This window comes from Sorghum bicolor, chromosome 2 (genome assembly GCF_000003195.3).
Source record: "Sorghum bicolor cultivar BTx623 chromosome 2, Sorghum_bicolor_NCBIv3, whole genome shotgun sequence".
Taxonomy (NCBI): Eukaryota; Viridiplantae; Streptophyta; class Magnoliopsida; order Poales; family Poaceae; genus Sorghum; species Sorghum bicolor.
Genome location: NC_012871.2, coordinates 40,501,387 through 40,573,475, shown reverse-complemented (window position 1 = coordinate 40,573,475; position 72,089 = coordinate 40,501,387). Strand labels below are relative to the sequence as shown.

General features: G+C 46.0%; 5 protein-coding genes across 5 annotated transcripts; 3 read left to right on the top strand and 2 right to left on the bottom strand.

Moving 5' to 3' along the window:
- Positions 30,955-50,241, top strand: LOC8063453. The gene is made up of 4 exons (XM_002462037.2): positions 30,955-31,022; positions 40,782-40,886; positions 49,411-49,510; positions 49,882-50,241. The coding sequence occupies exons 1-4, from the start codon at positions 30,955-30,957 to the stop codon at positions 50,239-50,241; spliced, it is 633 nt and encodes a 210-aa protein (XP_002462082.2).
- On the bottom strand, positions 50,827-54,752 carry LOC8062016 (glucan endo-1,3-beta-glucosidase 5). Its single transcript, XM_002459891.2, has 3 exons — positions 54,215-54,752; positions 51,295-53,070; positions 50,827-51,184 (listed from the first exon to the last, which is right to left on the bottom strand). Exons 1-2 carry the CDS (start codon positions 54,559-54,561, stop codon positions 51,939-51,941), a joined length of 1,479 nt encoding a protein of 492 aa, XP_002459936.1. The 5' UTR covers positions 54,562-54,752; the 3' UTR covers positions 50,827-51,184; positions 51,295-51,938.
- Positions 56,495-57,082, top strand: LOC110432686 (predicted GPI-anchored protein 23). Its single transcript, XM_021453466.1, has one exon. It carries the CDS (start codon positions 56,495-56,497, stop codon positions 57,080-57,082), a length of 588 nt encoding a protein of 195 aa, XP_021309141.1.
- On the bottom strand, positions 57,857-58,492 carry LOC110432685 (translation initiation factor IF-2-like). Its single transcript, XM_021453465.1, has 2 exons — positions 58,116-58,492; positions 57,857-57,890 (listed from the first exon to the last, which is right to left on the bottom strand). The coding sequence occupies exons 1-2, from the start codon at positions 58,490-58,492 to the stop codon at positions 57,857-57,859; spliced, it is 411 nt and encodes a 136-aa protein (XP_021309140.1).
- Positions 59,027-59,989, top strand: LOC8062015. Its single transcript, XM_002462036.2, has one exon. The coding sequence runs from the start codon at positions 59,027-59,029 to the stop codon at positions 59,987-59,989; it is 963 nt and encodes a 320-aa protein (XP_002462081.2).

Sequence of the window (72,089 nt, the reverse complement as noted above, 5' to 3'; positions counted from 1 at the left end):
TATAATTGGGAAAAATTACGCCATTCTTTGTAATCAAGAATGTTCTAGATATCATGATTGAAACCACCAAAGAATCTAGCACTAGCATCAGCATCATCTTCATGTACACCACAACGTGCTAAACCAATAAGCAATTCTTGATAGTATGCTTCTACACTTTTTATCTCCTTGTTTTAAAGTTTGCAGTTTAAGACGTAAATCACGTTGATAATAAGGAGGAACAAAACGAGATTTCATACGTTGTTTTAAAGCATTCCAAGTTTGAGGCACAGCAGCAGCATTATTAGTATTGCAAAGATCACTCCACCAAAACAAAGCAAAATTAGTAAACTCACTACTAGCAAGTCTAACACTATGCTCAGTAGGCACATTATGGGAATCAAATTTTTGTTGAACAGCAAGCTCTCAATCTAAATATGCCTCAGGATCAACATTACCAGCAAAAGGAGGTAGGCTAAATTTAGTTTTAGCAAAGGGATCATTATTACCATGGTTATTACCTCCCATACCACGACGATTGAAGTTGTAGCGGCGACGGTTGCGTGCATCACCGTCATCATCCATATCTTCATGATCAGATATGTCTCCATCTGCATCTTCATCATCACCATGATGAGAATGAGGGCGTTGCTCAACCTGTCCAATGCGGGTGACCAGATTGTTCACATTGCGTGTCAACTTAGTCATAAGATTGCGTTGTTCAATGATGAACATTGTAAGTTCACCCTTGGACACACAATCATTGAAATCCGTCGGAGATCCTGCCATAGTTAGAAAATAGAGAAAAACAACAGCAAAAGATTATCCCTATCAACTAAAAGGAACCAAGTGGTGGTGGTGGTAAAAGTGGAATACAAAATCAGAAGCGGCTTACCACCGTCTTACAAGTGTTCTTACCAAAGCCAAACAGGAGCAAAAACCAAATTGGCAAAGTAATCTATTGTTGAGCGTGGGTAAACAGTTGCAAGATGAACCTAGGCTGACAGAATTATATGTGGAGCTTTGGACAGGCACACTTTGAGTAGCAAGGATTAGCAATATTCGAATGCAAAGTTAGCTAAGTTCAATAAGTATCCAAAGGACAAATCATAATTGCTGGCTAAGACGTGTCTAGACGTAGCGCAACAAGGTGAAACAAAGTATGATTGAAGAAACTCAGCAAACAAGCAATAGAGCAGATTTTTCTTTTATCCTGATTTTTCCTGGATTTTTCCAAAAGGCACTAGTAGGAATCAAAATTTTTTAATTTTCTTACTATTTTTTTTATATTTTTATCAGAACAAGGATCACACAAGATGTAACCACAAAAATTGGCAACTGCAACTGAGGTCAGATGTGGTCTGCAAAAATTTAGCAATTTCTCTGAAAAGCGTGCAAAACCCTTGTTAATTTTTTTTCTTTATTTTCCTGAATTTTTTTGGCAATTTTGCTGAAACCAAACAGGACAAAGCCGAGTTTGGGTTGGGACCAAATGATGTCAAGAAGCTGTTGTAAAAATTTCAGATTTTTGTGATAAACGAGCGAAAGGTTATGCCTGTTTTACCGAATGTATCTCAAGTTATGTTTTTCACAAGACATAATACGGCATCGGCAGCGGCGGCAGTTAGGGCAAAGCATCCCTAAACTCCAACACCGATCACAGGATGAATCATCCCTGTGACTAACAGCAGTAGGTATTCGCCTGATGATGTAAGGAGGGCTACGAAGCAGGCAAAATAACAGCGGCTGACAAACTATCTAGGGTTAGCGCGGCGGCGAGAGATCACAGAAGGCGGCTAGAGGGGCAAGTCGAGTAAAGTGGTGGATTTGACTTGTTGTTTGGAAAAACAGTGGATGGGATAGCAGCGGAAACTAAGAACAACAACGGTGCAATGAACTACGACGACGAACATAATCAAAACCAACAACTAGACTCAACCTAGGACACAAACTCAACAAAGCAAATCTTAAAACGAAATTGCAAGGCACAATGGGTGATAGGACAACGGAAAAATTAAACTATATATTTTTTTAGAGCTTTTTATGGACTGTAGGTTATGAACAAATATGAATCTAGGGCAGACGAGATTATACCTCACGGTAAACCTGAGATATCTGATACCAATTGATGAGACTAGGCCCGATCTTCCGAGAGGTAGTTGATAAATTCGATTGTGGAGAACTCGACGTTCGTGATCCGGCTTCAAATCAACACGATTCGAACCCTGCAACCGTTACACCACTGCTCCGTTGGTTATCAACCAAGCACAACTTGATTGACCTTGCCAAGATGGCTGTTCCTGCAAGCGAATCGAAGAACACAAGCAAGAAAGCATAAACACGTAATATGAAATTGCAGATGTAAATGACGTGAATATTCAATGAGGGTTCAAGAACTCGGTTCCAAAGGACTAATCGACACAGTGGAGGAGATCAAGAACGGGGGCCCTGGATCACTGTAAAAGGATTTGTCACCACAGTTACAATGAACGATTCAGTTTCTCGATGGAAAACTAAACTCTAAACAAAGCCCAAGTCTAAACAGTGGCGGATGTGTCGAATATAAAGGAGAAACGACCTAGAGTTGTAGACGACTAGGGGGAGGCGCCCACAACATGGGCTTAAGGCCCGAATTCGATACATGACCAAGTTGGCCCAAAATAGGTGACGCAGCACATTGGCGTGAACATAACAATTAGTCCACGAAGGATCTGGAGCTGGGACCAGATCTAAAACGACGGCGTTGTTGTCCCCTTTCCAACGAGTCCAAGATCACCCTGTTCTGATGTCGTATGAAGAAGTTATGATCAAAACACTGACAACATGTTTGTGGAATCAGAGAGTGACGTGGTAGCTGAGTTGGAGATGAATTGCAACTTGGACAAGACGATGGTATCAACGTATCCAGCGTGGCGATGTCCTCATCACTACTCCCGGGATGGATGGAAAGCTTCGAAAGATATGCTTCATCCATGATTCGATTATTTAGTTCTCAATTCTTGGGAACTACTAACCGATGTTGAAACCAAAGTACCCATTTTTCATCCACTCAAAATTGGGTTTTGGGGTCATCTTTGATCTTTTCCTTGATGTGAAAAATGCCCTTATCGGTCTTCTGACGCTCAATAACTTGACTCTCGTGTGAACAACTGAGTTGTATGTGACATAGAACCTTAGGATGCATCAGGTTGAACCCATCTTCAAACAAAGGCTGGGCCATTTGATAGTGTGGTTTACGACTTAAAGCATCCGCTACCACGTTAGCTTTGCCTGGGTGGTAGTGGACCTCAAGGTCATAGTCCTTGATTAACTCTAACCATCTCTGCTGCCTCATATTCAACTCAGATTGAGTAAAGATATACTTAAGGCTTTTATGATCCATGTAGATATGACACTTATTTCCAAGCAGATAATGCCTCCAGATCTTTAGAGCGTGCACAACAGCTGCGAGTTCAATGTTGTGGGTCGGATAGTTGACTTCATGTTTTCTCAACTATCGTGAAGCATAAGCTATAACTATGCCCTCTTGCATCAGCACACATCCCAAACCACTTCACGATGCATGACAAAACACATCAAAAGGTTTCTCGATGTCCGGTTGTGCTAGAACAAGAGCAGTGGTCAGTAGCTTTCACAAGGTGCGAAAGACTACTTCACACCCCTCTGTCTAGGCGAACTTATGATCCTTTTGTAGCAAGCTGGTCATGGGCTTAGCAATCTTGGAGATGTCGGGGATGAAACGACGATAATACCTGGCTAACCCAAGAAAGCTTCAAACTTCCGAGACAGAAGTTGGTGCCTTCCAGTCCATAACTTCTTGTACTTTTGACGGGTCCACGACGATTCCTTTTTCCGATAGAATGTGCCCAAGGAATGGAACTTTCTTAATACAGAACTCACACTTGCTGAACTTCGCATACAACTGATGTTCTCGAAGTCGTGTCAGCACGACCCTTAGATGCTTATCATGATCTTGCTCATTCTCTGAATACACCAGAATGTCATAAATGAACACCACAACAAACTTGTCCAACTCTGGCATAAAAACTGAGTTCATCAGATACATAAAGTATGTAGGAGCATTCATCAATCCAAAGGACATGACAAGATGCTCATACAACCCATATCTGGTAGAAAAAGTAGTCTTTGGTATATCTTGCGGGGGATCTTGATCTAGTGATACCCGGATCTCAGATCTATCTTGGAAAACACTTTTGCCTTTGACAACTGGTCAAATAGGATATCAATCCGTGGCCAAGGATACTTATTCTTGATTGTCATAGCATTGAGCGGATGATAGTCCACGCACATGCGCGAGGATTGATCCTTTTTTTCACAAACAGTGTCGGACAACCCCATTCGAACGAACTTAGCTGGATGAAACCTTTGTCTAGCAACTCCTTCAACTGAGTTTTCAATTCAGCGAGCTCGTTTGGCGGCATCCGGTACGGCCTTCTAGAGATTGGTGTTGTACCTGGTATCAGCTCTATAGCAAACTCTACTTCCCTATCTGGGGGAAGTGCTGGCAACTCTTCTGGAAAAACATCGGGAAACTCACAGACCACAGGTATGTGCTCTAATGGAACCACTTGGATGGCACAAGAAAGACTAGCAAAGTCAAATTGCTGGGGTAACCTGACCTGAAGCATACCCTCCCCCTTTGGATCCCTAAGGGAGAGAGTCCTCTGTCCTGCATCTATGACTGCACCCCAGTCTGTCATATTATTCATGCCTATGATAACGTCCAAAACTAATCCTGGCATGACCATAAGGTTTACGTGAAACCTTCAGCCGTTGATATCCAAGGTAGCCCCTCTTACTGCTTTGTTGGTCAACACATCAGCCCCAGCTGAACTGATGCAATAACCACAACCCAACTTGGTAACCAGTTGATCATGTTTTTGTGCAAATGCTTGGCTCATAAATGAATGCGATGATCCAGAATCAAACAAAACAACTGCAAGATGTGGATTGACAGGGAACATACCAGTTGTTACTGGCTCTCCTTTTGGAATCTCCTCGATTGAGGTACGGTGCACACGGGCTAGATAGGTCGTCTTCTGCTTCTTGGGGTAGGGGCATTCTTTAGCAAAGTGCCCCATCTTGTGATAGTTGTAGCACAGTCCCTTGGTCATGGTGTTGGCACTAGGTGCCGCGGCTTGAATGGTCCTTGGCTTTGCTGGAGCCACTCCTACCTTGTACGGCTTCTGCTGAGTTGGATGTCCGGTGCTTCTTTTCTCCGGAGGTCGGAACCTAGCACCCGAGGCAGGAGGATGATACTGCTGGCGTCCTCACACTGGTGCCCTGGACTGAGACGCTTCGGCTTAAAAAGCCCTCTTGCGTGACTTGGATGCACTGTAGTTGTTATTGTTCTTCTCTTGAGTCAGACAATCATTGATGTAAGCATTGAAAGTAGCACGGGTCCCTATACCCATAGTCTTCAACATCTTCGGGCTCAAGCCCCTCTGGAAACTAGCAATTTTCTTAGCATCCGTGTTAACAAACTCGGGCGTGTAACGAGCGATGTTGTTGAAAGCGTGCAAATATTCTTTCACAGTCTTGGTTCCCTGAGACAGCTTCATGAATTCTCCAATCTTCATCTCCACCAGGCCCAGAGGAATATAATTTCCCCGGAAAGCGGTGGTGAAGCGGTTTCAGGTGATCGGGGTTCCCTCTGGATAGGTGGTATGATGATGGGACCAACAAATCCCAGCAGGCCCCTGCAACTGATGCGCTGTGTACTCCGCCTTGAGCTCTTCGGTCATCTAAATAAAATGGAACTTCTGCTCCATGGTGTTAATCCATTCATCTGCCTCAAGTGGTTCCACAATCTCCTTAAAGACTAGTGGTTTTGTGTCCATGAAGTCCTTGAAAGAGTTGTACTAATTCACTTCTCTACCACCCTGGTTATCCCCATGGCGGGTGTTGTCGGCAATGTTGCGTAGGGCAGCTTCCATGTTGTGCTGCATTTGTTCCATGTTCCGCTGGCTCCCCAGGAACTTGGCGAAGAACACTTCCGCAGTGTACGGAGGAGGTGGTGGTGGTGGCGGTGATGGCGCTCTTTCCTCATTCCTGCGAGCCCCACCTCCGGAGGAACCTTCTCCAGCACTGGGGTTGCGGTTACTCCCGCCACGCGTTTGCACCATCTTCCTCATCCTCATCTCCACTGGCGGCTGCCTCCACCTCTGGGGCCTCATCCATCTCATCCTCAGAGTCTATCTCAGCTGCTCTACGTAGGTGGTGAGGATGGAGCTGGTTATGTAGCTGGTGGATGTCCTCATGCTGGTTCTCATTGTACTCCTCAGCATTAGCCAGCTGCTGCTCAAGCTCCAGTTGTCGGGCCCTCAGGGTGTCCTCCTCGTGCCAGGCTTCATTCCTCTGACCAAGCACATGAACTAGCATACGCTCGTAGTTCCTATGAGCTATGGTCACCCTGTCCCTCTGCTCTCTCATTGCTAGCAGATCCTGACTCAGCACACTATTCTGCTGGACACCCTGGTCCCTCTCTAGAGTCACACGGGCCAACTCTGCCTGTAACCTCTCAATCTCACTATCAAACTCACGCTGCAGCTGACGCTTCTCATCCTGAACGGTGCGAATAAACCCAGACAAACACCCCAAATAGCGCTCTAGACCTCCATAAGTCTTCATCACGGCAAACATAGCACTCATAGCTGTACTATCACTGTGCTAATCCTCATCTACACTCCTCTCTAGAGCACTCCCCTCGGACTGATCCCACGCCAAAGTGTAGGGGTCACCCCGGGGAAACACCCCAGCGAAGGCGTGGGCTAGCTCCTGTGGAAACCTCTCCATGATGTCCCTAGAACTACAAAAGCAGCCCTGCTGGCATCCTAGAAAGGCGTACTGCCTCGGGACACGTACACCCAGCCACCCCAAGTAGGGTCACCGCCACTTGTACGAATCACTGCCTCGATCCCCACCAGGGTCCTGTCATCAAGCTGCTCTCGGTTCCAATAGTAGCGAGGTTCCCTTCCTTCAGGATACCCCATCGAACTGAGCACCCTCCATAGCAAGGTAGGCATCCCAAACTCTCCTAGGAACTTGCACTTGTGGCGCGAGCTCCTAGGTGCCAACTAATGGCGAGGGGCCCGCCCACCAGTGGACTTACATGTGGTGAGCCTAGTGCGTGCCATCTGCTGAAAATATAATACCTTGGGTAAGACTGAGGATTATCTTTTATCATTTTAATTGAAATTGGGACAGATTTAAATAAGGGGAGGAATTAAGTAATGATATGAAATGAACATGATGCATGCATGAAACTTACGATCTCACAAACTTGGAAACAAAAATCAGCACTAATCGGTATATGCTGTTGCACACAACGCTCTCTCATAACGTAACTAGCATTCTATGCGAGAACATGGTTAGCGTACCTGCAGAAAACTCATTTCAGCCCAACCACAGTATGAACATGCGGGATAAAAATTTAAAGCTATGCACTTCACATACACAGGTACCCTGCCCATGTATGTGTTGTGCCACTACTCAATTCATCGTCCTAGCGACCGCATCGCCTCTCAGGACGGAATCACCCAACATGGGGTATTGTTCCCAAGCACACTAGATATGCGTGCATGACATAGCACCCTAAAGAACTTCCCTAGATCGGTAGTGTATCCGATCATGCTCTCACAGCTCCCACTTACCGAGGCGTAGAGGGGGAACTGATCTATACATTACCACTCAAATGAATGGTACTCATACTATTACACACCGTATGAGCGACGAAATAGAAATATGATGCACAACCCCCAAGTCCGTACTTAACTAGCCACCTTACAGTCCTTAATTGGGCATAAAGGATATGACCATTGACACACTATGTAATTTTTCCAAAAACTCGTTTTAACACATTGATTACCATTAATAGGTAATTAACTTTTATTAACTGGTTTAAGTTTGCTTTAAAATGTACTTATGAAAAGTAATCCGCTGAACCTTGCTCCGATGCCAGCTGTAACAGAACCGCCCAAATTATAAGAGATTAAGCCTAATAGCAACCATTGGTACAGTCAACTTGCCAAGCTTAAGCCCATATAATTCCGGTAGTCCGTGAAATCTCGAAGGATTTCAAACCACATTCGTACATACAGCCAAGATCGTAATAAGTCCAGTGGTCATCATCCAGAAATACATCCAGTTCGCAACATTCAGAGATTACATCGGAGTTCAAATAGAGTTATTACAAACCAAGTTCAAGAGTAGCGGAAGCAACTCAGTTTTAAAATAACACACACACTTAGTCTGATACAGTGCCACAGTTCAGCCATTCCCACAACAGCAAAAGGAGCGGTAGAGTGACCATTGCTCTTGGTCTAGTCATCACCCATTGCTGGGTACAAGCAGTGAATGCAATACCCATAGTACATCTGACCATCTGCAAAACAACATGGGAATGCAATACCCATTATGAAGGTTGTATAGTGGGGTAGCTGAACCCTTTTTGCGTAAAAGCATTAACCTTCTAGAAATATATCCTAACATACCATTTTTCTTTTAGTTAGCTCAAGTTAGGTATTATTACATGTCATCTAGATTTGCACCTATACTATTGCAAATAATTGTTGTGATATGATAGTACCTTATCACAGCATTCACAAGTCATCCATTACTATAACCACAGTGTTTCATAGTCCTTACGACGAAGCTCAAGTCAAGTGCTCACTATCCAGGACCGATGGCGATTCGAATCGATTTCTGACCAGCTGGCGAGTTTATTCCCCACACAAACCACACCCACTGATCAAGTGAGCTACAGGTCACCATGTTACACTATCTAGGACCAATTCGCGGGTTTGACAGGCACCGCCCATACCCGAGGACCATTCCAGCGATCGAGGTATCTAAGGTATACCAAGGTTGCGCGCCGTGCCGTCGTGGCTCTCCTCAACCAGCACCAATACAGCACGTACATCGGGCCGATTCCCGGCCCGGATAGTGTTCAGGCTTCGCGGTCAGAGCGACTTATCCTTCTAGCTAAGTATGGGGCATGTGTTAACCATGACAAGAGGGCCATCAACGATCGGTCCTTAATCGACACAGGCAGGGGCACTACGGTCAACACCACCATAAGACCTTGCCCGGTCTCAAATTCATTTCCACACTTGGTTACTTTTCATCATAGCATTGACTGCTAAACAATCAGGTATCCACCTATATCTCCCAGGTGAAAGGAGATCACCCGACTTCTACCGGGCTAAGCAAGCTAAGCATAGACTCGGAGCCTATCTACTTAGGACAAGGTAGATAAACATGTAGTGATATCAAGGAGTAAATATGCATCAACGGTATCAAGCAACTCCTATAATTTAAATGCAGCATAGTAAAAACAATCATGATATAACAAAGTAAGTTAGTGAGAATTGGGAGACTTAAAATGCTCCGGGGCTTGCCTCTCTCGAAGGTGCTAGGCCTGTGGTCTGGGCACTCCTGCAAATCTCCTTGTGGCTCTAGTCCTCCCGGAAGTTTCTACTCCTCGGGTGCCACCTCATTCTCTTGCGAGCCTGTATGATGCATGTGTGCTCATGAGTGGGGTGCAAGATGCTTGAGTTTAATGCAACTTAAGACAAGATGATCATGACATGGTGCATAGATGAGTATGTACAAACCCCATCTTCCGTGGGGATGAGTTTCAAAGGATGAAACAAGAAACTACTTCTACAAGGTAGTCAACATCATCCAAGAATAGGTAACCAAAGTAAAGCATCTATTGCATTCTCTTCTACAAGTTATTATTAACTAGCAAGCTACCATTGTGCTTCAAAGATACACCAAACACCACTTATTCTATTCTTCTTATGCATATCAAGGGTTTATTTATTTAATTATTATTAAACCTATAACAGTAGCATATACTTCTGTGCTTCAATAAATTCCACAAAAATTATAGTAGGTCACTGGTTATTTGTAAAGTCTATCACCAAATTTTTATAGTATTTGGACAGGTAACATGGCCCACACAAAATCACAATTTTAATCAACATAATTAAGTAGAAATACCCTATTGGTGCCAAAGTGTCAAACAACAGATTTCATATTTTTATAGATTACTTACTAACATGAGAAATGTCCACAAAAATTTCCAGATTAATTGCATAATCCAATTATTTATTAAAAATCATAAACCATTGCTATGCAAGCATTTAAACCATCAAAAATTAATTTATACAGAAAATATTGTGTCACATATATTTCCAGAGACTACACATCCATGCAAAGCTAATAAAACAAGAACCACATTTTTCTGAGTCATATTCTATTTGCTATGCATTTTCTAAATATCAGCAAAAACATGGAATAATATATTTACACAGAAAAGTTGTGCAAACATGACATGCAAATACACCAAGTTGTAGATCTTGAATTATGGAACACATCAAGCTTTATTTCATCATTTTTGGAGCCATAGATCTCAAGATATGAATTAAACACTAATTAACACATTTCTGAAAAATCATTTTAGAAATTTCTGTTTCAAATCTGCGCTGGAAAAAGCTAGGAACACCCAGATCTATACCCATCCTGACCCCCGTGCGGCTGACAGTGGGCTCCCGACCCCACTGGCCAGCGTAACAGAGAGGAGGGGCACCTCCGACGAGCAGATCTCGCCGGCGGTGAGGCCTCCGGCCGCGCGGTGAGCACCAACGTGCTCCCCGTAGCGAGGCGCAACCGATGGTTGTTTGGTATTTTAAACGCAAACAGAAAAATCCTCAAGCGCACGGATACCGATGTAGCCTTCACCCGGGAGTATTCGAGAGTATCGATTTTCCACAGGGAACGTGAGTGTACTAATTAAGAATCAAGATCGGCCAAGGATAACTATATAAATATTTTTGGTGGGAAGATAGGAAGTTTCCTGAGAGTTCTCTAATTGATCTAAGAATCAAGAATTACTTCAAAGATTATTTATTTTGGGACATCAGAACACTAACCACAGAAAGAGATGAGAAGGGGGCTAGGAAGCTCTGACTACGGTCCTACAAACACCGATTCGAACGAGGTGGAATACGTCGACCGTTAGGGCTGTCACTACCCTAGGGCTACCACAATAATCCGTAGGATTGGGTGCAATTCCAGGTAATTGCAAGACTAAACACCACGTCTAATCTATTAATTACTACTCTAGCGTTATAAAGAATAGAGCACTTGATGCAAGCGAGAATCCAATAAATAACTTGAATGTAAATAAAGTAATTAAAGAATTCAGGAATTATGAATTGAAGAACTTGGAGAACGATGAAGAACGAACCAGTTGCTGCAAAAGTATAATGTTGAGGAAGATCCGACAGATCCGGCTCCTCCTCCGCTCCCCTCTTCTCTCTCCCTATTTTCTATATTACAACTAGAACTAACTAGAACTAGAACTAGATGAACTAGAACTAGAACTAGATGAACTAGAGGTAGAACTAGATGAACTAGAGGTAGAACTAGATGAACTAGAGGGATCCTTTCTACTTGGATGAAGAATTGAAACCCTAGCTTTGATTCTGTTGAAGAGGTATGATCTCCAGGGGCCAGAGGGCCTTGCTTATATAGTCTTTTCAGATGAATCTGGGCCGTCAGATCAAACTGACATTAATCGCACGGTTTTCCTTGATCCTTTAGGTCGGTGGAGCATAATCCGCGAAACGGGTCCGAATTGGACACTGTAGCAAGGCGGGCGCCCTGTCCCTGAGCCCTCTTGGCCTCCGCTTCGTTCCCGTAGTTTCTGGAGTCTTCTAGATGGTAGAAAATTGCGCAGCATGTTAATACCTCTATGTAAACCCGACGTGTGGGCCTTTCTTCCTTATTTCCTGATAACCCCCTACAGAAATAGACAAACACCAAAACTCGTGGAATTCTGTTAGATAAAACCCTAAGTCTGGGTGTTGGTAGCATTTGGATCCTTTTCCATGATTAGTTAATGGTTAAATATGAGCATTAAGGACCGTCAACAATGGTGCCCTTGGCTTGGCCGCATAATGGCCAGAGCACCCCTGCTAGCGTGCATGGCTGCACGGTGGTGCTGCTCGCCGTGGACAGGCCACTCCGGCGGAGTAGAGCGCCCGCGCAGCGCCGTCGGAGCTTGCTCAAGTCGTCCCAAACCCAACGCGCTCAAGAACAAGCGAAACAGGGCAAGGAAAGGAAGGTTTCAGCGCGGCGGAGCGCTCTGACGAGGTTAGGTGAACTCCAGCGAGCTATTGCGGTCGCGCGGAGGCCTAACACCTCGGTTGAGCGTGCGCAGATGCTTACCGTGGCGATGGCGAACACGGCGGTGGCCTTGGCGCGGAGAATGGCCCGCTGAAACGGCCAGCGGCGAGCGGCGGAGCTTCGGCCAGCAATGGCGCCACGGCGGAGCTTGGGAGCGGGAGCGGCCGAGGCAAAAGAGGGGGCGACAGGGAGAATGGAGGCGCCTGGGGGAGCGGGGTGGCATCCCGACCGGGTCATGCCGGTCGGAGCCGGGCGGCCGCGGCCACGTCGCCAACGTACGGCCGCCACGTGGCCGGCACCGGGTGGAGAAGGGCGGGCACGTCCGTGCGCGGCGAGGCGGGGGAAGAAGCTGGGCCGCGCGTCTGAGCGGACCGAAATTGAGGCGGGTCGGCCCAGCAGCGCCTGCCCCCCTTTTCTTTCTTTTTTTTATTTCTTTTTCCCAAATATTTTCCAAGCACATTTTGACTTATTTAAAATCTTTTCCAGACTTGGCCCCTAAAACAAAAGTTGATCAAAATAAATAGCTCTACAACTTTGCTTTAAGCTGTAACCCCAAATTCCAAATAGAATTTGAAATGCAACTCAAAACTAGTTCTAGGTTTTTAAATAAATCCATTTTAGGGATTTTTGTATTAAATTCATTTCTCAAATTCTAGAGCTCCAAAAATTTAACACAATTATTCTTAAATCTTCTAAAACACATTTCAACCTACTTTGGTCATCACAAGCATGTTTGAAGCAAGCACATTAATGTATTATATTTAATTCATCTAAATCAAGCACATAAAATCACAATTAACAAATGTCACTATGCACATGTGATGCTATGCTCATGCTATGCTTGATGAGGATGCTTATGAGTAAGTTTATGAGGCTAAGTGCATGCTTAACACCTAGGGTGTTACAACAGCCAAGAGGTACTCACGTGAAACTCGAGGATCGTCGAGTATTACATTGGAACGTGCAACTCGCCGAATTGATGAGAACTCGTAGAAAGAAAAAAATATGCAAGTTGACGAAATTGTCAAAAAGTAAGTAGATGCGAAAATAGGAGTAAACTTGTATTTGATATTGATTGATTCTCATTACATTGCCCTATGGTCTCTATTTATACCCTGGTTTAAAGAGTTACAACCAAATACGACCAGGACTCTTTTAAGGTAAAACAGGACTCTTACATTAAGGCATACTCTAACAAATATAGAAAGAAGAAAACAATATCTATCTATCCCTGTGTCAATCACGATGAAGTCCTCATCAGCTCCTGCTCCATCGGCATGCCACAAGCAGCAGTCTTCATATCTTCCCTCACCGACATCGGCAACACAGCACCATAAACTCTATCGGCAATAACCCTTGAATCGGCAAACACCATCTCTGACCTTATTGATCAACACTTCTGAATTTAAGCTAAGAGAACCCTTTTGCCGATCATCATCTTCCATCGGCACCAATCTCCATCGGCTGATCTTCATCGGCACCTTCCTGTTAGTACAATACAATAATCTCCCTATTGCCGATCATCATCTTCCATCGGCACCAATCTCCATCGGCTGATCTTCATCGGCACCTTCCTGTTAGTACAATGCAATAATCTCCCTATTACCGATTGGCCTATTTCGATTATCTTGACCCATACCAAAAACGACGTCAACACATGCCCCCTAATTTCGGAGTATAAAATCAGTAATGCTCCGAAATTTACTCCAGATAATGGTCACCTTTACATAATTATCTTCTTCTTGACAAAATCAGTCGCCAAATCCGGGTAAATCGAGCCTTGATCTTTGCGCTTTAGTAAACATCGCATAACTCTCAATCATCCCTGCTCCACTCATCGGCAAGAATCCAACCATACCACCTTGCGGATCTCGGTATTAAATATTTTGTACACTGGAATATCCTCCGAATCATGATTTCTTGCCATCAAATCATTCACACAATCCCTTGATTGTTGTGCAAACAGTTACCATATCTATCTGAACAACCTCGACTTTTACGCGTACGACAGATAGATACGTCTAAAATGCCCCTGCCCAGTTTAACCGATAAATATATCCTCCTCAGGCACTCAACTTCTACCTTGCCTTTCAATCTCCCAAAACCTAGTCTCCCCGGCGGCGACCTTGACGAGAAGCTGCACAACCTCCGGCAAGAACTCTCCACGCAGAGACCTCAAGAATTTGGCTTCATCTCCATTCTGCACCGAACTGATGGCGATCAACTTCAATGTTGCCGCGATCAGTCCTATATCCACCCCCTTTTACTGCAGTTCCCTTTGCAAGTTCATATGCTCAGCGATTTTTCTTTCTTTTCTTCTGCTCCTTTGATCTTTCAAACTTAGGAACTGAGCGATAAACTAGTTATTCCAACCAATCAGCCGTACATCCAATGTTTGGCCCTGATGGGTGACCCAGACCCAACCGATTTGATTAATGCAGAAACCAACAGAATCCCATTCAGAGCTAAGAATTTCTCCATAGATCTGTGGAAGGATACTTTCCCATCGTGGCCTAAGACCACCAAGGGATGGAAAAACTGGTATTTAAGGATCGGTAGAGCTAATGAAGTATACTGGGCAGAACAGAAACTGGATCAGTGCATTAGACTCTTTATTGTCGATATGCTGAAAAATGAGTCGATGATGATAGCAGCTGCTTATGTTTGGTCAGACACCATCAATACTTTCATATTTGGTTATGGCCTAGCTACCCCAACTCTTGCCAATGTGTATATGCTCATGGGCTTAGACATTTCAACTGCCGATGACCCTCTCGCTTACAATAGAAGAGCCGAGTATAAGGTAAATACTCGCAACATCGACGGCTGGGAGGGGTACATCGAAGAATACCAAAAGACCGGATCGGTTGGCCAAAGAGAACATGCCAAATTCTTGAACATGTGGCTAGATAAGTTTATCTTCTGTGGTCGATCGGTAGGACCTACTAGCGTTTATCTTGCTGCAACCGAAATGCTAGCCAATGGTGTCAGACTCCCTCTTGGCTGATATCTTCTGAGTTATGTCTATCACCTTCTCCACCAAGTATCCCAGAACCTTCTTCTCGATGAACCCATTGGCAACTTAGGGGGCCTGTGGTGGTTTATTAATATTTGGTTAAATGCCCATATGCATAAGCGTCTGCAGTGGAACTTCTTCACTCAACAATTTCCATGGGACATTGCCGAAGATTATGAGCTTGCAGATGATGAGTCGGCAACCCGTCCGCCCCTTAACTTCAGCGAAGCAATCATAGTACTCCCTAGGACTGAAGCCAATGAAAATCAAATCAGTGGATTCTTTCAGAACTTTTACAACGGCCTCTCTCGTGAGCATCAGGCCTGGATGCCCTACATCGACGAGGAATCTAGATTCCCCCTCCTCTTCAATCAGCCCCCAGGTTTTGTTGTTGGCAATGGTGACAAGGTCCTAAAGTTGAGAAAAGCTCTCTATGGCTTGAGATAGGCGCCAAGGGCCTGGAATTTCAAGCTTGATAAGGAGCTGATTGCTCTAGGTTGAAAGAAGCAAGCTTGAGTATGCAGTATATAGAAGGAAGTGCAAGAATTCACTTCTTCTTGTGGGAGTGTATGTTGATGATCTGGTGATCTGTGGACCAAATGTTAGTGACTTTGGCTAGTTCAAGAAGGAGATGTTGAAAAAGTTCAGCATGAGTGATCTAGGTCTCCTAAGCTATTACTTAGGCATTGAAGTGAAGCAAGGCGAAGATGGGATCACATTGAGTCAGTGTGCTTATGCAAATAAAATCCTAGAAAATGCAGGGATGGCGAATTGTAACTGCACTGCAACACCTATGGAAGCAAGACTCAAACTCAGCAAGAAGATAGATGATGATTTAGTCAAACCTTCAGAATATAGAAGCATAATTGGGAGCCTCAGATATCTGGTAAACACTCGACCTGACTCAGCTTATTCAGTCGGTGTGGCTAGCAGATTCATGGAGGCACCGAGCATAGCACATTGGGGTGCTGTGAAGCAAATAATCAGATACCTCAAGGGAACAATAGGGTTCGGTTGCAAGTATGGCAAAGGTGATGAGCTGAAACCAGTATTGCTAGGTTTCAGTGATAGTGATTTGGCAGGAGATGTTGTGGACAGGAAAATAACTACTGGTGTTGCCGTGGGCTTCACAGAAGCAAAAGATAGTTGCACTATCATCGTGTGAAGCAGAATATGTGGCAGGAGCATGCCAAGGTATCTGGTTGAGCAGGCTTCTAGGGGACTTGTTGGGAATAAAGGAGGCGCCGGTGAAGTTGTTGATGGACAACAAGTCAACAATAGCTTTGATCAAGAATCCTGTGAATCATGATAGAAGCAAACATATCGATACAAAGTTTCACTTTCTGCGTGAATGTATCTGTTGACGGTTCTTAAGTACCAATTTTAATTATCAAATAAACAAGAGAAAGGACCAATATGCAACCAGCACCTAGAATTAGGGTTTTATCTGACAGAATTCCACGAGTTTTGTTGTTTATCTGTTTCTGCAGGGGGTTATTAGGAAATAAGGAAGAAAGGCCCACATGTCAGGATTACATAGAGATATCAACGCACCGCGCGATTTTCTACCATCTAGAAGACTCCAGAAGCCACGGGAAGAAAACAGAGGCCAAAAGGGGCCAGGCCCAGGGCACCCACCCTGGTGACCTGGGCGCTCGCCCCCTGCTGGAAGCCATTCAGGACTCTCTTCGCACACGATGTTCCACCGACCTATTGGATCAAGAATAATGTAGTACCACCTCGCCAACCAACCCAAAAACGCATAGAGGAGGAGGACTATATAAGGAGACCCCCTAGCCCCTGGAGGAGACATGAAGAAGTTATCATAGAGATTGAGGGGTGCCCTCGAAGGAAAACCTCTTCTCTAATTAATATTTCTTTTTAGGCTTCGCAACCAATGTAAAGTAGAAATAGATCTTCTAGTTTCAACTAGATTGAGAGAGATAGTGTCGAGGGTATCAGTAAGGGGTACCCTCACCAATGCACATAACACAAGTATCCGTACGCAGGTCGAGGCCCTCAACTCGACGCTCTGGTCATACATGCGCGCAGCCGTCGACGGCCGCAACCTCGAAGACGGAAATAGCGTCGAGCGAATCATTGGTCGAGCGCTAGCTACCGTCGAATACGGAAACGGGCTCGTACGAACCGGGAGGCGTCGAGCACAAGGACGCCGCCCGCCGCCTGGCGCGTGCACGAGAGCCCGGGCATTTAATGCGCCTGACGCTTCCTCACCTAACACACTGGTCATGGGAAGCGTGATAGGGAACAGGCACCTGTCCCGTCGTTCTTTTTGCGGCCTTCCCCACCAAACGGCCCAGGGCATGTCAGGACGCGGGAAATATGGATGGAACGTCTAATCGGTGCTCCCTCAAGGTAACCAAGGTCAGCGCTCTGGATAACAGGGCATTGCACGGCGTCCGACCCTCGACCAGACATGGTTCCTTCCTGGAGACGAGTTGGGCGTCGACTGACAACACAACAACCACCCCACCGGATCTGCCGCCATGCTGTACAAGCGTGCGGCCGTTGAGCCAGCCCAAGATGGCGCGCGGAGCAGGATGCAGAGGCACGCGTAATCATCACCAGGCTACCAAGATGAGACGGGTCGAGGCCACGCCGGTACGGAAGCCTCGAGTAGGTCAGCGCGCCATGCTGCTATCGACCCTACTCTGACACCTATACATGTACCCTGGGTCCCTCCTTGGAGCTATAAAAGGAAGGACTCGGGAATAGATGAGGGGGAGAACGTCCATACGCAGTAGAACTCTCATACTCCATACCACACTTGTATTCGCCCCTGTACAAGCACCTCGGTGCAAGATAATACAGACTTCCCTCCCCCGCTGGACGTAGGGCCTTCTCTTGCCCGAACCAGGATAAATCTCTGTGTCTTCTTGCATCACCATCTGGGAAAGGGAGCACGCATACAAATTTACTCGTTGGTGTGACCCCCCCGTGGGGAAAACACCGACAGTTGGTGCGCCAGGTAGGGGCCCTGCGTGTTTTTCATCGATTTCCCACTCCTTTCCAGATGGCTGCTCTCGCCTCGCCGATTCCGCGCTCCACGGTGATTTGGTTTGGGAGTCTCGAGTTCATGTCTACGGGCTCCGGCTACGACATGATCTTGCTCTCAGTCAAAGGACCGGGAGGAGCCCGTGTTGCACCAGCACGGCTGAGGGCTCCGAGACGCCCTCGCCACCACGCCTCCCTGCCTAAGAAGAGGCGCGGACAGCACCACCGCTGCCCCTCTGCTTCATCACGACCGACAACTCATGCGAGGCAGGAGGTGGGCCACGAGGCGGCAGCACCATGTGCCGGAACCGCGGGCACGACGGCTCAGCACCGCACGACGACGGGAGGGGACGTGTCTCGCGCGCCCTCCCCCACCGCTGCTAAGCTACTTCGACACGGGTTGTTCACTCCAAGAAGGGCACTGCCATTCGGATTAGTCAACGCCGCGGCGTCGCTCGCCAGGGGAATATGCCCAGACGACCAGACGTACGTGGAGAGACCAACGGTCCTCCCACGTGACTCTAAAGCACTACAGCCGACGTCCGAACTGCCGGATTTCTCCCTGGTGCGAGGCCTCCGCCGCCTAGGCCCTGGGCGATACACGATCACCTCACTCAGGCAACGGCTGCTGGAGGAGGGACGTCAATGTTTCCACGCCGCCGAGCCAGACTCCGACTCCGAGACTGATAGCTACGACCCTACGAGGGAATGCTATCACATCGATAGGGCGGTAGAGACTACTGATGAGACGCAGGATGCTACTGCGGGCGGTCGAGCTCCTGCAGCATGGGAAGACCCCAGGACGCCTGGGACCGATGGACAGGTCGACCCCCGTCCATAGGAAGACAGGGCTGCGCAGCTTGCACAGCTACGGGAGCTCAAGATGAAGCTCGACGAAGACCGTGAGCGCCTCGTCCTGCTCGAGCAAATCCTTGAGCAAGACCTATCCTACCCGCCGGGCGGAAGTGTCCGCAGACGCGCTCGAGAGGTACATCGACAAATCGTCGGAGACGCAGAGCCAGAGCAGCCCGTCAGCCGTTTCCCTCGAGCGGGCCAGAATGTAGTGGCGGCGACGATGCTACTGCGCAACATGCCAAAACCATCGAACTCCCAGGCTCGGCGCATTCGAGACGAAGTACAGACTCTGCTCTAGGTGGCGGCAGTTCAACAAGCCGAAAGCTCAGCTTCTCGACGGCGAGGAGCTGCCACTGAAAAGCGCGACGAGCCGCCCCAAAATGAAAAGGAAGTGTCAGTCCATCAACAGCCGCCCCCTCGAGGAAGAAAGACCACTCTCGTCCTCCCCGTCGACAATCAGCGTCGACACGACGCGCGGCATGACATCGAAGAGAATCGACGCCGCCAGCACGGAGACGCGGAAGAGCGCGGTTACAGCGCACATCGCGGTGGGAGGTACGACAGCGACGAGGACCGAGTGGCCCCCGAGCCACCAGGCCCACGGGTGTTCAGCAGGGCAATCCGCAGCACGCCCCTGCCCAGTCCTTTCTGACCCCTGACCAGCATCGCGAAATACAATGGTGAGACCAAACTAGAATTGTGGCTGGCCGATTTTAGGCTGGCCTGTCAGCTAGGTGGCGCTCGAGGGGATGATCGAGCCATCATCAGACAGCTACCCCTCTTCCTCTCCGACACCGCCCGTCGATGGCTCGAGGAACTTCCAGCAAATCAGATCCACGACTGGGTCGATTTGGTTAAAGTCTTCGAGGGAAATTTCAAAGGGACCTACATACGGCTCGGGAACTCGTGGGACCTCAGCAAATGCAAGCAGAAGTCAGGAGAAACTCTTCGAGAGTATGCTCGACGCTTCTCGAAGCAGCGCACTGAGCTGCCACACATCCCTGACCATGACGTCATCCTGGCTTTTGTCTCTGGTACCACCAGTCGAGACTTAGTGCGGGAATTGGTCCGAAATCGCCCTCAGACCGTCGATGAGCTGATGGACGTAGTGGCGAACTATGCAGCAGGGGAGGAGGCAGTCGGTGCCTTCTTCAGTTGTGAAGGAGGGAAAGGCAAGCGGCCCGTCGATGAAGATGGAACCCCCAGTTGAGGGCTCAAGAAGAACAAGAAGAAGCAGAAAGCGCGGCAATTCCAACGGGAAGATTTCGACGACAACCTTGTCGCCGCCATGGAGCGCAAGAAGCCTCGAGGCCCTACAGATGGAGGTATCTTCGATAAGATGCTAGAGGAACCATGCCCTTACCATAAGGGAGGCGCCAACCACAAGCTCAAGGACTGTCGTATGCTGAGAAAGCACTTCGACGGTCTAGGGTTCAAAAAGGACGCGCGCGACGACTCCAAGAAAGAGAAGGGCGGCAACAAGGAAGACAACAAAGATGACGACGGCTTCCCCACCGTCCACGATTGCTACATGATCTATGGTGGGCCTTCGACACAGTTGACCACGAGACAGCGCAAAAGGGAACGTCGTGAGGTCTTCGCGGCAAGAATGGCGGTGCCCCAGTACCTTAGCTGGTCGAGCACTCCCATAACCTACGATCGAGAGGACCACCCCGACAAGGTAGTCGCCCCAGGCATCTACCCGCTCGTCGTCGACCCCATCATCGTCAACACCCGGCTCTCAAAGGTGCTAATGGACGGAGGCAGCAGCCTCAACATCATCTACCTTGAGACCCTCGACCTCCTTGGCATCGATAGGGGACGGCTCCAGCCAAGTGCCGGCGGTTTCCATAGCGTTGTGCTAGGGAAAAAAGCGCTGCCAGTGGGTCGAATCGACCTACTGGTCTGCTTCGGCACGGCGGCCAACTTCAGGAAGGAGACCCTCACCTTTGAGGTGGTCGGGTTCCGGGGCACGTACCACGCCATCATCGGGCGCCCGGGCTACGCCAAGTTCATGGCCATACCCAACTACACCTACTTGAAGCTGAAGATGCCCGGTCCCAGAGGCGTCATCACTGTCAGCTCCTCCTTTGAGCACGCTTACGAGTGCGACGTCGAGTGCGTCGAATATGGGGAGGCGGTCGAGAACTCCACCGAGCTCGTCGCAAAACTCGAGGCCCTAGCCGCTGAGGCTCCAGAGCCCAAACGCCATGCGGGCACCTTCGAGCCACCAGAGGGAACCAAGAAGATCCCGCTCGACCCCAACAACTCCGACGGCAAGGTGCTGACGATCAGCGCCGACCTCGACCCCAAATAGGAAGCTGTGCTCGTCGACTTTCTCTGTGCGAACGCTGATATGTTTGCATGGAGTCCCTCGGACATGCCAGGCATACCGAGGGAATTCGCCGAGCACTCCTTGGAGATTCGAGCCGGTTCCAAGCCAGTGAAGTAGCGGTTGCGCCGATTCGACGAGGAGAAGCGCAAGATCATTGGCGAGGAAATCCACAAGCTTTTGACGGCCGGATTCATCAAGGAAGTTCATCATCCCGACTGGTTAGCAAACCCTGTATTAGTTAAGAAAAAGAATAGGAAAATGAGGATGTGTGTCGATTATACAAGTCTAAATAAAGCATGTCCAAAAGTTCCTTTTCCATTACCACGTATTGATCAGATTGTCGATTCCACTGCGGGATGTGAAACCCTTTCTTTCCTTGATGCATGTTCTGGTTACCATCAAATAAAAATGAAAGAGTCCGACCAGCTCGCGACCTCTTTCATCACACCTTTTGGGATGTATTGCTATGTAACCATGCCGTTTGGGCTTCGGAACGCGGGAGCCACGTACCAACGCTGCATGCTCCACGTATTTGGCAAACACATAGGGTCGACGGTCGAGGCTTATGTCAACGACATTGTCGTCAAATCAAAGCGGCGAGGAGACCTGATCCAGGACCTCGAGATCGCTTTTAGCTGCTTACGCGCCAATCGGATCAAGCTCAATCCTGAGAAAAGCGTTTTCGGCGTGCCTCGAGGCATGCTCCTAGGGTACATCGTTTCCCAGCGCGGGATCGAGGCCAACCTCGAGAAAGTCGAGGCCATCACAAGAATGGGGCCAATCCGAGACATCAAGGGTGTGCAAAGAGTCATGGGATGCCTGGCGGCTCTGAGCCGTTTCATCTCGAGGCTAGGAGAAAAGGCGTTACCATTGTATCGACTTCTGAAGAAGGTCGAGCGTTTCTCTTGGACCCCCGAGGCCGAAGGAGCCCTCGAAAGTCTGAAGAAAACGCTAACCTCGGCGCCAGACCTGGTCCCACCTCAGCCTGCAGAACCACTGCTCCTTTACATCGCCTCGACGACCCAGGTCGTCAGTGCGGTAGTGGTGGTCGAAAGGCAGGAGGAGGGGCATGCATTGCCAGTCCAGAGGCCAGTCTATTTCGTTAGTGAGGTATTCTCGGAGACCAAGGCACGTTACCCCCAAATTCAGAAATTGATCTACGTCGTAATCCTCGCACGCCGCAAGCTACAGCACTACTTCCTCGGTCACCCTATCACGGTGGTCTCGTCTTTCCCTTTGGGCGAGATAATCCAGAGTAAGGAGGCCACGGGAAGAATATCTAAATGGTCGGTCGAGCTTATGAGTGAGACTCTCACTTATGCGCCTCGCAAGGCCATCAAATCGCAAGCCCTGGTGGACTTCGTCGCGGAATGGACAGACTCCCAGCTCCCCCCGACTCAGGTCCAGGCGGAGCTATGGACGATGTATTTCGACGGGTCACTCATGAAAATGGGGGCCGGGGCCGGCCTGCTGTTCATCTCGCCCTTGGGCGTCCATATGAGGTATGTCATCAGGATTCACTTTGCCGCATCTAACAACATCGCAGAATACGAGGCCCTCGTCAACGGTCTCAAGATTGCCATCGAGCTAGGAGTTCGACGCCTCGACGTCCGAGGCGACTCCCAACTCGTCATCGACCAAGTAATGAAGACTTCAGGCTGCCACGACTCGAAAATGGAGGCGTACTGCAAAGAAGTCCGTCGACTCGAGGACAAGTTCCACGGCCTCGAGCTCGTCCAAGTCGCCCGACGCTACAACGAGGCAGCCGACGAACTCGCCAAAATCGCGTCGACCCGAGGCACGGTACCACTTGACACGCTCTCAAGAGATCTCCATGAGCCATCCGTCGACTTGGGCTCGGGGGCTGGCGTCGATGCCGTTCCCGCCCAGCCAACCGACACCGTCAACGCACTATTGTTGGCAGTTGAGGTGATGGAGGTAGAACGGCGGCCCGGTCGACCGTTCGACTGGCGCACACCGTTCCTCGACTGCTTAATCCGCTGCGAGCTGCCAGAGGATCGATCTGAGGCCCGCCGTATCGCTCGACGGGCCAAGTCATATGTGATTTGTGGCGAAGGCAATGAGCTATATCGACGAAGCCCGACGGGAGTCTTGCAGTGTTGCATCACCATAGAAGAAGGACGGAAACTTCTCAAGGACCTACACTCGGGGGCTTGCGGTCACCATGCTGCTCCACGGACCCTCATAGGGAATGCCTTCCGACAAGGCTTCTACTGGCCAACGGCCGTAGCAGATGCCATCGAGCTCGTACGCTCATGTCACGGGTGCCAGTTCTACGCCAAACAGATGCATCTGCCCGCTCACGCTCTTCAGATGATCCCCATCTCCTGGCCATTCGCGGTATGGGGGCTCGACTTAGTAGGGCCCCTACAAAAGGCAAAAGGAGGATACACCCACTTGTTGGTGGCCATCGACAAATTCTCCAAGTGGATCGAGGCTCGACCCATCACCAACATCCGCTCTGAGCAGGCCGTCCTTTTCTTCACCGACATCATCCACCGGTTTGGGATTCCCAACGTCATCATCACCGACAACGGCACGCAGTTCACCAGCAAAAAGTTTTTGGACTTCTGCGATCAGCATCACATCCGTGTGAACTGGTCTGCAGTAGCCCACCCTCGAACTAACGGCCAGGTCGAGCGTGCTAACGGTATGATTTTGCAAGGACTCAAGCCAAGGATCTACAATCGCTTGAAGAAATTCGGCAAGAAGTGGGTCGTGGAGCTTTCCTCGGTCCTATGGAGTTTGAGAACGACGCCAAGCAGGGCCACCAAATACACCCCATTCTTCATGGTCTATGGCTCCGAAGCCGTGCTCCCCACAGACCTCGAATACGGGTCCCCTCGACTCAAAGCGTACAACGAGCAATCGAATAAGGAGACTCAAGAGAACGTGGTCGATCAGCTCGAGGAGGCTCGAGACATGGCCCTCCTCAATTCTGCCAGATACCAGCAGAAGCTTCGACGCTACCACGACAAACACGTACGAAAGAGGGACTTAAACGTGGGCAACCTTGTCCTACGATGACGGCAAAGCAATCAAGGACGCCACAAGCTGACTCCGCCTTGGGAAGGCCCGTACGTGGTGGCCGAGGTTTTGAAGCCAGGAACGTACAAGTTAGCGGACGAGAAGGGGGCAGTCTTCACCAACGCGTGGAACATCGAACAGCTATGTCGATTCTACCCCTATAAGTTCAAAGCTTTATGTTCCTACGTATATTTCGTACCGAGACTTTGTAAACGAATGTATGAATAGATGAAGTCCTTCCCTCGAGCAACTTCTTTTCGTACCAAGGCTTTACAAGTTATAATCTCGACGTTAGAAGGGGGCGCCGACTATGACCCATCATAGTCAACACCCCCTCGGGGGCTACCAGGGGGGCGACCCCCCCAAGTGTCGAAAAAAGCCAAAAATTTCTCTCTTTCTTACTTAGTAAACCTTGCATGGTCGAGTAGTTGAGGCGCCTCGAGCCCCTTAAGGGCCAAGGGATAACAAGCCTGAGAACACCTACGCCCCCGGGCTATGGAAACTCTACTCGCTCCCTCACCCTCGAGGTGATCGAAGCTGTCTTTTACGAAAAATCAAACAAGGAACACATACGTAGGCGCAAAGAGAAATAAAAGAACCTCAAGCGGAAATACAAATAAACATTTAACAATCACAAAAAGGTACTGTATTGCTTAAAAACAGAATTAACAAAGTATTATACAAGGGGCCCCAGGCACCCTAAGCAGGCTCGCAGGCCTCAGTCCATGGCACGATCCTCACCACCCTCGCCTCCGCCCGAGCTAGTCTCTGGAGGAAGCACCTCAGGCTCAAATAGCTTGGCCAGCCTCTCTCCAGGAGCCTCCGCGTCGTCGATCAAGGCGTGGAGCCTCTCTTCGTTCTCCGCATCGGTCTTAGAGATGTCGGTGACAAAGCCATGGGACACTACCTCCATGTCGTAGGAGAAGCCGGAGCAGACAACCGCCATCGTCCGCTTCACCCAGATGTGGAGGGCATCCCGCACCTGATCTCTCAGCGTCGCGCCTAAGTAGCACAGTTGGTCGACCAGTGCGTCGCCTCGAGCGTCCTCCTTCGACTCGTCCATAGGCTCGACCTCCCAGGAGGTCGAGAGGTCGTTTATGGCCGTCCGCACGCGACGGTTCAAAGCAACCTCCGCCTCGAGCTGGGCCTTAGCATTATGGGCCTCGACTTGGGTGGCTAGGAGTTCGTCCTTAAGCCCTGTAAATGCCAATACAAGAAACCTTAGGAAAAACCAAGCACACCTCGAAAAAAGAAAGCCGACAGAGGAAACATACTGCGGACGGTCTCCTCCAGGGCCGTGTTCTCGCCGACCAGCCTGGTGTTGGCCCTCTCGATCTATCTGTTGGAGCGTGCCAGCTCGGTGTTGGCAACGCGGAGATCCTTGATCGCCTTGCCAGCCTGAGCAATGGCCCCGCTCTTCTCCAACAGCTCTCCCTTCAGACGTTCGACGTCGTCAGAGAGCCTGCGGGATTGAGCCCGCTCCGCCTCGAGATCTTTGAGGGCCTTCTTCTTGGTTTCCTCCGCGGCGCTCCTAGTGATCTCGCTGTTCACGTGCTCCACCTTCATCTTTTGGAAGGACTGTCGAAGGGAGTCCATGTCGGTCTTGAGAAGGCCCTTCTCCTTATCCAAGTCTGCAATGACACTCTTATAGGACAGGGCCTCCTCCCGGGCTTTGGACGCGGCCTCCTCGACCGTCACAGCGCGCTCCCGCAGTAACGTCGTCTCCTCCTCCGCTTTCCTTGAGGCCTATCGAGCCTCGACCAAAGCAGCCTCCCTCGCCTTCTTCTCCTCCTCGAGCGCTATGAGGACTTTATAGGCCTTAAGGAGCTTTTCTTGCGACTCGAGGAGTTGATCCTTGAGGATGGGGAGCTGCTCCCAGCCGCCTCTTGTGGCGTGAATGAAGCTCGACTTGATGCAGGAGGTCTCTTTCATGTCCTGCGAGCCGGGGGTCGAACGGTTAGAACACGAAACCAAAGGATCTATGAGAATTAAGGACTGAAAAATACTTACAAAATAAGCCGGCCTAAGCCTGTTGTTGATGATGTCCGACAGGAGCCCCACCACGTGCTTGATCCAAAGGCGGAGCTCCTCAACATGTTCCCACTTCTCGGCCTCCTTCTTGTCGTCGAGGAAGATGATGGGCTCAGACGGATCGGTGGAAGCCCGGATACGAATCCGATCGGGGCACCAGTTCTCCATCTCTCGATCAGCCCGCGCCTTGACGCCGCAGATGAGGTTCTCGACGGTCTCGAGGGAGCCCCTGTGGTGCAAGAATAGGTCGACGAGGCACGAGAGCCGCCCGTCGTCGTCCACCGTCTTCCAGGTACCGTCCTTACTCCCCGACGACCCGATCTCGTCTTCCTCAGAGGGAAAGCGGTCTTCCCAGGCCGTAGATCCCGTCCATGCCGTAGATCGTCCTCTTTATCTCGGACTCGAGGTCGATGGGGGTGCGCATCATGCAGGACAGTGCCACCACGCCATCCGCTCGCCCCGGCTCTGCCCGGATCGCGGCGGGCGCCCCCGGGAGAAGCCACGCTGGGGTTGGAGGGCCGTACACCGGCAAATCTTCCTCCTGCTCGCTGAGCTCTTGCAGCGCCGGTGGTACTGGTTGGGCCAAGCCTTGAGGCGGGGGTCGAGCGATCCTTCCTCTTGGGCCCCCTGTTGCTGCTGCTGTTGCTGCACCTCGAGCGTTTGCTGCTCCTGCTGCTGCTGCTGCTGTTCCTCCTACTGATGTTGTTGTTGTTGCCGCTGCTCCTGTGGCTGCCGCGTTGCCTCGCGCACCCGCTCCCCCTCCTCCTCCTCTTTCTCCTTCTGCTCCCCGAGGGCTCGGAGGCCAGCGGGCCAGGGAGTCCGTCCCGAGATGAGAGAGGTCTACGCCTCCTCCTCCTCCATAGGGTGGGCGTCCCCAGATGCCTCATTACCACCAGACGTGTCGCTGATGGTGATGGGGTCCGCCTCGACCCCCAATCGGGGAGGCTCGGGGGCTCCTTCTTTCCCCTGAGTTTGGGGCGCCTCGTCACGAGTCGGCGGCATCGGAATAGGCTCGGGACGAGATGGAGCACTCTCAGCGTCGGCCGGAGGTTGAGAGTCAGAGGAGCCTACGAAATGAAGAATAAAGGTCGGTCACTGTAATAACCAACATAAGAACGTCACAAGACTCAGAAACAAACTACAAACTTGGCCCCTTGGAGGCTGCTCCGGCCTTGAGCCTCTTCGCCATTGAGGGTTGGGCCTGCTCGAGCGTCCGCTTTAGACTAAAAAGAGGGGAACAAGCATGAAAAGACCAGAATACTAGGAAACATGAGGGAATGGAAAAACAAAAGTCACAATTCCAAAAAGCTCACCCTACGGGAAGAACAGCTCGTCTACCGGTACCCCGACCGGTGGGCCTCGAGCCACCCCGCGTCGAGGTCCCAGACCCCTCGAAGACAAGCGCCGGCCTTGGCCCGGCAACCTCTGCTTGACGGACACCGGGACTGGTGCTCCAGCGGACGGTCTCGCCTTTCTCGGAGGCCGCGGCGCGACCGCGGGTCAATGGACCCGTCGCCTGGGACCTAGCGTGGCTACCCGTCTTGGGCACGGGAGGAGGGCGCGGGGCGACCTGACCAGCCGCGGGCGCGGGAGAGGTGTCAGCGCGAGGGCGGTGGCATCCGCCTGGAACCTCCTTCGAAGCCTCCGTCCGAGGAGCGTCGACATCACCTCGAGGTGGACCCTCAAGGATCCGGTCAAGACGAGACGCCATCCCCTCGGAATCGTCGCTGTCCTCGTCGTCATCATCGTCTTCGCTGGGGGATTCTTCCTCAGGCTCCCCCCTCTGCCTGGATTTAGCTCGACGCGCATCTAATGCTTGGCGGTCGAGATTCTTCTTTTTCTCCCCTTTATTTGCAGAGTCCTTCGCGGACTTCAGCTTTTCGGTGGACTGGCGCCGTCTGTCACGATCGACCTCGTCCTCCTTCACAGGGGGCCTCGAGGACCAGACATCAATACGTCCCTGCCAGAATAAAGGAAGGTTTAAAAAAGGATCGAGGAAAATCCAGAATCGGAGCTATGTGTGAGAAAATAACATACCAGGTCGACCGAGCCTTCGTCGGGCCTCATAGGGAAGCCGTTGACGTGCTTCGACTTAAAGTCACCAGCGATGGCCGCCCTAACCCGGGCAGCGATCTCATCGTCCACCAGAGCCACGTTGGACATCCGGCAAGCCTCGAGATCCCGGGATGAGACGCCCGGTCCCATCTCGTCCATCCTCAACGGCCGAGACATCTGAGGGAGGACCCTTCGACGATGGACGGCCGAGAGGACGAGAGCGGCGGACAGGCCCTCCAGGCGCAGCCTCTTCATGGCGTCGAGGAGGGGGTCGAGCCACGACTGGTGCTCCTGGACGACGCCGTATGTCCAGTTGTCCGGGCGCTCTGTAATCAGACGACCCGTGTAAGCGGGGAAGAGACCGTCATCGTTCCTCAAGTAGAACCACTGGGAGTCCCACCCAGCGTGGTTCGACGACAGCCCCACCAGGATATACTCGTGCGGCCTCTCCGTCTTCTTCATCTTCAGCACCAGGTTGAGGCACCCGGCCCGCACGTGCTTCCTCACGCCAGTGGTTCCGGTGGGGGCATTGAAAAGCTCGCCCCTGTAGAGGTGGAGCCAAAGATCCCAGTGGGGCATCATCCCCAGATAGCCATCACACGCCGCGGCGAAGACCGCCACGACGGTGATGGCGTTCGGGGAGAAATGCTGGAGCTCCACCCCATAGTGGAAGCAAAGGGCCCGCATGAAGCGGCTCGGGGGAGCGCCCAGGCCGTGGTGGTGGAATTTGGCGAACGACACCACATAGCCCTCGGGCGGCTGGGGCTCCCTGTGACCCGCCGGCGGCGCCATCCACTCTGGCGATGACAGCGAGGTGCGGCGGCGCAAGAGTCCCTCACTCTCAAGCTCTAGCAACCGGCGCTCCGTCATCGACGACGGGCGCCAGTCGTCGGCGGCAACGAGTGTCACCGGCATCTTGGTTGGAAGGCCGGTGGATTCGCTACTGCTCGAGGGGGTGCACGAGCGTGTAAGGTAGCGAGAGAGCTAAGGCAACGAAAGGATGAGGGCAAGAAGGCGGAAGGAGAAAGAAAGAACGGCGGCGGCGCCACGGCGTATTTATAGGCAGCAGTCCGCCAACGGACAGATCCGAGAAATGAGGTAACTCCCCCCATAAATGCGCCATCTAACAGTCTTTTTCCCCTCACAGGCGGGGCGCTCCGAATTCCACGCCGACACAGTGTCGTAACGTCACCCACCTAAAAAGGCGCGCCCAACGGGCGGAAAGGCGAACCGCCACGGCCACTTTCTTCCCTTGTAAGCCAAGGGACGTACCCGCGAAAGTCTCGAGAGGTCGATGGCTGGCCCGCCGAAAGGGTTCGACAGCCGATCTCGAGCACCAGAGTCAGGGATCCCCAGCGAGCGGTCGAAGATCGAGGCCCGCCTCGAAGACTCGCTGGCGATGTCCAAGGTAGGGTCGAGACAGTCGAAAGGAATCCCCTCGACGGGAGGCATCGAGCCACCGGACTCTATCGAATGAGACTGGTATCCTCGACCACGTCGACCCCGCTTTATGAGAACGCCTCCGGGCTACAACTGACCCCCTCGAAAGGGGCATAGGTTCTCACTTGGACTACCCGCTAGGAACTCAATCTGGGGATGAAGACGCTCGCTCTATCGAGAGTACGTCGAAACCTCCGCGCAAAACGAGCCAATCAGAACCTACCACCACTGGTGTCAATAGCGTCTCTGCAAACTGGGCAATATAACCCTCGAAGGAGTCAAAAACTCCTTCAAGGGCTCGGGGGCTACCCCCGCGGGGTCGCTCGCGCGCCCCCACAGAAACTCGACCTAAGAATACAGAATCCACTCGAGCGCCAGCGCTCGAATGGAGACTCGGGGGCTACTGTCGAGGGTATCAGTAAGGGGTACCCTCACCAATGCACATAACACGAGTATCCGTACGTAGGTTGAGGCCCTCAACTCAACGCTCTGGTCATACATGCGCGCAGCCATCGACGGCCGCAGCCTCGAAGACGGAAATAGCGTCGAGCGAATCAGGGGTCGAGCGCTAGCTACCGTCGAATACGGAAATGGGCTCGTACGAACCGGGAGGCGTCGAGCGCAAGGACGCCACCCGCCGCCTGGCGCGCGCACGAGAGCCCGGGCATTTAATGCGCCTAACGCTTCCTCACCTAACACACTGGTCACGGGAAGCGTGATAGGGAACAGGCACCTGTCCCATCGTTCTTTTTGCAGCCTTCCCCACCAAACGGCCCAGGGCGTGTCAGGACGCGGGAAATATAGATGGAACGTCTAATCGGTGCTCCCTCGAGGTAACCAAGGTCAGCGCTCCAGATAACAGGGCATTGCACGGCATCCGACCCTTGACCAGACACGGTTCCTTCCTGGAGACGAGTTGGGCGTCGACTGACAACACAACAACCACCCCACCGGATCTGCCGCCATGCCGTACAAGCGTGCGGCCGTTGAGCCAGCCCAAGACGGCGCGCGGAGCAGGATGCAGAGGCACGCGTAATCATCACCAGGCTACCAAGATGAGATGGCTCGAGGCCACACCGGTACGGAAGCCTCGAGTAGGTCAGCGCGCCACGCTGCTATCGACCCTACTCTGACACCTATACATGTACCCTGGGTCCCTCCTTGGAGCTATAAAAGGAAGTACTTGGGAATAGATGAGGGGGAGAACGTCCATACGCAGTAGAACTCTCATACTCCATACCACACTTGTATTCGCCCCTGTACAAGCACCTCGGTGCAAGATAATACAGATTTCCCTCCCCCGCTGGACGTAGGGCCTTCTCTTGCCCGAACCAGGATAAATCTCTGTGTCTTCTTGCATCACCATCTGGGAAAGGGAGCACGCATACAAATTTACTCGTTGGTATGACCCCCCGTGGGGAAAACACCGACAGATAGAGTGGAGGTGTAGATTGGAGGAAGCTCGGCCTGCTGGTGTCTACTCCAAGCTTGTACCTGCGGGATCAAGTTCTCCTAACCCAAAGCTTGCTCCTAGGATTCTTCAGTATTTCGACTTCTAAATTCTAGTAAGTTCTTGTTTTATTGTTCTTCTGGTTTATGAGTTTACTTTAATCTCTTCGCGTAGAGTTTAGAGTAATCATTGCTGGCATAAACGTGGTGTTTAGGCTGGGGTACTCATAGATATTCCCTCACTAGCTGGACTGTGGTAGTAGTGAGGAACGTGACAATTCCAAGTTACCTTTGCAGACCATATCTCGTTAGCAGGAAGGATAGGGTTTATAGGTGCAGGTTGAACATCCTTTGTAGTGTCTAGATTCTGTTAGCCTCCCCAATAGAACAGTAGATCATCCTTACCAAGGTTAGAAGGAGACTACGGTTGCAGCCTTCTCTATTTATCACTCACATCGAGAGACATTCTTTGTTGCCTAAAGGGTTAGTAGTAATAGACCGGTTACTCAGATGCACTCTTTCTCCTAGTGGTAAAAAAATAAATACGATACTCTGGATAACCTCCCGGGTGAAGTGCTCACCGATATCCGTGCCCTTGCGGATCAATTCCTTATTGCGCTCCCAAATATCAACAAGCATTTCTGGCGCCGTTGCCGGGGAGAAAGACGGTTTGCTGAGATAACCTTGAGTCTTACTACTAGCTTGTATCTATAATTTTATCTTTTCTTATCTTTTATATTCTTTGCTTATTTTCTTTATTCTTACCTTATGGAAAACCAAAATTCTAAATCGATCCATGAATCTGCAATCCCTTCAGTAACTAACCTTTTACCATGGGAATCATCACAGCCTATCCAAACATCCCAGTGTAAGTTAAGTTCTTGGTCGATTGCCATGATTCAAAACCTATCTTTTTCGGGAAAGGAAGACGAAAACCCTTACCTTCATATTAGAGATTTTGAGCAAACATGTGATTGTCTTCGCATTGAAGGCATTTCTGATAAAACTTTACGTTGGAAGCTTTTTCCTTTTTCTTTAAGGGGACAAGCTAGACAATGGTACAGTCAGAAGGTAAGTCAACAACGAGGTGAATGGGGAGTTTTACGAGCCAACTTTTGTCTAGATTTTTATTCCCTCGACCGTATAGCCGACCTTAGACTCGAAGTCCTATCTTTTAAACAAAAAGATAATGAAACTTTGGGAAAATCCTGGAAACGTTTTTCTGATCTTTTAGAATCTGGTCCAAACCTTAATCTTGAAGACCCTGTTCTTTTATTTCACTTTTTTCGAGGTCTTCAGAAAAATCACAAACAAATGGTAGACACAATGTCTAGAGGTTCTTTCTTTCGCATCCCTACTGATGAAGCTCGAGTGATCCTAGATAGAATCCTAGAAGCTGAGATGGATAATACCCTTCATGATGAAACCTACGAAGCCGAAGTAGACACTCTGCCAAATTATTCATCTACTTTAGCTATCCCAAGTTCTGAGCCACAAGAGGAAGAAATTCCACCACCGGACTTCATGCTGGATATAGAATCCGATCTTTTTGCCGATTTTGGAAACATTTCAAACTACCATTCTATTGACAAACCCCAAAACGGCCAGTTTAGCATTTATTTGCCAAGTGAATATCAATTAAGAGAGCTTATCTCAGTCATGAGTAGCGAATGGTTGGAGGAATTAGAGCTTTCCTCTGATGTGATCCGTTTGGACACACCCTCTATAACTATACGCTGTGCTTATAATTCTGATCGATTTAATGCTCTCTATAATCCTGTTGTGGGGATCAACATCATGTTTGAATCTTTTGCACTTAAACTCTTTAAAAATCTTGTCTTAACCCCCACAACAAAGGTCATAAAGGAATCTTCAGGACGATTAGTCCACAGTCTTGGAATTATTAATGTCCTACCTCTTACGGTAGAAGGCTCCATGGTTCATTTGAAGTTCTATATCTTTGATACATGGGACTTCGACCTGTTGATAGGACAACCTTTTAGAAGACTCCTTTATGAAGGTCATACTGGAAAGCTACACATTTCTTTTGGAAAAGCCTTTAAATTCCCAATAACAATTTCACACTCCTTAAATAATAAGGCCGAGTCATATCTTTTGCCTGATCCTATGGAGGAGGTAAAGGCTGCATCTCTAGAGCTTTTAGATGAACCAGACTTAGAAGACGAAACTCCTTTCTTCACAGAAGAAGAAGCCGAACCTTCTGAACCTGAACCCTTAGATGAGTTTGCAGAAACACCTAGACCCCCCATAGAGCTTAAAACTTTACAAACCGGTCTTATATATGCTTTCCTAAACAATAATCTAGAGTTTCCTGTGATAATTAATGATAAACTCACTCAGGATCAAACTCTGCGATTAATGACCATTCTTGAGAAACATCACTCAGTTTTCGGCTACTCACTCCAAGATCTTACAGGAATCAGTCCTATGATTTGTACCCATCGTATTCCAACAGATCCTTCTGTTTCACCTTCTCGAGAACCCCAACGTAGACTTAATAACACTATGAGAGAGGTAGTAAAAAAGGAAGTTATAAAGTTGCTGCATGCAGGGATTATATATCCTGTGCCGCATAGTGAGTGGGTAAGCCCAGTACAAGTTGTGCCTAAAAAGGGAGGCATGACTGTTATTATGAATGAAAAGAACGAGCTAATTCCGCAACGCACCGTCACAGGATGGCGGATGTGCATAGACTATAGAAAACTAAATAAAGCCACAAGAAAGGATCACTTTCCTTTACCTTTCATAGATGAGATGCTAGAGCGGTTAGCAAACCATTCGTTCTTCTGTTTCTTAGATGGATATTCAGGGTATCACCAAATCACGATCCATCCTGATGATCAAAGCAAAACCACTTTTACATGCCCATATGGAACTTATGCTTACCGTAGAATGTCTTTTGGGTTATGTAATGCACCAGCTTCTTTTCAAAGATGCATGATGTCTATATTTTCTGATATGATTGAAGAGATTATGGAAGTTTTCATGGATGATTTCTCTGTTTATGGAAAAACTTTTGATAGTTGTCTTGAAAACTTAGACAAGGTTTTGCAAAGATGTGAAGAAAAGCACTTAGTCCTTAATTGGGAAAAATGTCATTTTATGGTTAGAGAAGGAATAGTGCTGGGACACCTAGTGTCTGAAAGAGGTATTGAGGTAGACAAAGCTAAAATTGAAGTAATTGAACAACTACCTCCACCTGTGAATATAAAAGGAATTCGAAGCTTTCTTGGCCATGCTGGTTTTTATCGTAGATTCATAAAAGATTTTTCATTCATTGCTAGCCAAGGATGCTCCTTTCGAATTTGATGATGCATGTCTAACATCTTTCAAATTATTAAAGAAAGCACTCATCTCTGCACCAATCATTCAACCCCCTGATTGGTCGTTGTCTTTTGAAATTATGTGTGATGCTAGTGATTATGTTGTGGGGGCAGTTTTGGGACAAACTAAAGATAAGAAGCATCATGCAATTGCTTATGCCAGTAAAACTTTGACAGGAGCTCAACTTAATTATGCAACCACTGAAAAAGAGCTTCTGGCTGTTGTCTTTGCCATTGATAAATTTAGATCTTATTTAGTTCGAGCTAAAATAATTGTTTACACTGATCATGCTGCACTAAAATATTTGCTCACTAAAAAAGATGCTAAACCTCGCCTGATTAGATGGATCTTATTACTCCAAGAATTTGACTTGGAAATAAAAGATAAAAAGGGAGTAGAAAATTCTGTTGCTGATCACTTGTCTAGAATGTATTTTAAGAGTCCACAGGAAACCCCCATCAATGATTCACTCCGGGACGACATGCTCTACGGGATTAACAGGTCTGACCCCTGGTATGCAGATATTGTTAATTTTATGGTTTCAGGGTATGTACCACCAGGAGCAAACAAGAAGAAGCTTATTCAAGAAAGTCATTCACATATATGGGATGAGCCATACCTCTTCCGAGTATGCTCTGATGGCTTACTCAGGAGATGTGTGACCAATGAAGAAGGATGGAAGATCATCGACAGATGTCATTCATCACCATATGGAGGTCACTATGGAGCATTTCATACACATTCAAAGATCTAGCAGTGTGGATTCTATTGGCCTACAATGTATGAAGACACGAGGCAATATATCAGAAGATGTGGGCCATGTCAAAGGCACGGAAACATAAATACAAGGGATGCAATGCCACTCACCAACAACCTTCAGATTGAGCTCTTTGATGTCTAGGGAATAGACTACATGGGTCCATTTCCTCCATAAAAGAAGTGTGAGTACATCTTGGTGGCAGTTGACTATGTCTCCAAGTGGGTAGAGGCATTACCTTGCAAGCATGCCGACAATATCAGTTCAAAGAGGATATTTGAAGAAATTATATTTCCAAGATTTGGAGTCCCCAGAGTAGTGATAAGTGATGGAGGAGCACACTTCATCCACAAACGCTTCAAGCAATATCTATCAAAACATGGAATCCGTCACAACGTCGCTACCCCCTATCATCCTCAGACAAGTGGCCAAGCAGAGACTTCCAACAAACAAATCAAGAATATTCTTTAGAAGACAGTAAATGAAATGGGAACGGCGTGGAATGACAAGTTACCCGATGCACTCTGGGCATACCAAACAGCATACAAGACCCCAATTGGAATGTCTCCATACCAATTGGTGTACGGGAAGACTTGCCATCTACCTGTTGAACTAGAGTTCAAAGCACACTGGGCCATAAAGAGATGGAATATGGACCTAGATGTTGCTGGAGATCATAGAAGAATGCAACTATTAGAATTGGAACAATGGCGAGAGAAAGCATATCACAACTCAAAGATCTACAAAGAAAGAGTCAAAAGGTGGCATGACAAGAGAATCAAGAAAGAGTTCACACCCGGAGATAAGGTATTACTTTTTAATTCCAGGGTGAAGCTTTTCGGGCATGGAAAACTCCAGAGCAAATGGGAAGGACCATTCAAGGTAATTAATTCGTCATCCCACGGAGCTATCACACTTCAAAATGATGAAGGTACGTTATTCAAGGTAAATGGCCAACGTCTTAAATTATTTTTAGAGCCCAATAAAGAATTAGAAGAAATAGACATAGTCCATTTTTGCCTTCCCATGGAGAATTAGAGCCCGACCTTTTTAGTCTGATGTTTTCGGGTCATATATATATTTTTCTAAATAGTTTTGCATCCACTAACGCGCTCGAGAAAGTGGGCCCACAAAGGGGCCAGAGAGAGGGCGGGCGCCCAGCTCAGGTGGGCGGGCGCCCAGCTCCTGCTCCCTCTCGGTCCTGATCTTCTCTGTTACGGAAAATGCACTTATGGTAATCCGAATAACCCCTCAGATGGAAAGTTTCGCACGCACATCGACGGGAGCAACCCGAACAACCCATAGAGGCACTTTTTGACCCCTATATAAACAGACCCCTGACATCAGTTTTCAAACACTAAACCACCAAGCCTTCTCTTCTTCTTCAATTAGAGCTTGATTAGTTCCTTGCTGCTCCAATGGCCGAGAAGTACCACGATGATTGGGAAGTCGTCCCCTTCAACCTCAACATGGAGCCTGTGGAAGACCCCGATGCCCGTGCTCTCGTCCCGGCCAACACAGAGCGACAGCTAGAAGCCATGCCATTACGCCAGCGCAGCTCTGCCCAATCCTACCATGCTCAACCAGTTCTCACCGCACCGCCACAACCCCTACTCCTCAAGGGATCATCATCCAAGACGAAGACCACCATCAAGGTGCCAACCGGCACAAGGATCCTTCCACCTTGACCCAATGAGAGGGTCGTTGGAGTCAAGACCAACCGGAGCGGCGAGATCAGCAGCGTTCGCTACACTACGGAGGAGGAAAGACCTTACTTTGAAGGGATTAGAGCAGCCAAAGTCCGTTTCATCCCTCCAAAGGCAGCCCCGAAGCACGCTCTCAATGCTTTTGAGACACCTCCCAAGCGTCGCAAGACTATAATGGATATTGATGAGGACGTTCGCAGACTAAACAGAATTATCATAGACCTCCAGTCCTCGATTAATTCCCTCACTAGGCAGCTCTCTAACCACAACACCATCATACTAGGCCTTAGGCAGGATCTTGCTAGTGCCAACAAGAAGATCAAGGAGCTAAGTTATCTAGATTAGACCTTGAGGCAATGCATTTTAGTCATCTATTTTTAAATTCGGTTTAGGTTTACTATTATTATCAGTTTGTTACTATTATCATCAGTTTGCTATTGTCATCAGTTTGCTACTAGTCTTTTGTAATAAATGCCTCAAGATTAATCAAGAGTATTATTATTATTATTATGTCTTGTGTGTCTCTACTTTATTTTTGTGCAAGAAAGCAGAAAACAAGTATGGGGGAGATCCCTCAACATGCCAAACACACTTCGACTACACCACTCCACAATTCAGGTACACATTCTGCACACTTTACTTTTCACATACACATCTTGGATTATGCAGAATACTGTTTCCGACATGATAAATTAAAAAGATTAAAATATTTCTAATCATGATTAATCTCACTCTGTTATATTTCCTAAAACTTGCAATTATTATAAAATCATCTTAAAACCCTGTGTTACTTAAGACAGTATGGAATGTAAGATGGTAGAGTATGAGTTTCTTATTCTTGATATCATTGTTACTTGGAGAATTTATTTCAAAATCTTTAAAATTCTAGCTACCATCCTCAGTGTTTTATATGCCTGATAAAAACTAAAAATATTAATTATGATTATAAAAGCTACCTACTCTGTATTGAGTTTGTTCAAAATGAGTTAGACCCTTGTTGAGAGATTTATCATGCTCCTAAGATCAAGACATTTATTCAGAAAGATTCACTCTTCCGAAGTATTATTGCAATAGAGGCATGGGCTATGCAAAAATAAAGATATTTCGAGGAAATAAAAAGGAGCAAGTGCTCGACAACCTCGCAGAAAAAAATGGACAAGTGTCCGGCAGTAGAATTCGGGGTACCTCGGTATCCACTTAAAAAAATAGAAAAGAAGAAAATGATAGCCCATGGTCCTTCTAATAAGCAATATGCCAGCAAGAGTTGACAAAGTTTTTAATTTCCAAAGTCTTTGATCTAAGAGTATGACATTCCCCTCCTCGGATCCCGTTTTGATCAGGCAACAAATGCAAAGGAAGTATGCTTGAGAATTTTTGCAAATTAAAACAGCCTCAGTAAGATATATAAAAGATAATGAGTGATCTGAGAGAACCTATGAGGATAAAAGGTATGCTAACTTTCTTTCAAAAATATACAAAAAACTCCAAGTTACAAGATTGAGAAGAAAGGATCTTTACTCTTAACCATATACTTCCCTAACTACAGTACACGGTGGATTTTAACACCCTGCAGTTATGAAAAGAATGTTTTAAAATGTTTTACCCTAGATATTGTTCTTAACCATCCTTTTCTCGAGGACGAGTAAAAGCCTAAGTATGGGGGTATATGTTGACGGTTCTTAAGTACCAATTTTAATTATCAAATAAACAAGAGAAAGGACCAATATGCAACCAACACCTAGAATTAGGGTTTTATCTAACAGAATTCCACGAGTTTTGTTGTTTATCTGTTTCTGCAGGGGGTTATCAGGAAATAAGGAAGAAAGGCCCACATGTCGGGATTACATAGAGATATCAACGCACCACCCGATTTTCTACCATCTAGAAGACTCCAGAAGCCACGGGAAGAAAACAGAGGCCGAAAGGGGCCAGGCCCAGGGCGCCCGCCCTGGTGACCTGGGCGCCCGCCCCTGCTGGAAGCCATTCAGGACTCTCTTCGCACACGATGTTGCACCAACCTATTGGATCAAGAGTAATGTAGTACCACCTCGCCTACCGACCCAAAAACGCATAGAGGACGAGGACTATATAAGGAGACCCCCCTGGCCCCTGGAGGAGACATGAAGAAGTTATCATAGAGATTGAGGGGTGCCCTCGAAGGAAAACCTCTTCTCTAATTAATATTTCTTTTTAGGCTTAGCAACCAATGTAAAGTAGAAATAGATCTTCTAGTTTCTACTAGATTGAGAGAGATAGAGTGGAGGTGTAGATTGGAGGAAGCCCGGCCTGTCGGTGTCTACTCCAAGCTTGTACCTGCGGGATCAAGTTCTCCTAACCTGAAGCTTGCTCCTAGGATTCTTCAGTATTTTGACTTCTAAATTCTAGTAAGTTCTTGTTTTATTGTTCTTTTGGTTTATGAGTTTACTTTAATCTCTTCGCATAGAGTTTAGAGTAATCATTGCTGGCATAAACGTGGTGTTTAGGCTGGGGTACTCATAGATATTCCCTGACTAGCTGGACTGTGGTAGTAGTGAGGAACGTGACAATTCCGAGTTACCTTTGCAGGCCATATCTCGTTAGCCGGAAGGATAGGGTATAGGTGCGGGTTGAACATCCTATGTGGTGTCTAGATTCCGTTAGCCTCCCCAATAGAACAGTAGATCATCCTTACCAAGGTTAGAAGGAGACTACGGTTGCAGTCTTCTCTATTTATCACTCACATCGAGAGACATTCTTTGTTGCCTAAAGGGTTAGTAGTAATAGACCGGTTAGTCAGATGCACTCTTTCTCCTAGTGGTAAAAAAATAAATACGATACTCTGGATAACCTCCCGGGTGAAGTGCTCACCGATATCCGTGCGCTTGCGGATCAATTCCTTATTGCGTTCCCGAATATCAACAGTATCGAGCAAGGCAAGGTGGAGGTGGATCACATAGGCACGGCAGATCAGCTGGCAAACATCATCACAAAGGCTTGGGGCATGCAAGGTTCTTGGAGCTGAGAAAGGCACTCGGTGTGGATCATGTGCATCAAGTTTAGGGGGAGAAATGTTAGCTAAATTAGATGCATGTCATGTAATCTTTATCAGAGTCAAAGTCTAGTCCTAGATAAGTTAGGGGATGAGCATGACCGGTGGCGTGCCGGGTCATGACTCAATCCTGAGTCGGTCAGTTTGTATGTGCCACGCCTTGTATCGTGCACACGGTGGATGTCGTGGTGAAACGGCGACACACGGTGCACGACATGGCGCAGGGGTTGATCAGGGTGTTTGTGCCTTGAGATCATGTATCTATATATGTGTCAAATAAAGGACTGTGGAGCTCCATTTGTTGGGCAGCATAAACCCTAGCCAATCTCGTTACGTTTTCCCATCTGTTTTCTCGCCGCAGTTAACACAGCGACCTCGCCGCGATAGTTCGTCACCGGAGCAGCTCGTGCTCCAACAAGTTAACTATGTTCACATGCATGTGAAAAATTGCAAAAGATCCTCCTCTTATGGTAGATCCATGTAATTCTTATGAATTTTTTATTAAGTGGTTCTCAAGTGGAGGCTGAACAAATTGTCAGTGAGAAAGAAATAGATGCTGGAGCACCTATTAGATTGGATGGAGCAGCTCAGGCTCGAATTGAAAAATATAGGTACCTTTAAAATTGGTTGATTTTCATGTGAATCATCATCTCTTATTTAAGGTACCTTCAAAATTGGTTGATTTTAATGTTAACCATCATCTCTTATTTACCTGGTCTTTTTGTATTATATTGGTTCTGTTCTCATGAATAATGTTGCAGAGGCTGTGTATGCTTCGGATGTTTCTTGTTTCACAAACTGAATTTCCATTTTTATCTTTCCCAAACGAGCACCCAGTGCAGTGAATGTTAGAATTATAGGCAATTTCCATATCATTTTAATTCCATAAATTTAAAATATGATGATGACATATAAAACTTTATTAATAAATGATAACATGGTATGACACATGTTCATAACAACAATGAACATGTGAACAGGTAACATGTGTAGCATATATATAAAATGAATATTTAAACATGGGGCATCAATAGTACTGCATATGCAACATTGTAACAGAACTAATGAAACACAAAAGCAGTAACATGTGAAACAGAACGACTGTATGACAGAAACAGATATGCAGAAGACATAACTAGCAGGAACAGACATAAGACATCTTAGGAAACGATGCAACAGAGCAAATGAAACATGTTCATAGCAGTATATGAAACGATACAACTGAATCACAGAAATATACAGACATGGCATATACTTCAGAAAAAATAACAGAGCGCAACAGACTTACGAAACAGAACAGCAGACCATATGAAACATATTCATGACAGTATATGAAACAACAGCTAGAAACTATTGAAACAAACACACTCTGGACGACGTAAAACAGGGAGAAGATGAACGGTTCATACCCCGATGATCCCGACCCTTGTCCTGTCTCCAGCATCATGTTGAGGAAGAGGGTGAAGACGGCAGCGGTGCTTCTCTCGGCGTGACGAAGAAGCGATCCACAGCAATACACCGGGAAGAAGAAGAAGACATCGATCGGCGGTGGCGGTGTTGGGCAGTCGCGTAGACGCTCCCCAAAAACCTAATTGTCGTCCTCCCCGTGCATGGATCACGAATGGCAAGGGCTTCGGAGGCACCTGCCCTCTGTTGACACTTGCTAACACCATTTGAATACTAGGTTGTCATCCCCAGCATGGCACTAGAGTGTACTATGGTATTTATACGCACACAGATAATCCGCAAGCGCACGGATACCGTTGAAGCTTTTACCCGGTTAAAGGTTTTATCGTATCCACAGGGAAACGGGAGAACTGATCTACGCTCTAACTTAACCAAGATAGATAGATAGGTGTAAATAGGAAAGATGGTAGAATCGAATAAGAACAATATTAAAGGTAAGATAACAGTGAGTGATAATATGGGAATAGAGAGTAGAGCAATTCTAGTATATGGGCGATGGTAGCAGAATAGAGAGAATAACTATGGTTTCTCTACTTCAAAGGGGTATGTCTATGTCTGGGACGAAACACGTGATAAGAGTACACCAGAAAGGATGCTTATCCATAGGCCGATAAACCCTACCCGTCCTGCTAACAAGAGGTGGACTACAAGGGACCAACGTAACTGTCACCTACGCGGCCTACCACACGATCCAGCTAGACAGGGGATATCCACAAGTAATCTAGATCTAAGCACCTCGCTTACACCTATACTACAACTCTCACCTATAGCGTCCTATAGATTAAAGTACTCAAAAGAGTTGTGAACTAGAACATACATAATTAGTAATTGCATAATGAATTAGAAGTAGATTACCAGAGTCATCCCATGAGCAAGCTTGATTAGAGCCTAATCATGACGAAGTACAACCGGAGGAAGAACCGACAGGCCGGCCTCTCCTCTAATCCTCCTTCGCTCTCCATCTCGCTACTATCTAGATCTACTCTAGTTTAGAGAAGAGAGGAGAGCTCTCATCTCCAAACCCTAACTTTTGCTCTGTCTATGAATAATGAATAATGATCAAGGGGTGCCTCTTCTAGGGGCCAGGGGGTCTGGTTTTATAGTCCCCTCAAGTGAACCTGGGTCGTCAGATCAAACCGACATTGATTGAACGGTTATTCTTGATCCTTTAGGTCGGTGGAGCATAATCCGCGAGATTGAGCGTGATTGGTCAAAATAGGTGGGCGGGCGCCCTAAGGACTTGGGCGGGCGCCCTGTCCCTGACTCCGTTCGGTCTCCGCTTTCTTCTCGTGGCTTCTGGAGTCTTCTAGATGTAAGATAATTGCGCGGCACGTTGATATCTCTATGTAATCCCGACGTGTGGGCCTTTCCTTCATATTTCCTGATAACCCCCTACAGAAATAGACAAACACCAAAACTCGTGGAATTCTGTCAGATAAAACCCTAAGTTTAGATGTTGATTTCATTTGGATCCTTTTCTTTGTTTATTTGATAATTAAATTTGATACTTAAGGACCGTCAACACCCTCTCCCTTCTCCGTGCGCATGGATCGAGGAGATGGAGAAGCCTAAGTTGCTGCAGAATTGTGTCTCTGGATTGTGTTCTTCCTCGCTTGTACCAAAGAGATGAGTCTTCTATTTATCCTTATGGATGGAGAGGAGAGGAGAGGAGCAGAAGGGACTCCCCTGTTGGCGGCTGAGAAGACGGGCATCTGAAGGGTTTTCACGCAGAGTTGAAACTCCCTCAATTAATTATCGAAACACTCGCAGATAATGAGTTGAAACTCCCACATAATTGAGTTGAAAATCCCGTACCGTCAGCCTACCACTCCAACCCTTGGACTTCCAATTTGGTATAATATATATTATCCATAATTACACACTATAGAGTTTATTAATTTATTGAATATATAAATGGGTCTAACCCATAAAAATCCAACAATCCCCACCAAACTCTAGGGTTTGTAACTATGTAGTTCCAGAATCACAATTCTTTGATATATCAGTGTTTCGATGGAGACTGTTAAGTTTAACATCCACCTAGAACAAGAGTTTCACCCAGTCACAACTAAACAATAGACTAAGCCTTGAATTGACAGTTTTGTGCGAGATGAGATTCACTCAAGTCCTTTGCTGATACTAGGCTGCATAAGGCATCCCCACTGTTTGAAGCATATAAGTCACACTTTTGTGCCTTTCATGAGTATTTAGGGATTACCCAAGCCCCATAGACTGTGACTAGCAGTCTGACTCATATAGGTGTACTCCTCCATAGATGTTCTGTAGGACAACATCTCACCTTTGGAATACATTAAGGTAAAAACCAACCTGCCTTACAGATAGGAAAGATGAGCATCACAGATGAGTCAAGAAAGGGGATCTTTCCTCTCAATCTACTCATAGCTTGTTTCACCACTCTACTTCACGGGATCTCCGATCACATAGAGCAGGTTACCGCTATAGTAGATTTCACGTGGGTCTCATACCCATCTCTCTCGATGCACCTTCTATCACATTGCATGATAGACCCTTGGTGAATTGATCTGCAAGATTATTCGACGTATGGACATAGTCCACCGTTATAACTCCAGAGGTTTTCAACTTTCTGACAGATTTTAATCTTCTCTTAACATGCCTTGTGGACTTCATGTTATTCCTTGAACTATTAACCTTTGTAATCATAATCTGGTTATCATAGTTCATGGAGATAGCCGGTATCGGTTTTTCAACTACGAGTAAATCCAATAGGAAATCACGTAGCCACTCAGCCTCAGACCCAGCAATGTCCAATGCAGTGAGTTCTGCTTCCATTGTAGAATTCGTTAAGATAGTCTGCTTGCAAGACTTCTAGGAAAAAGCTCCACCTCCAAGGAGGAACACATATCCGCTCGTGGCATAAAGCTCATCAGCATCAGAGATCCAGTTGGCATCACAATAGCCTTCTAGCACTCTGGGTTGTCCGGTATAATGAATACCATAGGTCATAGTACCTTTGAGATAACGCTATACTCTCTCAAGAGCACATCAATGATCATCTCCCAGCTTTGATACAAACCGGCTTAGCTTGCTCACAGCATAAGAGATGTCAGGCCTTGTTGCACTCGCAAGGTACATCAGTGAACCAATGATCTGGGAGTATGTCAATTGATCCCTTGCTATTCTCTTATTTTTCCTTAATAGCACACTAGGGTCATAAGGAGTAGGTGTAGGATCACAGTCACTAAACCCAAAGCGACTTAGAACCTTATCCACATAGTGGGATTGTAACAAAGTTACCTCACCATCACCTTCCTTTATAAGCTTGATGTTGAGAATTACATCAACTTCTCCCATATCCTTCAATTCAAAGTTGCTCGTCAACAATTTCTTTACTTCCTCAATCACACTGAGGTTTGATCCGAAGATCAAAATGTCATCAACATAAAGGCACAGCATTACAGCCTCACCCCCACCATACCGATAATACACACAAGTACCAGCCTCATTTACAGAGAAACCGGCAGATGTCAAAGTATTGTCAAACTTTTCATGCCATTGCTTAGGTGCTTGTTTTAGGCCATATAATGATTTTAACAGCCTACACACCTTGTTCTCTTGACCATTTGCAATGAAGCCTTCTGGTTGATCCATATAGATCTCCTCTTCCAACTCTCCATTTAGGAAAGCTGTCTTTACATCCATCTGATGAATGATAAGACCGTAAGAGGGTGCCACTGCAATCAATGTGTGAATTGTAGTCAATCGAGCAACTGGTGAGTAGGTTTCAAAGAAATCTTCACCCTCTTTCTAGGTATATCCTTTGGCCACAAGCCTTGCCTTGTACCTCTCAATTGTACCATCAGGCCTAAGCTTTTTCTTGAAGATCCATTTGCAACCTATAGGTTGACACCCATAAGGACGGTCAACGACCTCCCAAGTTCCATTAGACATAATAGAATCCATCTCAATCCTTACTGCTTCCTTCCACAAGTCAGCATCAAGAGAGGAATATGCCTCTTTAATGGTGGATGGTGTATCATCCACAAGGTACACTATAAAGTCATCACCAAAAGTTTTGGCAACTCTTTGCCTCTTACTCTTGCGTGTGACTATAGTGTCATCCTCCTCAGGGATGTGCATATGAGGATCCTCAGCATGATCTATAGGAATAGACAATTCATGCTCATGGGGAATTATAGTCTCATGACTTGTTTCACTAGGTGTATTCTTCACGGGAAACTCATTCTCAAAGAATGTAGCGTCTCTTGATTCCATGATAGTATCAACATACATATCAGGCACATAAGATTTTATAACTAAGAACCTATATCCAACACTATGGAAGGAATAGCCTAGGAAAATACAATCAACAGTTTTAGGCCCGAGTTTATGCTTCTTGTTGATTGGCACATTCACTTTAGGCAAGCAACCCCAAGTGCGCAAGTAAGATTTAATCTCCTTTTCTCTCATTCCTCAAATGGAGTGATTTCTTTATCTTTCATAGGAACTCTGTTCAAGACATGACATGCAGTCAGTAACGCCTCACCCCACCATTCCTTGGATAATCCCGCAGTGCTTAACATGGCATTCACCAACTCTGTTAAGTTACGGTTTTTCCGTTCAGCAATCCCATTAGATTGTGGTGAGAAAGGCGGCGTCCTTTCATGAACAATACCATGTTCCACATAGAAATTATCGAAATCACTAGAGAAATATTCTCCACCTCGATCAGACCTTAAACGTTTAATTTTCCTTTCAAATTGGTTCTCAGCCTCAGCTTTATAGGCCTTAAAATAATTAAACGCTTCATATTTTGTTTTTAAGAGATACACATAGCAAAATCTTGTGGAGTCATCTATAAAAGTGACAAAGTAACGTTTTCCACCTTTGGTTAAAATTCCATTCATCTCACATAGATCAGAATGAATAAGTTCTAGAGGTGCCAAATTCCTCAGCTCAGCAGCCTTATGAGTTTTGCGAGTTTGTTTTGATTCAACACACACATGGCACTTAGACTTTTTAACCAAGTTAAATTTAGGAATTAAATTCAGATTTGCTAAGCGCATAAGACAACCATAACTTGCATGACAAAACCGTGAATGCCATAAATCCAACTCATCAGAAATATCAACAGAATTCACAAGTTTATTACAAACATCATGCAACGATAACCAGAACAAACCTCCGCAATCATATCATTTACCCACAAACGAACCATGTCTCGACACAACACATTTATTTGATTCAAGAACAACTCTATAGCCATCTCGGCATAGCATAGATGCACTAACAAGATTTTTCTTGATGGAGGGAACATGCTGTACGTTCTTCAATGGCACCGTCTTTCCCGAAGTAAACTTCAGAATGACCATACCAACACCAAGAACATGAGCACACGACCCATTTCCCATCAGCAAGGCGCCAGACCTCCCGACCTGGTAAGTGGCAAACAAAGAGACATCAGCACATACATGGATATTTGCACCACTGTCCATCCACCACTTAGGTGAATTACAAACTGAAAGAACAAATGGTAAAGAATTACCATACCCAGATGTTCCATCTCCAGTTTCAGTAGTAACCATGTTTACAACTTTCTTCTCCTATTTGAACTTACGATCAGGGCACTCACTTGCCCAATGATCCTCACTGCCACACACAAAGCAGCCACCTTTCTTCTTGTTGTTGTTGTTGTTGTTGTTATTTTGTTTCTTGAACTGTGTGGTTTGAACGGGTTTAGGAGTGTTCTCCTTTGTTTTCTGGTATTTTTTCTTGTTCCACTTGTGAGTTTTCTTCTGCACTACATTGGCAGATGAGGTCTCAACACCTTTCCCATTGTCCTTTGCTCCAGCCCTCTCCTCAACATCTGGAGTACCAATGAGTTCCTCAATATTGAACTCTTGCCTCTTGTGTTTGAGAGAGGTGCCAAAGTCCTTCCAAGAAGGTGGCAACTTGGCGATAATACCGCCAGCCACGAACTTGTTAGGCAAAAGACAAGGGAACAGTTCAAGTTCCTTAGCTAGTGCCTGAATCTCATGAGCCTGTTCCACTACAGATCGGTTCTCAACTATCTGGTAGTCAAACAGCTGCTCCATGAGATACAGCTCGCTACCAGCATCAGTAACTCTAAACTTTCCCACAAGTGCATCCCACAGCTCTTTCCCTGTAGGATGGATGATATAGCTTTTCTGGAACTTAGGATCAAGTGCGCTAATCACTGCACCTCTAAAGAGGTTGTCATCAACCTTAAACTTTGCCTCAGCCGGAGGAGGTAAGTTAGCAGGTTTGTCCTCAGCGGCATGATAGCATGTCATTGCAGTTAGCCACAGTTCCATTTTAGCTTTCCAAAGCAAGAAGTTTTTCACATCAAAAGGATCATGCTTCAAAGCAACAGCAAAACCTCTAACAGAAAAATACCTATTATAATTAGGTTTTTGGATTGTTAGAATTATAGGCAATTTCCATATCATTTTAATTCCATAAATTAAAAATATGATGATGACATATAAAACTTTATTAATAAATGATAACATGGTATGACACATGTTCATAACAACAATGAACATGTGAACAGGTAACATGTGTAGCATATATATATAATGAATATTTAAACATGGGACATCAATAGTACTGTATATGCAACATTGTAACAAAACTAATGAAACACAAAAGCAGTAACATGTGAAACAGAACGACTGTATGACAGAAACAGATATGCAGAAGACATAACTAGCAGGAACAGACATAAGACATCTTACGAAACGATGCAACAGAGCAAATGAAACATGTTCATAGCAATATATGAAACGATACAACTGAATCACAGAAATATACAGACATGGCATATACTTCAGAAAAATAACAGACAGCAACAGACTTACGAAACAGAACAGCAGACCATATGAAACATATTCATGACAGCATATGAAACAATAGCTAGAAACTATTGAAACAAATACACTAACAAATACACTCTGGACGACGTAAAACAGGGAGAAGATGAACGGTTCATACCCCGACGATCCCGACCCTTGTCGTGTCTCCAGCATCATGTTGAGGAAGAGGGTGAAGACGGCAGCGGTGCTTCTCTCGGCGTGACGAAGAAGCGATCCACAGCAATACACCGGGAAGAAGAAGACGTCGATCGGCGGTGGCGGTGTTGGGCAGTCGCGTAGATGCTCCCCAAAAACCTAATTGCCGTCCTCCCCGTGCAAGGATCACGAACGGCAAGGGTTTCGGAGGCACCTGCCCTCTCGCTTCTCCGTGCGTGCGGATCGAGGAGATGGAGAAGCCTAAGTTGCTGCGGAATTGTGTCTCTGGATTGTGTTCTTCCTCGCTTGTACCAAAGAGATGAGTCTCCTATTTATCTTTATGGATGGAGAGGAGAGGAGCAGAAGGGACTCCCCTGTTGGCGGCTGAGAAGACGGGCATCTGAACGGTTTTCACGCGGAGTTGAAACTCTCTCAATTAATTATCGAAACACCCACAAATAATGAGTTGAAACTCCCACATAATTGAGTTGAAACTCTCGTACCGTCAGCCTACCACTCCAACCCTTGGACTTCCAATTTGGTATAATATATATTATCCATAATTACACACCATAGAGTTTATTGATTTATTGAATATATAAATAGGTCTAACACATAATAAATCCAACAGTGAAGCGTTTAGGCTCTGTATATGCAGACTGCTGCAAGAAGGTTTGATTGACGAAATGGTTGAATTAGCACACCAACTAAATGAAAGCAGTCTTATAATGAACCGATCTATGCAGGAGATGGAGGAGGTACACCTTTTTTTACACTCTCATGTCACTTTTTTTTGCCACCTGATAAAACTTAGCAAACAAACATATCATTTAGCATTCTGTAATTTTTCCTGAATGTTAAATCTATGATGCAGTTAATTATGACTGATTTTGTGTCCTCACAAGAGCAGCACCCTCATTCTGGAAACATATAACTTGCACTTTATCCTTTGTCAAAGTTTAGGTTCCGTCATGGAAATATCAGACAAAACCCTTGTGTGCCACAGGATGAATTGTGCAGTAGCCACTCGTGCTCTCTCTGTCTCACTTTACAACATATTCTGATTAGCTTGCATATATTTCTTCTTGGCTGGACACTTACAGTGAATGTTCACGGTATGATATTGCAGATACTGGATTCAACAGAGACAGCTGTGGAGCATAGCTTGGCAGGCACCGGGCATGCAAATGTACGTGCAGTGGAGGTTTACTCGTTGACCTCTAAAACGACATGTTTGCATTGGTTTCTGCTTATCGTAATGATCTGCATGTTTACCATGGTGGTTCTACTCATACGGATCACATGCGGGCAAGGGACTCACGGCACAGAAATTTTGCATCCTAGACATTGTCTTCCAGGCTTCCAGCAGATCATGAATGATGCTGGGGCTTTCTCTACAGGTTTAAACTGCCGTGAAAATGTAATAGACAGCGGCTACCGATTAAGTTATGTGAACATTCCCCTCCATTCTTTTCATAGCTGTATTTAGTTGTCAGTTTTGTTCACTTATTTCTGTCCAGTTCGTTCCATGTGTGCACCTACTGAGTAGAAATAATATGGCCAAATTGTTAATGGGACCTTTTCTTTCCTTTAGCAACAATTTAGAACTGGCAAGATCCTGCGTCTTTCGCTTAACCCTATACATTTCGTTGTTTTTTTTTTTTTTTTTACAATACCCTATACATTTCGCTGGTGATGGCGGAACCCTGGAAAGAGGTTCTAGGGTCACCAAACAGGTATTGCTCAGTAAATGAGAGTTGTTGATAACTGGGTATATATACCTGCCAATATATGCAAGAGTGCAGGTGCAGCACCCTATAGTGTTGAAATGTTTTTCCCCAGAAAACAAAAAATGTTGAAAACGAAAGCAGCATGAAAATTTCCAGATATCTGTTTGCTACTAATGGTATCTTCAAATTTCTTGTTTGTCACCTTTAATCTGCCGGGTTCAAGTTGCTTAGTTTAAAATCTGATTAGTTTATCTGAGGAGAAAATCCAGATTTGTTGATACCAGCTATCTGCAGGAAATTCGGTGTGTAGTAAATTTTGTAACTGGTTAATCCACCTGGCCACATCACAATGGAAGTTGTATTCGAAGAAACGTCAGCTAGGAAACAAATTATCAAAACCACCATCTCAAGAGTCAACACAGAGAGATCTAGATGGCGTCAACAGTCCAATAACTACAGTAGTCCAGCAAAACGGCTGCATCTTATCACAATTTGAATAGGCGGTCACCTCTATATATAGACACACACACACACACACAGCACATAGCAACATTACCATCTCAGCTGCTCACAAGAAGACATCTGAAGATTCAACACAAAGGGAGGCATGAGCCGCATGAAGAACACTGCCCTCGCCCTTGTCGCATGGCTCATGCTTCTTGCACTCTTCATCACAATGGCGACAGCCTCACTCTGTAAGTCCTGCAAAATATTCTTTTCGCTTTAGATCGACTGATTCATTTCTTGGTATTCATAGGACTTAGACATGCCACCAAAGATGCTGTTAAGATATTCTCATCAGTAGAGTGTACCCGACGGCCTTGCAGGCAGTTAGGCCATCAGTCATGCTCATCTGCTGTTAGCATGTTGGCATCACCTCACAGCTTTTTCCTGATCCTGATCATGGATGCATTTCATTTCATTTCAGCATGCCAATGCTGCTGGCTGGTGCAGCATCCGAAGGTGACCTGTGGCCACGCCTGCTGCGGCGATAACTGTTGCCCGCCCACCCCACCACCGTCAGCCCGCTGAATTCGAGGAAGATCCTCAGGCCTGTGCCTGTTCATAGATCATGAACATTATGATGATACAGAATAAACTCAGCTGGAATGTCATTGTAGTATCCCGCTACTTTTGTGTGACCATAATATACATGCTGCAGCATGCATGGTAATAAAACATCTTTTTGGTTCCATCAGGTGCTACAACAAAAGGATTATTCACAACATATTTAATATATGCCCGGGAACTAATTGATGGTAAACAGACATTCAGAAATGAGAATAATTGCAAAGGGGCATTTCAATAATAAATTAAATTAATATTTTATATATATCAAGCATAATTTTCTAATCTCAAATGGCGGCAGTGCAGTCCTTTCCTAGACATAGAAGTCAAGAGTACAGTCTATCTAACATGGGCACAAACATCATGCCCCAGCACATCAATTTTAGAATCAAGCAGAACCCATCATTCTAAGGTACATGAACACCCAGAAAGCTAAAACCCACATTCCACAGCAGACCCCGCAGCATCCACCGCCACAAGAGGCGACTGCAGAGCTCTTGCTATCATCAACACCAACAAGAAAGCGGCACTCGCCCATAGATGGATCAAGGTAAGTTATCATCCCAAGCCCACCAAAATCGCAACTCTTTGGGTCCTGCTTCTGCTGCTGATAGTAGCTGTTGAAAGCATATGAAACATTGCCCTTCTCCCCGATACCATAGCATGAACCTCCGTAGTACAGAGTCGTACAATCAGCCATGCTGCAAGCAAGCTTCATGTGATCTGAAACACCGTCGAGATTCCGAGCAGGGTTTGCGACACACCAACGTGATGGAAGGTAAGGAACCTCTTTCGCATTCTTCAGTACTGAATTTCCCAGACCAAGATTCAGGGGGTATTTGGCTTGCCCATCGAAGGAGAAGATCCCCCAGTGCCGCTCGAAGTTTCCTGGTAGTATGCTCTTCCCCTCTTCATCGAGAAGGCTGAAAAGATATACATCAGCTGGAGGCACACCAGGTCGGAGTGGAGTTCCCTTGTTGCTTGTAACACGATTGATAAGCCCTTGATTGAATGCCCTTGCTGCAGTTAAGTTTGCACTTGGTGCTCCCTCAGTTGGCCAACCTATCTCACCAATTGCAATAGGTAGGTTCCCGTAGCCAATTTTACTGAGAGCAGAAACTAGTGTGTCAAAGTTCCCATCAAATGCATTGTAGTACACATTCGGACCATCTACTACAGGGTGAGTAGATCCCTCGAAGAAGGCATAGTCTTGTGGGAAATCTGAACTTTGGTAAAGACTGAGGAATGGGTAGATATTGACGACGAATGGTGCCCCACTAGAGCTCAGAAAAGCAGCCAGCTGGGTCATTATCTGAGTCAATTCAGTCCTGAATACTCCTTGAGATGGAACAGAAGCACTCTGATATGCATCTGCATTGCAGGGAACTACTAGCTTTATGTAGCTAGCAAGATTAGCTTTCACCAGCGATTGCTGAATATTTGTCATTGCTGGAATGATATATGATTGGAATTGACCTTGGTAGCTTGTTAGGAAAGGCTCATTGCCTACAGCAATGTATCTGTAAAAAATGCAGAGTTAGTAGCCACGAAGAGATCAACCATTTTGGAGTCAACCTTGTATGGACACACCACATTCATGATTGCAAGTGAAATTTGATGAAAAAGTATGTAACTTTGTAAAGAACACACAAAAACAAATCACTTGCACATTCTGAAAAAGTATGTAAGCAACTAAGCATTGTTAACCCAAACTCAACTATACCAGTTTTGTTAAGGAGTACATCCTGCAATGATCCCAGAACATTTTATTAACTATTTGCACATGACTCTTATCATCTCACTATTATTGGTGTCTACGGATTAAACTGGTCAGTTTCGCTTTGTGTAAACAAAGGATAACATGATTTGTGTTAGGCAACTCAAAGGATGAAATTTATGTTTTGTTTGACGCACTATGCAATATGAAGAACAATAGAGTGATTGCTTGCTTCAAAGTGACAGCAGCTCAGGGCCCTTGCGTTTTACCATCAACAGACACATTCTAAAAGAAACACTATATTGCTAAGGGAAGCATTCTGAAAGACAAGCAGAAAGAATGCTTAAATAGAATAGAGATGTACAAATTGAATTCTATGATAAACACTCAAAATAATAATGTATGTACAACAGATATGTCAGTGCAAATTCAAACAACTAGACCCTATCTTAGCAATGACACTGAACTGAACAGCTGATGAGCAAATGGACCAGCTTCCTCTTATAATTCGAATTACAATACTCCGAATTTAAGCAACCAAATTAAGAAAAAAGATTATCTTCTGCACCAAAGCAATCAACTATTTGCTCAAATATAGGAAAAGCTCAAATGTAGGAAAAACTTTCCACTAAAGCTAAATAAACTAAAGCTCTGCATCTAGAAATGTTTCATTCAAATAGGAAATAGCTGAGACATCTCATCTTCATATCTACGAAACAAGAAACATACAAAAGGTTCATCGTTGGCTCCACAAGAATCAAAGGAGCTCAACAAAGCGAATACTCCACTAAAAGCTAAAAAGTGACACAACATATACCTAACTCAAGTGAATTGACTACATAAATCCTAGGTTTGCCCAACCAATCACTAAGACTGAGGATGCAAGAATCAAAATGTTGTACTTCAATGCTGCAATGCGAGAGATCCAGTTAAAAACTGGGGCTCACCGGATGTCGACGCCGCCGCGGCCGACGTATCGGGACACGTTCTGCGCGACCCAGTCATCTGCAGCCGCCTGCGACCCCGCGATGCTTGCGAGCTCGCCGTTGGTAACGCCGACCATGACCTGGATGCCGCTGCCGGCGAGCGCGCGCAGGACTCCCGGGTCGGCGTCGAAAAGCTTCACCTTGCTGATCCGATTCGCGCGCATCAAGTCCACCACCACGCCGGGCGGGGCGCGGTGGTCGGACACGGTGCCCCAGTTCACCCCGATCGCCGCCTCGGCGCGCCACGAGGCGGCGCAGAGAGCCGCGACGAGGAGGGCGGGCAGCAGCGCGAGGCCGCCGGCAGCCATTGCGGGGGGTACCTGAAAGCGGTGATCTTTGGAGGATTGGGAGGGGGGTTCGTGGATCGAAACTGGATCTTTGGGGTGGGATTGGGGGGAGTTGGTGAGACAACTGAGAAGAGAATGGAGAGGAGAGGGAGCCGATGATGATGTGAGGGTGTGAGGTGGGAAGCTCGGGTGAGCTTGAAGCTTCTCACTCAAGAGAGAGAAAAAAAAGGACAATTTTGGTAAATGGAAGTATTTGTGACGTGTCCCCTACAGCAGCACGACAGCGGCCAAGTCTTTTTTGTTTAGCTCATAAGGGCATGTACAACGCGTCGTTTTGAGTTGTCTGCGTCCTATATTTTTTTGCAAAAACAACCTTGACAGACGCTAGAGACAGTAAGCCCGTCGTCTCGCGAGGCGACGACGCGGGCTCCTGCTCCTATGCCAAATCGACACCCTTGACACCCACTGTACGCATTGCGTCGATGTAGCAGGCAGCCTCGGCCAGATTTTTTGCGGCGTCTGGTTGATTTGGCGGGAGAGAAACTGAGAAAGAACGCCAGCGCAAGAGAAGACAGGCTTGCGCCGGCACCAGAGCAAATAAGCACGACGGCCGGAGGTAGAGAACAGCTAGAGGTGGAGCGGAGCTAGACCTACCAGTTGCAGAACCTAGTACCTACTGCGCTCCGCTTCGACCTTGAGAACCATAGGAGGCTGGGAGCCTCACCAAGCTAGAGGTCTAGATCTAGCCGTGCTGCTCCACCCCTGGGCCTCTCTCTGCCCCGCGGCCAGAGATGAACTCCATGCTGGCTATGGCACCGTGGAGTTCGACGAACTCTTTTCTCCTCCCTGGTGCTACTGCTCCTGGGTCTTGCCGCCCCGCCGTGGCCGTCGGCCAAAGGCTGCAGATATGAGGAATAGATAAGGAATGGCCGCCCGTCCGCACATGACCACAAGTGGTCTGTTCTATTCATTTACTTTTACTAGTATATTGCCCGTGCTAACGCTACGGTGACATTTAGAAAAAAATTATAAAACTAAAATAAATCATAAAACTTAAAAACAAACCTACCGCACTAACAAAAAAGTCTATATAAAAATTACGATTCTTCATTTAGGAACTTATATTTGGTTTTAAGTTTTAACAAATGCTATGTAGAAAAGTTGAGAAACACAACTGATCTACAGAGTTCGAAGAAATTTGCAGTCTTGAATACTGAACCAGGAGCAAAACCACAAGTTAAGGCCTGAATATTGAAGACCTAAATTAGCACCAACTTTTGTAATTTAGGAACACATTTACCATATCAAAACTTAGCAATCACCAGATAGAATATTTTACTATAAGCAATTTGTATAATTGTATTGCACAAATACTCAAACTGAGACCATTCCAAGTCTTGATAAATTGATCTGCCAATCCGGTGAATTAGACTAAAAAAAGCTAATGAGCCCCATCTATTCTCACATCAAACTGGTTCTGTTATTCAAATGAAATAACATACTACATGAACAAACTCATGCAAATACTAAAGTCATTGACATGATATTACTTCTTTATAATCTGAAGCAGGAACTATGGAAGATAAAATAGATGGAACAATCAAATGCAGCATAGAAAAAAAATCAGGAATCTTCTCAAGTTGGTATGGAATCCGCTTGCTATGCCACCATAGTGAATAAAGCAGCAGACATCCCCTTTACTGCTATGATATAAAGATTTATTTGGCAATCATTAGTTTTAGCAAGTCGCTATTTTATTTGGCAAGTAAAAAAAAAGATCTCTCTCCAACAATTTAGTATTCTAACTTGGTAAAATCACCATAAGCGTGGTTTTTTTTTCTAGGGCTATTTGCAAAGTGAACACAAAACTTTCTCGTAATTAATCAAACCCAAATAAAAAATTCTTCTCTCTAGAAGTTTTACAAACTGAACACGGTAAAAAGTTTTTATTTGCATGGGAGCCCTTCTCTCCGTCTACGGCGATGGACGGACGGAGCACGGCGATGGTCTCGCGGCTCTGGCACCGGCGTCGGGCGTCGCGCTTGTGGCCGGCGGCGCGCCAGGCGGTGGGCGGTGGCCGGGTGAGCTGCGCCCGCGCTCGCGGCGGGAGGCGCGCCGAGCGGCGGGTGGCGGGCGATGGTTGGGCAGCGCGCGGCGAGGACGGGCGGGCGAGCGGACTGGCGCAGCTCCGGCGGGCGCGGCGGGCAGCGCCAGCCGAGCAACGACGCCCGAGGGAGCTGCGGCCTCGCTCGCGGCGGACGACGGAACCGCACGCGCGTCGGGCGGCGCGCTCGTGGCCGGCGGCGCGCCGGGCGACGGGCGGGGGCCGAGCAGTGGCAGGCGGGTGAGCTGCGGCCGTGCTCGCGGCGGGCGTCGCGCTCGCGTCGGGAGGTGCGCCGGGCGGCGGGCGATGGTCGGGCAGCGCGCTGCGAGGACAGGTGGGCGAGCAGACTGGCGCAGCTCCGGCGGACGCGGTGGGCAACGGCGGCCGGATGAGCTGCGGCCGCGCTCGCGGCGGGGGACGGAGCCGCACGCGTGGTGAATTTGTGTGATGTGTGATTGACGTGAGGCTGAGGGTGTGTAAGGTCGTGATCATACTTCTAATCTGGGCCGTTAAATTTGTATGATATGTGCTGTGAGTCGTTGATCTTACAGGTGGGATTTGCCTGGAGAAGATTTCAATTATAGTAGAGATTTTATTATTATTTTAATATTTATTTAGTGATAGTATACTTACTTAGGAGAGAGTAGAAAACTTGCAATGTTTTACCGGTCTACTTTTTGTATGAGTTCAATTATATATCAATATACATGCAGATATATGTATCTATACATTTTATATAATTTTGAAGAGATTAATATATTTTATTATATTCATAGCTCTTAAGAAATATTATAATTATCTTCATCTTATTTATATATGATCTTTTTTTTATCAAAAATCAAGATGCAACAAAATGATGTATACAGATCGTTTCTTTCGTGGGTTGTGTGTATGTATTAAATAGTTTATAGACAGCCAAATAGACAATCTGTTGTACGAGTTGTCTGTTTAATTGTCTATGTACGTATTTCAAAAACTTATAGACAACTTTCTGTCTATGGGTTGTACATGCCTTAAGTGTTGAGAAACAAAGTCCAACTACAGTATATGAAAAGAGGACTTTGAATGGTGGCTAAATTATGAAGAAGAAGAAGGGAGTCAATGGATTCAAATACTGTAAATTCTTTGTATCTATTCTCTTTGTCTCCTATAAATAGGGGGTCACTTTCATGCTTGTAACACACCAGAAAGAGAAACAAAGAAGTAGAGAGCTCACTCTTCCTCCCATGTCTCTGTGCTCAAATATCTGTGTTCGTGAGTGCATTGTGAGCAATCCAGAGAACTCGGTTTCTAACACGTTATCAGCACGAGCACTACCGAAGCTAAAAGGTAAATAGGTGAGAAATCGATTCATTCGATGCTTATGTTCATGAACAAACACACAAAGCACGAGCACGCTATCTCACTGCCATCCTGAAGATGCGCATAACCGAGCTGTCGCCGTCCCGAAGACGTGCGGACAAGAACGCACCGGACACGCCGGGAGCACTTGCGCGGGACGGCTGCCGCACCCGCCAGTCTGGCCGCGAGCCACCACCAGGCCGCCGCCTGGGCTGAGCCGCCCACGCCTCTGGCCGGCCGGCCACCGGCCGTGGCCATGCCCGCGCCCGCGCCGCGCCTAGCCGCGCGCTGGGCCGTGCCCGCGCGCCGCGCCTGGCCGGCAGCGCCGTCGGGGCCGCGCGCCTGGCCGCGGGTCGCCGGGACCGCGCGCCTGGCCGGCGGGTCGCCGGGGCTGCGCGCCTGCCGCCGCGCCACCGGTGCCGCGCGCCTGGCCGCCGCGCCGCCGGGACCGCGCGCCTCACCACAGGTCGCCGGGGGCCGCGCGCCTGGCCGCGAGCAGGGAGCCATGGCGGCTGACACCTCCTCTCTCTGTTCTTTGCCTGAAGAAAAGGATAGGATGGAGAGAGAAAAGAAATGGTTATGGTTAGGGTTTACCTTCCCTATTTATATGACCTCTGGACGAATCTAAGCCGTCCATCGTGATGGACGGTCACGATTGATTGGGTCAATATGGCCAGCCCATGAAGGGTGAATTTAGCCCAATTAAGATACAGCGCATATTTTTATTATTTGTACAAAATAGTGGCCCGAAGCCCACTATAATAACAACAAAACACACGGCCCGAAGCCCGTGAATTATGCGCGGCCCGAAGTCCGCCATATTTATTTATTTATTATTATTATTGTCATTATTTATTTTCTACAACTAATTATTACATTTAATTCCGTATATTTACTTTATTGCAATACTTTATATATAATTGCAAAGTAATCCTAAAGATTACACCTGGGGAAATTATATAGTCCTGAAGACTATATTAAGTCGTAATCCTGAAGATTACGCACCGACATCTACTAATCCAGCACATTAATTGTGCAGGCATGTCGGACATCGCAAAGAGGGATTTCGAGATGCTCGCCGTGGATGGCAGCAACTATCTCACTTGGGCGACCGACAACGAGATCAGACTCGATGGCATGGGCCTCGATCATACCATTGTCCAGCCTAAAGCTGGCAAGGATGAGCGCACAAAGCAAGACAAGGCAAAGGCGTTGCATTACCTGCGACACCACCTTCATCCTGACTTGAAGTGCGAATACATGACAGAGAAGGACCCGCTAGTCTTATGGCAGTCCCTGAAGGACCGCTTCAGCCAGCAGCTGACTATTGTGCTCCCCAGAGCACAACAAGACTGGATCAATCTACGCTTCCAAGACTTCAAGTCTGTGGCTGCGTACAACTCCGCCTTGCACATGATTGTGACCAAACTGCGTCTATGTGGCCAGAAGATCACTGACGCTGATATGATCGAGAAGACCTTGTCCACCTTCCACCCCGGCAACATTGTACTTCAACAGCAGTATAGAAACTCAAGGTACACCAAGTACTCTGAGTTGAGTGAAGTACTATCGGTTGCCAAGCAACAGAATGAGGTTCTCATGAACAATCATTCCACCCGGCCTACTGGTTCCATAGCTGTGCCTGAAGCACATGCTAATGTTGCTGAGAGTTCTCGCAACCGCAAGAGGGGCCGTGGAAATGGAAGGTGGAAAGGGAAGAAGGGTGCCATGTTCAAGGTCAAAGGAAAGGGAAAGCCCAATGGTAGATTTGACCCTCAGAAGGAAAGAGGTGACCATAGTGGGGAAGAGCAAGGCGATTGCTATAGATGCGGAGCAAAGGGGCATTGGTCCCGTAATTGCCGCACCCCCAAACACCTCGATGACCTTTACCAACAGAGCAAGAACAAGAATAAAGGTCAACATGAGTCCCACTTCCTCACTGAGCCTGAAGCTCGGCCTGAGAAGCGCGACGACGGGGTCGTCGATGCAAGTGGAGGCGTCTGAATGGACGAGAGTGAGGACAACCTTCTTGATGACTTTGATATATTTGGAGACCTACAGTAATCTCCAAAGAGTCATGTTAGCGATGTCCACATGTACTAGTTTGGTCATGTATGCTCCTGAAGAGCATTTGTAATGTAGTAGATGGTCCAAACCGTTGCAATGTTTCCCAGGAATTATGTAATGTTGTCTTTATGATAATATATGTTTATGTTAAATTCCTATTTTTACTTTATGGTATTTAACAGAATCTGTGGGGACCCGATGGCGGAAGCGGAACTCTGTCTTCTGGACAGTGGTACCACCAATACGATACTGAGGGATACTAGATATTTCCAAACATTAACAAAGAAAAGTGGAAATATTATGACCATTGCTGGAAGCAATGCTCATATTGTGGGCACCGGAAGTGCCACACTAGTTCTCCCTATGGGTACTCAAATCTTTGTAAAGGATGCACTATTGTATCCCGACTCAAAGCGCACGCTTTTGAGCTTCAAAGATGTCCGTGCGAATGGTTTTCATGTAGAAACCGAGATCGAGCAAGGTGGGGAATACCTGCTGATCACTAAATTCGACGGGTACCAAAAGCGAGTGGTGGAAAGGTTCCCTTCATCGCCAACGGGTTTGTACTACACGTACATAAAGCCCACAGACGAGTATGTTGCGATGAAGACCATATTCAGAAACACAGAATCGTTTCGAATATGGCATGACCACTTAGGTCATCCTGGGTTGGGAATGATGAAAAGAATCATCAACAATTCTGCTGGCCATGATGTCAGAGGCTTCCCAAATCCTGAAGATTTTGTTTGCACCGCATGTGCAAAAGGGAAGCTGATCACTAGACCATCCCTCCTGAAGATTAGGGATGAGTCACCTGTGTTCTTGCAAAGGATACAAGGTGACATATGTGGACCAATACAGCCCCTGTCGGGCCCATTTAGGTACTTTATGGTACTGATTGATGCATCTACCAGATGGAGCCATGTGGACCTGTTGTCCACTAGAAACCATGCTTTCTCCAAGCTCATTGCCCAGATAATCAGGCTAAAAGCAAGTTTCCCTGATAACCGCATCCATTCCATTCGGACGGATAATGCTGGTGAGTTTAGGTCAAAAGCTTTTGATGATTATTGCTTAGCCCTAGGCATTAAGGTAGAGCATTCAGTACCACATGTCCACACACAAAATGGTCTAGCTGAGTCCTTGATCAAGAGGATCAAGTGGATTGCCAGGCCGTTGCTACAGAATTGTAAGCTGCCAACCAGTTGTTGGGGCCATGCGATGTTGCATGCTGCAGCACTGATCCAACTCAGGCCAACTGCATACCATGATACATCCCCCTTGCAGTTAGTGCGTGGGAAAGAACCAAGTATTTCCCATCTGTGAATATTTGGCTGCGCAGTGTACGTGCCAATACCACCACCTCAGCGTACTGCAATGGGACCCCACCGGAAGTTGGGGATATATGTTGGTTATGTGACTTCGTCCATAATCAAATATTTAGAGCCTATGACTGGGGATCTTCATACGGTTCGGTACGCTGATTGTGTCTTCGATGAAGACCATTTCCCAGCATTAGGGGGAGATAGGCATCCAGAAGAATGCCGGGAAATTGAATGGAATGCAACGGGGATGCAATCCTTAGACCCACGCACTAGCGAATCTGAACTGGAAATTCAGAGAATTATTCATTTGAAAGGTCTTGCAAATGAGCTGCCAAATGCCTTCACTGATCACAAAAGGGTGACAAGGTTGCATATACCTGCAGTAAATGCACCGGAGAGAGTTCAGGTACCCCTAAAGGCTACCAACTCTATAGTCTCCCCTAATCCTAGGAAGAGGGGGAGACCTCCGGGTGCTCAGGACAAGGTCCCGCGGAGACGTCCGCAGAGGCGACGGTATGAGACACTTGCACCACTCGAAGAATCAGTTGAAGAGGCTCGACCCGAAGTCGAGAATGCTCCAGAAGTGGCAACTCAACCTGAAGTTGAGGAGGTCCCTGAAGGACACCATCCTGAAGATGGAAATCTCAATGTGTCGCACGCACATCATCGCATTGGAAGATCAGAACGCCCCAACTCAATCGTTACGGGAAATCACGATGAGTGGGAGGACGATCATGAAGAGATCGCCACTAACTATGTGGAATCGGGAAAGTCATATCATAGAAAGACCACTATTGTCGACATATATTTTGCCTCAAAAATTGCTGACTCAATGGATCCGGATCCAGAACCAAAGTCCATGATAGAGTGCCGGAAGCGCTCGGACTGGGATAAATGGAAAGCAGCAATTGAGGCTGAGTTGCGCTCGCTTTGCCAAAGAGAGGTTTTTGGGCCTGCAGTCCCAACACCTCCAAAGGTCATCCCTGTAGGATGCAAATGGGTCTTCCTCCGGAAGAGGAATGAACATGGCGAGGTGGTAAGATACAAAGCGAGGCTAGTGGCACAAGGGTTCACGCAGAGACCCGACATCGATTACGATGAAACTTACTCTCCAGTTATGAGTGGCATAACGTTCCGATACCTTATATCTACGGCAGCTAACTTAAATTTGAAAATGCAGTTGATGGATGTTGTGACCGCATACTTGTATGGGTCACTTGATTCGGAAATATACATGAGAGTCCCTGAAGCACTCAAGATCCCTGGACCGAATCAAAACCGCAACATGTTCAGCGTCCGCCTGCAGCGGTTGTTGTATGGGTTGAAACAATCTGGAAGGATGTGGTTCAACTGATTGAGTAACTTTCTCCTGCAGAGAGGTTACATCAATAATGATGATTGTCCCTGTGTTTTCATAAAGAAATCCAATGATGGATTTTGTGTTATCTCCGTTTATATCGATGATTTGAACATCATCGAGACCACAAGGGACATTGAGGAAGCAATGGCTTACCTCAAGGCGGAGTTTGAGATGAAAGACTTGGGCAAGACCAAGTTTTGTTTGGGCCTGCAGCTCGAACACCTCCCTGAAGGAGTGTTTGTACACCAGTCCACTTATACTAAGAGGGTACTTGAAAAATTCAATATGAGCAAGTGCCACCCTCTTAAGACCCCCATGGTGGTCCGATCCCTTGAAGCGGATAAGGACCCATTTAGATCAAAGGGCGATGATGAGGAAGTGTTGGGACCCGAAGTTCCATACCTAAGCGCCATTGGAGCACTAATGTACCTTGCAAACTGCACTAGACCTGACATTGCGTTTGCAGTAAATCTGTTGGCAAGATACAGTGCTGCCCCAACCAGGAGGCATTGGGTTGGTGTCAAAACCATCATGAGATACCTACAAGGTACACAAGACCTTGGTCTATGGTTCCCGAAGAACCAAGCTCCAACCATGGTGGGATATGTGGATGCTGGCTATATGTCTGATCCACATAATGCAAGATCACAAACTGGTTTTGTCTTTCTCTGTGGTGGTGCAGCCATCTCTTGGCGGTCTGTAAAGCAGACCCTAGTTGCTAGATCGACCAACCACTCAGAGATAATTGCTCTGTATGAGGCTGCACGAGAGTGTGTTTGGTTGCGACGAATGATTAATCACATCCAGAAGTCATGTGGTTTGAACGTCGCTGACACCCCCACCATTATCTATGAGGATAATGCGGCTTGTGTTGCACAGATGCACATGGGTTATGTTAAGAGCAATCTCACAAAGCACATTGCTCCAAAGTTCTTTTATCCCCATGAGCTCCAGAAGAGCGGGGAGATAAATATCCTGCAAGCAAGATCGTGCGATAACCTCGCAGATCTTTTCACGAAATCTCTACCCGCCTCTAGCTTCTATAAGTGCATCCATGGAATTGGAATGAGGCGGCTTAGAGAGTTGCAGGGTTTAGGGGGAGACCAGCCCCAAAGACATAATCTATGACCGTGGTCCTGAAGATCACGAGTCGGTCCTGAAGACCGACCTGAACATCAACTGTTGTACTCTTTTTTCCTTGATGAGTTTTTCCCACTGGGTTTTCTCATGTAAGGTTTTTTTCAATGAGGCAACAGGTGCAGCATAAGCGATGCGTGTGATGTACTCTTTTCTCCTACTCTTTTTTCCCACAGGGTTTTTGGGGGGAGTTTTTAACGAGACATACACATAGCACAAATTTAGGCAAGGGGGAGTGTCGAGAAACAAAGTCCAACTACAGTATATGAAAAGAGGACTTTGAATGGTGGCTAAATTTATGAAGAAGAAGAAGGGAGTCAATGGATTCAAACACTGTAAATTCTTTGTATCCATTCTCTTTGTCCCCTATAAATAGAGGGTCACTTTCATGCTTGTAACACACACCAGAAAGAGAAACAAAGAAGTAGAGAGCTCACTCTTCCTCCCATCTCTCTGTGCCCAAATATCTGTGTTCGTGAGTGCATTGTGAGCAATCCATAGAACTCGATTTCTAACAATAAGTTATGATAAAAATAATATTAACTAATTTGTTATGAAAAAAATACTATTGAATATTTGATGGAATCGCCTAATAAAAGATCCGTTGGCTGGGACCGGGAGTACCGACAACTGAGGTCAAAAGGCCTTGGTGACTGTTGTTAAAAAAAATCCTTGGCTACACACGCGCAGACAAAAAAAATATCATGTGGATTTACACTATTTTCATGTTAGTTTTTTTAACAAAAGCAGATAGCACCAAGGTTAATGTAAAAGATAGCAACTTCGATAGACTCTTTATATTCTTTCTAATTTATTATGTAAATACTATAGATTTTAATAAAAAAGAGTATCTTGATGAGTGGCGAACTTAGAAATGGACTAAGAGGGGGGCTAAATAGCATAGGGCAGAAAATTTTTTTCACGCCAACCCAGTACACTAATAGATATAGCTAAGAGCCTAAGATTGATAATTCAATATTGATTCAAAATGCTCAAACGTAAAGATACATAAAATTATGATAATAAGCACAGAAAAATACCAAATACATGAAGTCTTGCATCTTCAAGAACACACCACTTGAACCAATACCACTTGAACCACCACGCCCAATGCTACATAGTTTTTAAATGTCATACACTTCTTCAATGATCAAGATAACAAAAAGAGATGTACTAAAACAATACACAACTTGGGGCCTTGCGTGGCATGGTACGGTGCCAAGCAAAGAAACTTGTTTTGGGCTAGACTTTAGCTAAAAAGAAAAGTTATTAAAAATTTTTCCTGCCTAAGGGAGGGGTGGGGGGCTGCAGCCACCCAGCCTCCCGTGCGTCCGCCAATGATCTTGACTCTTTAACTAGATGTCTAAATATTGATCTATTTTGGATTTCTTGCTAGCTAAAGTGAGCATAGCTTTCTAGAATACGCAGAAGATATAGAAAAGATATTAGAAAATACAAAAATATAGAAAATATTTTTACTTAAATAGCTCTCCAAATAATGATATATTGAGCAAATTTTAGAAAGACTCTGAAAGTTGCTCTTACAAAGTAAAGCCTAGGTCAGCTTTGGAGCCACATTTAGCTACATCAAAGTAGCCTTCTGGTTAGCGACTTAGCTAATACATATACTATCTTATTATAATTTCGATTAACAAAGACAAAAAAAGTTCATAAAAGTTGTTTCTCAACATCTTGATGTTTTGGACGATTACTTCTTTATGAGACCAATCCAAAGTTTTTACCATGAGCTTTTGTGCCAAGTTTAAACAGTCTGGAGCAATTACCACTTTTTTGAAGTGTTGATCATAGATGAACTTAGCCCAACGACCAGCTAAGGCTTCGAGCTTCAACTATTTCTGGTTCAGAGAGACTCTACATATAACTTGGTTTTGCAGCCAAGTAATTTCCATTATGGTCCTGCGTCATACATCTAGCTCCCATGCTTTTCTGATTTAGCGAAAATAGCATCATCAACATTTGCCCTAAACTAATCCTCCAGTGTTGAGATCCATTGTTTAGTAGATGCATCAGGCTCACACCTAAGGCTGGACGAAAAACTCGAAGCTCGTTAGCTTGCTTGGCCCATGGGTGGCTCGGCTCAGCTCGACTCGGATTGTTTTGATAACACGAGTCGAGCCGAGCTAAGATTTTAGCTCGTTAGCTATAACACTACAAGAAATGCATGATTTTTTAACATATTTAGTATGACAATAGACCGCAATGTCATTATATCATCTAGATTATGACATTCTACAATAGGTATTTTGACCTAGTGACATAAAAAAGCCGGATGTCATAATAAATGTCATAGAACTATTCTAATTGCATACTATGACAATGTTCACTATGTCATGATGCCTAATTTATAAATGTCAAAAAAATTGACTTAGGTTGGGTGTCAAAAAATATTTATAGAAATATTTAAAATACTCTTGTCCATGTTGGTATTCCATACTATGACAATATTCACTATGTCATGATGCCTAATTTATAAATGTCAAAAAAATTGACATAGGTTGGGTGTCAAAAAATATTTTTAGAAATATTTAAAATACTCTTGTCCATGTTGGTATGTCTAATTTCCACGTGAGTAGTTTTTTTTCTGTTTTCCCTCCAGAAAAATGTCATTCCATAAAAAACCATCATAAATATTAGTTTTGTATTACTTCATGTCTTACACTTTATAAATGGTTGATACGTTAGCTCATATAAATATTTTATTGGACTTAAGACTATTGGATATATTATTGTATTATTACTATTATTAAACTTTAGATAAATATAAATATTATATTTTATGTATTTTTTATGCTTGGCTCGCAAGTTTAACAAGCCGAGCCGAGCTATCTTTCTGACTCGTTAAGATAACGAGTCGAGCCGAACTAGCTCGTTATCCTAACGAGCCAGAACGAGTCGAGCCGAGCTGGCTCGTTATCCACCTTAATTCACACCTGTTAGAAAATCAGGAGCACTTCCCAAAGTATTACCACTTGAATATATGCTTTTATTTTTCAATGATTGATGGGGATGAATAATATTTTCCCCATTTCTAACACTATTTCTAACATTCCAAATATGCCATATAATTATAGTAGAGATAGTTGCTTCTTCATCAATGCATCAGGCAAATATCCCCATTACCACTTTGGAGAAAATAGGGAGTTAAGTTTATGATTTATACCACGCTATTTCTTCATTTCACGCCATATTTTATTGACATTGGATGAATGTATGATCCTCCGTTTCTATTTGTTCACGAAAGCAACAAGCATCAGTGGTAAGAAATTTCGCCAGCATAAAAGTTATTTCTTTTTTTAAGATAAAGGATAATAAATATCGTGTTTCATCTATCCAAAGATAAAATCAGGCCAATTATTACAAACTCCAAACAAAACTCATAGAGCGAATATCCCCAACACACTAACACAAACTTGGAATAAAAAAGGTTTATGACTAAACATAGACAACATGTCTTTGCGAAAACTATCCGATGGAACCGAAGAAGTATAAGGCGGATGTCTCCAGGTGCTGAGCCGCCGAGATCAGTTGATCTTTGAGATCATCGTGCCGCTGCAAGCTTGCCCACTGACATAGCCAGTGAGTTTCTCTAAATAGTACCTGCAATATTTTTGCCTACATTTTTCGAAAACCACCTCATTCCTAGTTATCCAAATAGCCCAAAGAAGAGCTGCAGCTGCTGTTAATAACAATGATTTATACTTTTTAGTTCCTAATTTTGACCAATGTTGATAAAGGTCTATCATATTGACAGGTACACCAATACCAAAAAGCATATGTATGGATCGCCACAAAAACTTAGCATAAAAACAATCGAAAAACAGGTGTTGAATAGATTCATTGAGATTGCAGAAGCAAAAACATGTATTTCTATGTCAGTTACGCTTGACCAAATTGTCTTTGGCTAGAATTACACCTCTCCTTAAGTACCACATGAGCACTTTAATTTTCATGGGAAGTTTTGTTTGCCAAATATCCTCTGACACTCTCACCCTACTGTTAATTAACGCAGCATACATAGACTTGGCTGTAAAAGGTCCTGAGGCTTTCAAACCCCATGCAAACACATCTCTTTCCTATGTTAAATTAACTTGTTGTAAAGAAGCCACAATGTGGTTCCAGTTCATTAAATTCTGACCCGCCAAAGTTCTTCGAAAAGAAATATTAAGTAGGGGAGAACTTAGAACTTTTGCAATAGTATTATGTTTTCTCCTTATAATGTTAAACATAGCTGGGAATTTGGGAATTTAGTTTTTAGTGGTTTATTTCCCAGCCAAGTATCCTCCCAAAATCTCATTTGAGTTCCTTCGTTAACCTTAAAATGACCCAAATTCAGGAATGAATCTTTAACATTCATGAGACTTTTCCAAAAATGAGAATCCGTCTGTTTTTTAGCACAACCACTTAATGTCTTATCTTTGATGTATTTATTTCTCAAAAGATCCTGCCACATTGAAAGGTCCTTGTTTAGTTTTGCTAATTGAGTGACAACTTAGGTGGACTAATCATTTTTATGTGAGATACATAGGAGATTAGTCTATAGGTGAATATGTGATGATGGAGGAGCTCATTGCATACGAGACATGACATGGAGTTATGTGACCAAGGTGGAGAAGATCAAGATGGGGCTTGGCTTGATGAACCGGTTCCAAGAGTGAATGGCAAGTCAAAGGCTTTGAAGCAAGGGACCACATGTGACGGCGAAGCTTGAGCAAGGCTTAGCGCCGATGGACCGACGCAACGGTGAAGAGCAAGTGAGGTCAAGATCGATGAACCAATATGGTCACGTGATGATATGCAGTGGATCATATCATTTGTGATTGATTGGTGCATGTGTTGCATCAACATCGAAGGAAATGGGATGGAATGCGCAAGGCAAAGGTATAACCTATAGGGCATTTCATTTCACCAGTCTAAGTTGAGTAGACAAGTGCTTGACCGGATTTAGGATAGATAACCGTACTATAAAGAAGGGAAATCTTTAATTGCAATGGTTATCTAGTGCCACTAAGTGTGAGTCTCATTTGCATATACCTAGCACTTAGTGACGTGGTGAGATGCTTGAGAAAGTTGTGAAAAATATCTATGAAAAGCTAACTTAAGTGTCCAATTTATTTTGGAATATTTTGGTGAAGTTAGCTACTTGAAGAGGTGCTCAAATCGATCATCCTGGCATTTCTCATTTCTGTATGAGAAATTCTTATATCTATTTTGTCTAGACAGAGACTCCATGTCGGCAATTCTCTCTTGTGAACGAGAATTTCTCATATCTATTTTGTCTGGATAGAGACCCCTTCTCGGCAATTCTCTCTTGTGAACGAGAAATTCTCGTATCTATTTTGTCTAGAGAGAGACCCCTTCTCGGCAATTCTCTCTTGTGAATGAGAAATTCTTATATGGCTGGTTTGTGTGTGTTCCGCACCGTGCTGTGCATGCAACCAAACCCACCAAAACAATTCTCGTTTCTTTATGACAAATTCTTATACAACTGAGATCCGCTTTTCTCTCCAACGGTCAGAAGCTGTGCGTGGCCTTTTTAGCTACACGCGCCCCTCCAGTTGCCCTCTCTTGAACCAGAACAGAAGAACTTGTTTCCCTATCTCTCACATTTTGGAGAGCAAGCAAGTTAGGGTTCCTCCTCTCCTCTCTCTCTCTCTCTCCCATGGATTTGAGCTGAAATTTCTTAGAGAGACTGAGAGCCCTTTGTGGGTGTAGATGAGAGGTTGAAGATCCACTATTTCCCCTTCCTCTCCCTCTCATGCTTGGTGCTATTTTTCGAGTGAGGCAGTGAGAGCCTAGTGTGTGCATTCGGGATTTTCATTTGATGGCACTAGGAAATCTTTGTGATTGGGGATTTCTTGTTACTCTTGGTGATTGCCATCACCTAGATGGTTTGGTGGATTGTGACTCCGTTTGAAGCATGCGAGAAGATTGTGCGGTGCTCTAGAGGAGGATTTGTGAGGGGTACGGTGCTCACCCCGCGTGGATCGTGAAGAGCAACTCTAGTAGAGCGAGACGCAAAGAGTGACAAGTGGTCCGGCCGGGTCAAGTGCTACAACTTGTGGTAAGCACTCCACGTGGGAGATTGTGACTTGCGAGGGTCACCACTAGCAAGAGGACCAGTGGCAACCTTGGAGCTTGTCTCAGTGGGGACGTAGCTTGGTGGCAACCAAGTGAACCTCGGGAGAAAATCATCGTGTCAACATTGTTCTTCCTATTGGTTTGCAAGTCCCTAACACAAGCTTGTATTTACATTCATATACTTGTGCTTGTGTAGTTGCTCTTGTAACTAGTTTAGCTTGTGTAGCTTACTAGTTATCTTCTTGCTTGTGTAGCTAGAAGTAGATCCCCTTGCGTGACTAATTTGGTTTGTGTAACCTTGTTAGTCACATTGCTTAGTTTGTGTAGCTAAGTAATTTGCGCTCTCTAATTTGGCATTGGTTGCCTTGTTATTAAGTATTGGTAGTGAGCTTAGGAGCTTTGTGCTTTTGCTTACTAGTTGTGCAGGAGCTCCCCGTTTTGTAAAGTACTAGCGGCATAGGTTTATGTGACCTTGCTCCTAGAATTGATTAGGTGAGCTCTTGCTAAGGTAGCACCTTGTTTGCTTGTTTAGGATCTTTTACAAGGTGCTAGAGAACTTAGATAGAGGGGTGTAGTCTTGGCTAAACTGATAGTTTTAATTCCACATTTATTTCGGTTAGCCAGCGTAATAAGTTTTAGAAAGGACTATTCACCCCCCTCTAGTCCACCATCTCGACCCTTCAAGTGGTATCGGAGCTGAGGTCTCTCATTTGTGGTCTTCACCGACCCGAGAGGATGGTGACTTATGGGCTAGATGTTGAGTGTCCACTTATTTTTTATGGCACACACTTTGCACAATGGAGAAATTGGATGATATGCAATTTTAAATTTATTTCTCCTCGAATGTGGTGGATTGTAGATGTGGGCTTTTCTTGTGCAACTCAAGCGCAAAAGAAATGCCTTCATCTCAATTGCCAAGCTACTAACATCTTCTATTCATCCATGAAAGATAATATATTTGGTGAGATCATCGATATGAAGTCCGCCCATGAGATTTGGGTATGTCTCAATGAGAAATATGGAGTGATATCCAAAGAAGATGATGTGCCAAAGGTTGACGCAAATGAGGATGTTGAGCATGACCACAACATGGTGGTTGTGGAGGATTGCTCCACCTCATGGTCAAGTGATGGTGATGATGATGCTACCACAAGATCACTTGACAAAGACAATGATGATGCCAAAAGTGATGCAACCAATGATGCTACTCCATGCGCACTTGATGATGAAGATGATGGATATGAGAGTGATGCTTCTACAAGCTCATCCACTACATCACCACATTGTTTCATGTCACATGGTGACACTAAGGTATCTATTGGTGGTGTAATTGTTGATTGTGATGATCCAAATTTTGAGCTTATATGTAGACTCTCAAAAGCTTTAACAAATGAGTTAGTAAAAACAAATAAACTAGAAAATGAAAACTCTTTTCTAAAGATCACTTGTGAACAACAAAATCATCTACTTTATGTTACTACTTGTTCACATGAGGAGCTAAAATTGGCTCATGAGGAACTTTGTGTTACTCATGATAACTTAGCAAAAGATCATGCTTTTCTCACTAAGAAGATTTCTAATGAAGAAATTAAAACTAGTGAGAGCTCATCACTTGGGTCAAATGATCAATCACATATTGTTACTAACCCTTGTGATGTAGGCAAGAAGCATCTATCCACCTCTTGTGTTGATTTAGATATGCCATGTTCTTCACATATGGATGCTTGTTCTACTTCTATGTCTTGTGAGACTAACCTTTTGAAGGAGAACAATGAGCTCAAAAATGATGTGAAGAATTTGAGCAGCAAGTTAGAGAGGTGCTACAACTCAAAAGTCACCTTTGAGCACATATTGAAGACTCAAAGAAACTATGGTGACAAGTGTGGCCTTGGCTTCAAGAAGAAAATGACAAAGGGCGAAAGAAAACAAGATAGGAAGATGAAGAAACAACAAAGAGAGAAGCTCTCTCATTTCATATGCTATCGGTGCCATGAAATATGGCATCTTGCTAATGGTTGCCCAAACATTGAGAAGCTCAAGAAGATGAAAGAAGAAGAGAGGCTCAAGCATGTCAAGTGCTTCAAGTGCTGCACTTGGGGTCACCTCACCTCAATGT

What these genes read in the sequence shown, in the direction of transcription:
- LOC8062016 (XM_002459891.2), bottom strand. Translation starts at nt 54,561, where the DNA reads ATGGCTGCCGGCGGCCTCGCGCTGCTGCCCGCCCTCCTCGTCGCGGCT. An exon ending in CGCGGCGGCGTCGACATCCG is followed by an intron (nt 53,071 to 54,214) that starts GTGAGCCCCAGT and finishes CATTTTTTACAG; the next exon opens with ATACATTGCTGTAGGCAATG.
- LOC8063453 (XM_002462037.2), top strand. Translation starts at nt 30,955, where the DNA reads ATGCCGTACAAGCGTGCGGCCGTTGAGCCAGCCCAAGACGGCGCGCGG. An exon ending in AGCAGGATGCAGAGGCACGC is followed by an intron (nt 31,023 to 40,781) that starts GTAATCATCACC and finishes TTTTTTATTAAG; the next exon opens with TGGTTCTCAAGTGGAGGCTG. An exon ending in CTATGCAGGAGATGGAGGAG is followed by an intron (nt 49,511 to 49,881) that starts GTACACCTTTTT and finishes ATGATATTGCAG; the next exon opens with ATACTGGATTCAACAGAGAC.
- LOC110432686 (XM_021453466.1), top strand. Translation starts at nt 56,495, where the DNA reads ATGGGAGCCCTTCTCTCCGTCTACGGCGATGGACGGACGGAGCACGGC.
- LOC110432685 (XM_021453465.1), bottom strand. Translation starts at nt 58,492, where the DNA reads ATGGCTCCCTGCTCGCGGCCAGGCGCGCGGCCCCCGGCGACCTGTGGT. An exon ending in AAGTGCTCCCGGCGTGTCCG is followed by an intron (nt 57,891 to 58,115) that starts GTGCGTTCTTGT and finishes TCACGAACACAG; the next exon opens with ATATTTGAGCACAGAGACAT.
- LOC8062015 (XM_002462036.2), top strand. Translation starts at nt 59,027, where the DNA reads ATGTCGGACATCGCAAAGAGGGATTTCGAGATGCTCGCCGTGGATGGC.